Source organism: Tauraco erythrolophus, chromosome 6, assembly GCF_009769465.1.
Source record: "Tauraco erythrolophus isolate bTauEry1 chromosome 6, bTauEry1.pri, whole genome shotgun sequence".
NCBI lineage: Eukaryota > Metazoa > Chordata > Aves > Musophagiformes > Musophagidae > Tauraco > Tauraco erythrolophus.
In genome coordinates this window covers 27,470,061-27,542,039 of record NC_141470.1, presented here as the reverse complement: position 1 = coordinate 27,542,039, position 71,979 = coordinate 27,470,061, and the positions used below count along the sequence as shown (strand labels likewise).

Genomic DNA, 71,979 nt, shown 5'->3' with positions numbered 1-71,979 from the left:
GCACAGTATCATGTACTATATTATCGTAAGAGTAAGATTCACCAGTGATTAAGAGATCTTACTCCCCCTTTGCACTGGGAAGGCAGAGCTTAGAGTGGCTGCCCTTGTCCCAGTCCAAGCAGGCAGCCTGCAAAACACAGGCTGTGTCTCCTGATACCAAGCCACTTGGACCTAACTGCCTCCCTAGGCCTGGTTCACCATCTTTGCTTCTTCCCTGGTGTCTGAATCAATCAAGGTATTGACAGTCTGTGTCCTTCTCACCTGATTTTTCCTCATGCATGTTTGCCTCTCAGTACTGCTCAGCTCTCTGTCCCAAGGAGTGCTGCTATCTCCCTTCCTGGACCTAATGAAAGGGAAAAGACAGGTTGGGCACGCGCTCCGGATGGCACCGAGATACGCACCCAACCTCATCCCTTCCCAAAAGGAGAAAGAGCAGCTGGACCCTTACTGCAACAAGCTCAGAATCCAGCGTTTCAGGGTTGTACTTTTGTAATCCCCAAGGGATACTATATGAGAGATCTGAACCCAGAAAAGTTAAAAGGTATCGCTTTGATCTACTATTGCTGCACAGAAAGCAGTGCCAGGGGACAGAAATCCAGTCCCCATCACAGTGTGCCATTTGCTTTCCTGTCTTCCATCTCAGCTTTGCTGCTCTCCCTTCCCTGCCAGTCCATGTCCTCTCCGTTCCCCTCATCTCTCCCCCCCCAGATACCCGTTCCCTTTCTCCTCTCCTCCGGGTCACGCTCTCTGTAAACACTGCTCTCCCTATCCCATGTGTTTGAGCCAAGAAGGGGGAGGAGGGATATTACTCATGGAAGGTGTGGCCATTGCTCCCTCCAGTGCTAAATTTCAAAGTCCAGCTTAAAACAAAAAAAAATAATTCAGCAGTTCCCCTCACCCCGTCCCACTCCACACCCCAACTCCTAGTCCAGCTTCTCAGGCATGGCTGGAAGGCGTTTTAGATTCTTTTTTATCTTCTGTCCTCAGCACAGAGCACGGACAGGCACCTCAGTCCCAGTACAGGGCCACAGGGAAGGCGGGCAGGCATGTGCTCTAAGGGCAGCAGAACCATGGATCCAGCCAACGTGAGGTTCTGCCAAACAGGGCACTTGGTCAAGAGATGCAAGATTGCTCTTGATGTGACCGTGCCATCAGATGCCAAACAAGTGCTGCTTAGCTGTTAGAGGCACTGGAATACTTGATATCCCATACTAATGGTTTAGGTGTTACATGCTCAGTGTGCACACATCCATTTATTTAGTATTTGAAGGCTGTATGAGTTTTGATTCTGATCTAAAGACCACTCAAGTTACTAGGAACGTTGCTGCATTTCACTACAGTAAAAAAATCCAGGCTGAGTGCCTGTCAAAGGTGGCTGTACACCAGCAGTCTTCCTTCCCCAGTCCCTGGATTTGTCTGGTATCCTTTGGGAAGCAGGCTTATGAAAAAAAATTTCAAAAATAAATCACACTGTGGGTGCAGCTGTGCATCCCCAAACTTCAGACTTTGCTAATCAGCCTCAGCAGCAGCTAGGCAAGGTTGTATACAGTTTGTACTACGTTAAATAGGATGTACGGAAACTTCCACACGGACCATGTGAACTGGATTTAGACAGCCCCCTTAACTATCCAGAGTTTTTGGAATGTGTCAGCCAGGACGTGGCAGTGGCTACATCCTAAAAACACCCGTTATCTTAAACAAGACAAGCCCTCTGATTGATTTTATCCTCTGATGGAGTCTCCATGCATTCAAGGTGAGAAGTAGAACAATTGCAAGGACTTGCAAGCACACCACAGCAGTACTCCTCCACCAGGACACCATATGCTGGTGTGTAAGCCATAAAAATGTCTGGGTAGTTTTCATGTTGTTGTTTTGTGTTTGTTTGTTGTTTTTTTTTTTTCCTCAAACATGCCTGCAGGCAAGCAGAAGCAAATAAGAAAATTATAAACAAAATAAATGCTTTGAATTAGTCACATTTTACATAGTTAAAATGAATATAAGACAGCACACAGGTTGCTGTAGTCACTGGGTTTAAAAAGTAGAGAAACCATAACATGGCCAATATACTGACATGCTTGAAGGCTGCAGAGAGAAGGCACTACTGTAACACATATTAGTAACTACTGTCTGTAGCGCAGAACTTCGCTCTTCACAGATGCTAGGAGGGTTAAAGGAGTTGCAATTCAGGAGCACGTTACAGCAGTTCCCTTGCTCAGCTCCCATTGTTCCCTTCCGTGAGCTGGCGAGTGTCTCTGGAGTCACCCAGGGGTGATGGCCACTCCGGTATGTTGGCACACTGCAGTACGGGTCTTCGGACTTGTGCTCGGGGTTGTGTGAATGTCACCTGGCAGCCACCATCACCGAAACTGTCCCAGCTGCTCGACTCGGGGGACTAGGTGAGATCACAGGTGACAGGGAAAACAACCCATCTTCTGTAAGAGCTACCAAGGCTCCTGTAAGTGTTCCATGTACTAGTTCTAGGGTTACTGGGTGTTTGGGTGAGAAAATCTTTTGTGTAAGACTTTATTTGAGGATGGTCCATGCAGCCTCAATCTGTGCTCTCCCAAGTTTGTATCTGTTCAGGCCTCGAGTCAGCTCAGCCTCAGGGACTGTGCAGAACTTGTATTTCCCATGGTTATTTGGCTGCATGGGAGGACACAGAAACTTCTCTCCTTGACCCTACCTGACTTCCCTTGAGAAGAGCTGTTGCTCTTATCTGGTGCGACAATGCTTCTTTGAGCCAGCCAGTGAATTCAGCATGGTCACAGAGAGATCAAAAACCTTCAAGTGAAGACCAGCTTCGATGAGTAACTCCATGGGAATGCAGTCAACAACAGGAGCCAGCAAGCTGGTAATGAAGCTGCCTCTCACGCCAGGATGAGCTTGTGCAACTCTGCTCTCCCATGGTCATCTCTATACAAGCTTCCACCTCCTGCTCACCACCTCCCAGAACCCAGCTGCCAAACAGGACACCCCTCTTCTATACTGACCAAGGTCACCAGAAAGGCAGGTCTTCTTTATTGCCAAGCAGCAGGAGCAACAAGAAGTCATCACTACTTGTGGACTGCTATAGTCATGATGCAGCTGGTCTGAGGTATGGAGAGGAATCTCTTCCTCAGGAGTGGGGAGGCCCGTCTAGCAGTGACACCGCTGTCCTCTGCAAGGAAGGAGGTGAACACTGCTTGTATAGCAAGAACTGGCAGAGCTCAGGGCTCTGCTTCCCAAAGGTGGCCTTCAAGTCCAGATGTCTTCCAAACCACCTTCAGCATTCACAGCAGCTTCTGCAGTTCTGGCTGACTTCCACCAAATGAAACAGAGCACAGCAACATCTAGAGACCATAAGGTCTGCTGGTATCTAAAGCCAGAGAGCCCAAAGCGGAGACTGCATTGGGGAATGAATCTCTTTGTGATTGATTTCTGGAGAGTCTCACAGCAAGTAAGCGTCAAAATCAAGCTCTGGTCTGGGATTCTCTGGGTTTGCTTTATGATGCTTAATTTACTGAACCGTGCTGCCAGGCAGAGCTGGGGAGCTTACGAGTCCTACAAGGTCTCTGACTGGTTCAAGGCACTTTGGAAAAATCCTCACGCAAGCATGGAAGAGCTCATCAGATTATATAGCTCAGAGCTGAATTTTTAGGGCTCTGAGGTAAATGCCAGTGTTTAGGAAAGACCCTGCAGAAAAACACTTCGAACTTGTAAGGCATGCAGGACACACTCCACGCACCACGCTGCTGCTCTGAGCTGCCACTAGCCACACAAACTGCACCCTAGTCCTCAATCCCTTTCGTAGGGATCTAACACATGCTACCATCAGCTTCAACTTGAGTTCCAAAAGAAACCTGAAAAGACGATTATAGATTTTAAAGCTACAACATTGCAGCAATCCAAGTGCAATATTTCTTGATTCATCTGAGCTGGAAGAATGAATTTAGTACTCCAAAGAGTCCAGGAATCCCTCCTTCCTAGAGCACCAGAGAGAAAACCTACTTTCTTGTTTTGCAAAATTCAACTGCTATTCTATACAGTGCTTTCCAACTTTATCACTCCTTCTAAAACGTTCTCTCGCTTCGCACGTACATAAGGATGAAGTTTCTAAAGGCACCAATGGGAGTTTGGAATCAATCCCCCATCAGTTTTAAGTAGGGCCTGAGTGCTTAAAAGCCCCCTGCGCCTTTGAAAAATCAAACCTGGAAAGAAGAGTAAAGCACCAGCAGAACACCAATGTCGCACTGCAGCAAGGAGCTAAACTGCTTCCTACCTAATGCTGCCCAAGGTTGTGCATCTCCACCAGATCTCGTCAGGGTCTGTGCCACACAGAGCCAAGTTCTCTTCCACATTTCAGTGCAGGCTGAACAGGTCATGCCAACCAGGAGCCCACCACGTATTTACCAAGGTCTGGGCCAGCCATATGTCACAGAGCGAGGACTCTTACCTCAACTGTCCTTCCTCCTTCTGAAATGAATTTATAACAGGGTGCAGTTCAGGTCCCATTGAATTTGATGGAGAATGTATCTCTGTGCCACCCTGTAACATAGGGCAGCCTAGCTTACCACTAAACTTAAGCCATATGGGAAAGAAAGGACGTCTAACAAGTTCAGCCAACATCTGCGACTGAAATCCCTTCAGGTGATGTGTGGTGTAGTGCCACGCATAGAGGAAGGACGCTAGGATGGAGAAAATAGATTTGGAAATTTCACTGAGATTGGACGTGGCACCTTGAGGCTGGCAGCCAAAGGCTGATGCGTAATCTCTTTGATCACTAAGGCCGAGAAGTGGATTCTTTTGCGGTCTCAACAGTAGAAGGCAGGTGAGATAAGGGTCAGATTTTGACTTATACTGAGGTATCTGCCAGCAAGATACCACAGCTGGCATACAGAAGAACCATGATGAGGCAGAGGATGTGTGGGCCCAGGGAGTGAGCTAGCTGGCAAGGGGTTATGGAAAGGCTTTTGGATGCTGATTATTCCATCCATTCTTACCTCACCTGGCGGTCTCAGGCAGGAGGAACACTGCATGGCTCAAATGGAGGGATGTTTGAGATATCTGCTGAGCTGCGGAAGTGAGGGAAGAGAGCCTTAACACTGTTCTGTTTCTTGTTACTACGCTCTAACAAACTTCCTTGTGTTGAAGTCGGTGGCTTCCTCCTTTTCTTGTAATTGGATTTTGTCTGAAGACACAGAAAGGCAGAAGGAAACGCAAAGAGACTGGTGAGAGGTAACATAAGTGCAGCACAAAGCAGTGTCATTTGCTGTGTGGTCATTGGCCTTGCTAGCTTCAACATCACTGATACTGTTATCAGAGATGTGTAAGGTACATCCCAGATTGCTCTGCCTGCATCCTGGGAACAGCCTGCCTCGCCGAGACAGCCTCAACACAGAAGCAAACCCCCTCCCTGCACAGCCTCAGGAGGGGACCCGCCACCAGGCAGAGAGGCTTGGCTTTCTTCCTTGTGCAAGATGCCCCCCACCATACTCCCAGTGCTTCCCAGCTTAGGAGAGCCCTCCCTATCACACACCAAGGCGATGCCGGATGAAGCGCTGGTGGATACAGTTAACTCTCCATACACTCTCTGACATTCCCAACTCGTTCTCCCTCGAGCAGTGCTGATGTAAAGGAATTGAGGAAGCCTAAATACAGGCCAATTGCAGAGCCAGGGGTTGTACCACAAGTCCAGCCAGCTGCTTTTTCTTTGGTTTTGCACTTACGTAAATATTCCCTCCCACCTCAAAGACCCTTTCTCCTTACCCTGCGTCCTCCCTTAGCCTGACACAGCAAGCATCCTTCTCTATGGCTCTCTGGGGCAGCCGGCACAGCAATCAGCATGCAATCCTGTGAAATCAAGGTGAATTTAATTCTTCCCCCAGCCTTCCCCCTACATCTCTGCTCCTCTCTGTGGGTCGCTCCCTCCAAGCTGCTCGGAAGCTTTCATCTTTGTGCTCTAGCATCTCCTCGCCTCAAACACTGCTGCAATTCTTCCCCCTCCTCAGCAAGGGTGGTTATTCTGGGAGCCCCCAGCCAGCTGTGCAGAATGGAGGCGTTTCATAATGGAAGTTGTGCAGCCACCTAAACAAAATGCTGCTTGCTCAGGCTGCCTCTCACTCCTGATTCAGGCAACTCCTGCCAGCTTCTAGGCAAACTGGGATTCCAGGGTGTGGAAAAAAATGCTCAGTGAAGAGCCTCCATTCCCAGAAGCTCCATTTGTATCCAAAACACAGTGACAAGCCAAAAGCAGAAGTACCCTGTAGTAGTTTTAGGGCAAGATGTCTCAAATCAACACACAGCTGCAGCAGATCAGTTTGGCTCTGCTGGCAAACATAGCACAGTACAAACACGTCCAAGTGATGGATTATCAAAGTTGAGGAAAATGTCCTCAGTGAAGCCCCCACAGATCAGCACTCTATCATCATTGGCATCGATGCAAGAGCAGACACCCATACAAGACAATATTTCACATGCAACCACCTCGGTCTTCCAGGTATGACCCAGCACACACCACCACAAGGGCCAACACAGACAGACTGGGCAGGCAGAGCTTGGTCAGCCCAAGAAGATCTGTCATCAGAGTCCTCCTGTGTCCTGCTTTTGATTGCAAGCTTCTTTCGGTGTTAGCTCCCAGGCGGGCTAAGACAACAGAAGATGCCACCTTATCCTTCTCCAACACCCTAGTACACACCCAAGCTAGCTCCCACAGTGCTGGAGGCGGAAGTAGACTGCTGCGGACTCATTCTGTTACCTCCTGTTGGCAGGAGAACTGCACTGATAAATCTCTCACTGGTTATTCATTAACTGTAAGAGGTTCGTTCCCAAGATAGAGAGAACACTATCATTAATTTTAAAAAAAACTACACAAAGGATGGTCATCAGCAAGGGACACCCATTCCAGGTGTGGAAACTCATTCCACCATGGGAGACCAGCACGATCAGAAGCACAGGGGCTCAAACCAGCACCACTGGGATTCAGAACCACCAGGGCAGAGGGGGAGCATTTGCACACACAAGAAAAAAAAAAAAAAACACATTGGTCCAAAACTTTTTGGGTAGGTTAGAAAGGAGCTCCTATTGCACCCCACAGAACTTGTGCCAGTTCACAGTACGTCTGAGGCCTTCCAGCAGCGAAACCCACTCTGGATGGCAGCTCCTCATCTATCTGATCGTTATTCCCAGGTCTGCACTTGCCAGCTGCAGAATGGGCACTGGGAAGTGGGCAGAGAGCAGTATTTCAATCCCAGGGGTGCTGAGCTGAGCACTGGGAACCCCAACACAGGGGAAGCACCCGAGGCAGGCAGCACCACAAGCACGGGAACAGCACCCTCTGCTGCAGCATGGCCAACCGGCACCGGGCACACTGACTGCAGCAAGAGAAACGGCACGCATCCGCCCTTACATCTCCAGACGAGGAAACAGAGGTTTGATGGAGCCTCTCTTCCAACTGCAACAGGAACAAACCTACCCACAAAAGCTGGGTTTGCCTTTCAAGGAAGCTCCGTAACGGAAGGACAGCAGTGTAAGTAGAGATGGCTGAAAAGGAAGGGAAATTGAAATGCTGTCAGCCTACACGGGCCTCCGCTATACGAGTTGCATCCTTCTATACACACCAGCTATGCTGTTGTGGCCTGTCATGAGCTCTGACCCACGCACTTCCTCTCCTATACCACTACATGCCACTCTTACACTTGTACAGTTTTCCAAGTTTTTCCTTACACTGAGGCAGACTGACCTGGCTCCTGATCTCTTTGTACTAATTTGGCCTCATAAGATAAGCGAGCATCACCCTGCAACTGCAAGTAGCACCCCTATTTTCTCTACTGTACGGTCAATTAAAAGCACGAAGTTAACCTGCATCAAAGCACTAAAAGCTAGAGACACCACCCAGCTAGAAACCCCTCCATATACAAATTGTTTTTCTTTCCTTTAAGCTTAACACTGTTTCCAAGAAAAATCCATTGGTCAAATAAGGTTTTTGTAATGCATCTGACTAGAATGTTACCTCTTCTGAAAAGTACAGACTAATTAAGTAACCTTTCATGACGTGATTTTTTAAGTAAGCTTTATGGTACTATCACCTTCAGATCACTGATTCTTAACCCTTTCTTTTTTTCTAACTGAAGTAAGACCTAGCATCTGTGAAAAAACTGATGAACTAATTTGTGCAGTGCTGGTTTCCATTCACAAGTAATTAACAACTAGATCACAGCTTTAACTACTTAAATATTTCCACTAGTTTTCACTCATTTTCTTTGCTTGCTTGGGAATGCATCAGTCCAGCCTAGAAATTGTTTGAAAATTTGTTTTCTGGTGTAGTACTGGATGCCTCATGGCCAACAGACTGAAAAACGCTTTTCTCAGTAAGCTGGAAATTTCTCCTATGGCCACTGACATACCAAACAGCCAGAGAAACTTCTTGGAAATAGCAACTACAGCTCTAGCTACATTCAATAGCTACAGTTTTTAATAGTAAAACAGGTTTTAAAGCAACATCCACAATGGCTGCTGTGTACACATTCATACATTTTTCTCCTCAGTAACTGTATTTAAAACCGTCACTCCTAAGCATGGATTATTTTATGTTTATACAAGGGTAGTATCCAGAGTTTTATGTTTTTCTTCCCCCACAAGAGGAAGTGTTTACAGAAGAGGCAATATCCTTTTATGAGACTGGTATAGTTATGGGTAGGAAAAAAGCCCACAAAACAACACCAAAACATCAGGCAGGCACTTATACATACCAGCACTTTTTATAGGAACTCAGTAGTTCAGCCACCTTTGAGCTCCTAATTCCCTGATAGTACTTAGTCTCTTCAGGAGCAACCATAAAAACTATTCCATGCAGCCACTAATAGGATTATTTTCTTCCAGGCATTCCTTTTCCTGCGTGTATTTCTCATGGCTGGTCAGAAAGCTCCTGTTCTTCTCCTGAAGCTGTTCCACTGGCTCCCCTTACCCTCCCCTCCTCTCTGACCCTGTAAAACCAGTTACTGCTTTCTCCCTTCCAGAATATGAATTACTATAGCCCTTATTAATCTGTAGTGTAAACAGCACCAGCTGTCAAGATCCTGCCTTACAAACCTACACAAAGATGTGTCCCTTGCTCCGCAGGGCACTTACTGCCAGGCTTCTGTGAAACCCTTGCTCACCAATTTGAACTCACCTCCTTTGCAGAAGGATCCCAGCACCTTGCTATTTTTCCACAGGGTAAACTTCTACACTATACTTGCTTGCGCTCAGTCCTCATATTCCCTTGTAATCAACTGCCTCTGTTTGCACTAATATAATTCTTTTTGTATGGCCAGTTCAATCCAAGTACTTGGTAACTCAAAGCATCAAGTTTCTTCCTTAATTCTCTTCGCCACTGAAAAAAAGAGATTGCTGGAGCTGAGTCTCCTGCAGTTTCCACCTTTGGCTGCACAGAGCCAAGCTGGAGCTAGCGAGCAGGGCGTAGAAATGTCAAGCTGATCTCAAGGGACAGAGATGTTCCCCAAAGTGTTTTTCCCACTCCATCAAAGACCAAGATCCAGAACAGACAGAGCTAGTGAGGTGACCATCAGCCCCAGTAGCAGCTAAATTGTTCCCCAGCACCTTCCAGAGAGCTGCAGCAATGCACCAATGCCATATTCCGGGTCCCTCTGCAATGAGAGAACACAGTGCAGTTTCTTCCAACTCTCAAACTCATGCACAATCCTTTAGGACGTAATCTCAGGCAAATCACAACTATCATTCTCCAGGTCAGCCTTGGGAACAGTCACATACACCAGTCATGCTTCTACATCCATTTTATACACAGTGCCATATAATATACAGAAACTTTTATATACATATATCTTTATATAATATGCTATATTAATCTGTATCTTTCTTTACAGCAGTATTAGTTTGGATCTTTCATACATAGGTACAAAAAGTCACATGAGAATGGCACATAAGAAGTGCTTTAGTTTCCTTGTAGTCTTCATGCTGGGGCAGCTCGGAGCAGGGATTCGGAGGGCAGCATTCCTAGGACAGGCAGTGACCTCTTGGTTGAGCATGGGGACACAGGATCCTGTGCTGTCTCCCCTTGATTGCATATGCAAGTGCTCTAAGCCCTGCAAGAGGCAGGCAGAGCTGCTCAGAGCTCCCTAGAAGGACTGTTTCTCTCAAACATAAAAGGCTTTAGCTATAAAGAGGCAATTGGGGTCAAGGAGTTAATTCCTAGCTACCCTACTCTGAGCTGCCCCAGCACACGATGTGAGATAAGTGACAGAGAGAGGCAGAAAGGCTTTTCCATAGAGGCATTTGTGTCCGCTGACAGGGAGAGAAGTGGGAGGCATGGGAGTTTCGGTATGCCATTGCTGCGTGGAGCCTCCCCATCAGCAGACAGCTCCTGTTGCAAGGAGGCCATCCAGTTGGGCTCCACCCAACACATCTGGCACTAAAAACCCCAAAAAGATGAGAAAGGAAATAGTTTCCACCAGTTCCTCTGGTCTTGCTGTCTCTGCTCATTCACAGCCATAAAGGGAGGCCAGGCCAGGCTGGTGGCTGTCACAGCAGGACACCAGAGCAGACAGCTGAGCCAAAGCAAAGGGTCTTACAGGGTAGAGTGCTCTTCTCCTGCTGCCCCATGCATGCAGGCAGGGAGGTGCAACCCATCACCAATAATCCCTGTGTTGACATTAGTAATTAGGTTTATCTCTAGGACAGGAGCTTGAGACTATTCTCTGGACATCACCTCTTCAGTCAGCTGCAGCATCTGTGAAGGGAAAGCTGTAACCTTAGTAGCCGCAGATGACACCTCTTTGCCATCAGACAGAGGCCATCAGCAAGCACTGTGGACGTACCGAAAAAGGAGTTAAGACCCAAGGAGGTACGTGGCAGCGGTCTAGCAAACACACCGAGATGCGATCATTTTGCACACACAACACCCCCAAAGTAGGGCAACCAGGCAGGACAGACTGCACAGAGGCACGCTGCCACCAAGCCAGCCCGAGTGTTGAGCGGCACACGCGCTGCTTTGGACTGCTCCTTCCTCCTGGCACTGCCACGTGCACCAGGTACCTCCAACTCTGAGCCATCAGAACTGCACAAAGCCCACGATGGAAAGCAGGGCAGTTGAATTTCAATAAAAATCCAAATGAAGGCTTGTTCCTGTGCTGCTCTGCGTTTCATGATTTTGCAGAAATAAATAATTAGCCAGATAGAGGTCGCCTCATCATACAGATATGCTGGGCAGGTAGAAAACTTCAGTAAATGAAAAACAGAGCAGAGGATGACATGGTGAGGTTGGAGGACTCAAACACAGCCACAAAAGCAGCAAAAATGCCCAGCTCTCTAAAAAGAGAGTTTACCTTTGGAAGATGGCTGTTGCAGACCAATGAGAGTAATTTCAGTAAATCAAAACTGCAGCAGACAGCTCAGAATATCTTAAGTCCCTTTCAGCATAAGCTTTCAAAAACAGAGTCAGATCTTGAAGAGTAGGAAGGGTTTTACTCACAAATAGACCTGAGAGGAAGTTTTACTCATCAACAGACCTGTTAAACACTGACTGAGGTCATATACATCAAAGGGAAGAAGCGGTAGGAAGTTCTCTCTTCCAATTGCACAGAAAACACTCGCTTTGCACAAGATGAGGTTCCAGATCAGAGGGGGCTGGCAGGGTAACCGCAGTGCAGGTTCAAGGAAACAGCCTGCCTCAGGTCAGGCTTTGCTATTGGCACTTGGATACGACCTGAGGCAGCAGAGGACAGTGGGGAAATCTGGCAAGTCCTAGCTGAGGCAGAAAGAGAGGTCCCAGCAGCAAGGGCAACTCCGAACCAGTCCTTGGCCACACCGCGTTCCCTTTCATACACCTAGAGAAGACATTATGCGCAGATGTGGGAAAGGAGGCTGGCAGATGTCTGGTCCCAAGCAGGAGGCTTGGACCTCAAGCCAATGAAAAACAAAGGCACAATGGGTTTGAACTCAAGAAAAGAAGCGAAAAAGAAAACAACAGTAACAGAGATGGCAAAGTGCTCAGAGACAGCTGTTGCTTTTTAGGACTGCAAGTCCCTACGACAAAGCAAGGAATTGCTCTCTCCTCAATTGTTTTGAATTTCCAGGGTGCATGTCCCTAAGCAGCCTAAGTTTAGGCTGACAACATCCTCCGGTGCAGAGTGTAACAGCTCTCAGGGCAGCGCTGTGGGCAGATACAATCAGAAGATGGGGAAGAAAAGTGCAGCAGAAGTTTGGCAGTTTGCAGTACTCCTGCCACACAAGGAAGCCAACGGCCTGGTTGCTCTGCAGAACACGCTGTCCTCCACACAGCAGGCTTTGTCATACAGTGAGGGACCCCCTTCCGAAAATATTTCTCCAGCCTAATGACACAGAGCTTACAGATTAATAGGGTTTAGGTTTCAGGTTCTGTCCACCACAGAGCTAATGTTCACCCATCTTGGCAGTGAAGGCTGTGACTCTAAAGAGCTGGAATATACAACTCTGAAGCAAACAAAATGCAGGTCACCAGGCCTGTCCCTGCCATCCAACCTGCTACATCTCACTGCAAGGGGCAGTGGCTCCTCCCTTGAAGGGAACAGAGCAGACACACAGCCCGCTCAGGAGCTGGCAAGGGAGAGGACACCCATGGATGCTGATAAGTGTCTCTTTCATACACCTTTCACACCTGACCCATCACACCAGTATAACCATCTGACTGGAGAGCAAGGAACTCCCAGACCAAGTCCCACCTCCCGGCTGCGATCTCTCTTTCATTCTTCCCAGAGCCGTCCAGAACAGGCGATGTTTGCCTCCAGCAGGATGCATGCTGCCTGCAACACAGAGCATCGCCTCCTCCACACAGGAGCACCATGAGAGGGAGCTTTGGCACAAGAGATGTGGTTCTTCCCTAAATCCGGCGCTGCAGTTCAGTACTGCACACGCCCCAGGAAGAAGGTGCAAAAAGCCTGATTCAACCAGTGCTTTCCAATGCTTCAGAGCAATGCATTCCTTCATTCAGAGCAAAACCGCTGCTGAATTTCCAACCTTCCCTTTCCTCAGGCAGGCTCAAGAGGCGCCATATGCACAGCAACCAGGGAAAATACTGACATTTCACAGCTAAGAAACAACAACCATCTGTGTCAAGTGTGTCTTGGTTTTTACGCTGAGCTTTCAGGTTCAGTGCATTAGATATTTTAGCCATTTCCCTTTTACTTCCCTGTACTTCTGTAACTTGTTACTTTTGCTGCTACAGAACTCTAAGGAGGGAGCACTTAGCCAACAGATATCTATTCACACAACACTTCTGCAACTAGAAAGAGGATTGCAGAGATCGTCTATATACTTCCTAAAGTGCAGAGCAGCTCTGTGAGAGTCTGTTGGCAGCAGAATAATTAAATAACAGCTCTCAGCAGAAATCCAGCTTTAGCGGAGTGAATTTAAACAGAAGGGATGACAAACAAGTACAGCATGGAAGGATTGTCAACAAAGTCCACCTCAGACTTCAGTTGTCTGAGCAGAAAGGAAAAAAATATAATGCTACAGATCAGAGGAAAGCTGAAAGTTTTTAAGCAAAAGCAAAGCTGCCAGGTTTGCTGAGGGCCAGAGGTTATTCTAAATGCCCGCGAGTGTTTCTGCATTACATTTAAAGACTTATAAACCACTTTATTGGCAAATTACTGACCTGTGTGGCTTAACATGTTCTGCAGGCAGCAGTTGCAACCACCACCTTTTTAAAAAAAAAGAAAGGAAATCAAATGCTCCTGCTACCCTTGCTGCAAAGCGAGAAAAGCTGCTGCAGCCAGAACATCCTCCTCCTGCCGAGGGAAGAGAGCAGCCCAGCAGCGGGTACACATAAGCAGAAAGCGAACCCAGCATTGAGCAGAGCTCCAGCCCGGCCAATTCCCAAGGCAAACACAGAAGTGCTTTTGTTGACTGTGGAAATGCAACAGGGTAGGCTAGAACACCTTCCAGCATCATGGTTCTGCTGGGATTCAGATGTGGGCAGCGTTGGTGAGTATGCAGTAGTTCTGTGTGCGCATGGCTTCACTCACCAGCAGAAACAAGAAGGAGCTTGTAGCTCAGCAGCTAAATTTTAGGACACCCCAGATTTCACTGCATCTAGAAACTCACTCGTTCAGATTGTAAAACGTGTAAAGGCCAAGCACAGTTTGCATAGGTAATGTATCCTGTTTTGCTACAAGAAAGGTCTAAGAGCTATCCTAGGAAAGGGACAAGTATCAGGGTGTCAATACAATGGCAAATGACAAAGTATGCTGATTTTGGGCTAGCTAAAACTGATGCTTCTCCCAGTCTTCCCTGTAGGGATAGAGCCACAAAAGACAAACTTGAAACACACCAGCACATGCATCTCAGCAATGATTAGCCTCAACTAATCACCATTGCAAGGGATAGTTCTGATTATTCATATGCCCCAAGTTGTAAACTAAACTGGGTATCTGTGTGGGCAAATGCAGTGAAAATACTGTCTTTGCCTGCAGGCAGATAAAAAAGCCAAGAAAACACCCAAGTGCATAAAGAATGTATTAGAAGAGGCCGTTTTATAAATCAACAGGATGCTCTCAAACATGCACAGATCTCATCACCTCATTTAAAAGCAGGATATGGTAAGGATTAAAATGAATTTAGAAGTGGGAAGCAGTAGTAACCAGAAACATGGAAAAGCTTTATAGAGAGAGCATTAAGACTGGGGCTGTCATTAATCTAGAGCAGTGAAACATCAGAGACACCTGATAAGGAAAAAAAAAATCACTGAAGACATTAAGGGAAAGTTTAAAACCTCTCTTAATTAGGCTCAGATTATAAACAGTGAAACTGAGCAGAGGGGAACCTTATTAGGAGATGATATTTGAAAAATAATGCCATATTCATCCAGTTTGTTGTGTTTGATACAGATCAGCCCTGCTCTATTTCTTTTCATGGAGACAGGACACGGCAAGAAGTCAGACTCTCACAGCAGAAGCAGCTCCAAGGAGCCCACACTGATCCTGTATCCCCATGCTTGGTGGTTTTCCTCCTTCTTACATACCCTTGTTCACTGACAAACACCTGTTTCCCACCTAAATCCTCTTCAGGACCATTGCTATTATTGCAATTTAAGTAACAATGTCCTAAAAGTACAGAAATGGGAGTCACTGGATTCATACAGTTAAACTCACAATCAGCTTTGCCATCTCAGTCCTCAGTAGAGAGCAAAGTATCTCATGCAACTCCTGTTTACTTCGAATAAAATTCTTAAGATGTCACAGAAATTATGAATGCTGAACATACTGACCACAGACCAGGTAAGCAAAAGCCAGAGATAGGTAAAGAACCTCTCTGTTGACGGTGCTTTCACCTTTCTAGACAGCCTTATCTGCCCCAGTAGCAGTAGCTCTCAAGTGAATCAAGACAGGAATCCCCTTCATCTGTTCCGGGTCATCACGAGACCATGGGGAAAAGCTTTCCCATGCTTAAGTGGTGCTATCAAGGACATGAACTAAGACACCATCATCTTGAGACAGAGCAACCAAAAGAGAGAGAAGTTAGCTCCTGGTTAGGTGACAGGAATAGGGAGAAATGAAAAAAGGAAAGGTTAGAAAGTGGCAGTTTTAAGAGAAAATGCATTTTCCAAATGGAAAGGGCAGCTCCCCAGAGAAGGAGTGGGGATAATGTTAAGTATTGGAGAAGGGCTTGCTTTCTGTTCAGCATTTGTTCATACTCAGCACAGCAGGAGACTCTCTATGTTCTTGGCACCGCTGCAATTAAAGCAACAATAAAAGCAATTATTAATGATGCAGAAGAGCCTCCAAAACCACAGCCAGCCAACATTACATACTAAGGGACTGACAATCAAAACTCACGGGGATATCATCAATAGGATTATTTTATTCCACCTTGGACACAGCCAAAAGGGTCAGAGTGCAGTTTATAAGTGCAAAAAAATGGGACAGCAGTATCAAACCCTTCACACCTTGTGAACGCATTTGCAGCAGGGTCAGAGGCCGTTCCTAAGCTGTTGGATGGAGTTCAACACACACCTAGTTAAGGGCCTCCCATGTTGCCTCCGAATGCTTTGAGGATTCAGGATTACATTCCACTACAGTCTGCTGAGAATATCATGAACAAGCACACACCAGCAAGTGCCAATTGCACAGTCAGCCGAAATCTGCCGCACCAGGGGATCGTGGAAAGGGCAGAGAACCCGGCTCGACTCTTTGGCAAAGCTGCACTGGTGTAGAGGGTTTCACTTACTGCGGTTTAATTTTAAGGTGCACAAAGCCCACTCTCTGCTCTCCAAGAACTGCATGGCCTCAGCTCCACTCCTCTCCCAAAAAGCTCTTAGAGGGGATTTTAGGGATGTGCCTAGAATTTTTAGGGTGAACTGTTGGCAGCTTAGCTGGGGTCTAGGGCGTTAGGCACTGCAAACTGCACTTCCAGCACTGCCTCCACGTGGGGTGGAACATCCCATTGAAGTATCAAGGAAACATAAAGATTAGAAGGCACAAAGCTCAAGAGCAGGATCCAGAAGCCAAGAGATTAAGAAATCTGAAGACGCTTCATGTTTCCAAAGACAGCTGCACCTCCGAGTGGAGTGAGGGCAGAGGAAGCAGGCAATAGTGTGCAGTACAAATGAAGGAGGTAGCTACAGGCTTAGCATTTATTTTAACTTTCCAGATATGCTCTTCCATGATGAAACAGGAGATCAGTCTGTCCAAATGCTCTTATAGCAAAGGATTGATGAGAATCAAGATACAGAGATTTAAAGCAGAAATAATACGAAGAACGTGGATTTACTTTCTGAGGACTGGGAACAAATTTGTTTGTCAAGAGGGAATAACAGAAAACAAGAATTACCCATAATGCGATGCAGTAAGAACCTTAACTAAAAGGGCTCTTTTGCACCTTTACTGCCTTGATCTATGGCAAGCCCAGGTCACAAGCATGAAGTATTTTCAGGCTTTTCAAAAGAAGCCTGATAATCACAGAGCACAAACCTAAAAGAAAGCAGCATGCCAGGCTGTTTCCTGCTACCACTGATGAGGACAAGGTAACCCCATTCCCCTGGGACACAGTTCCAATGGCACAGAGAAGGAAACAGTCATGCACGACAACTGCGTTTTCCAGGACATTGCGGAGGTATGCCCAGGTCAGAAGAGACTTTCCAGTGCAATATTGTGACCCATTAAACATCATCAGGTCACTACTGAAACAACAGATTCTTTCTTAAGAGGGAGGTAATTCACCTTCCTCACCTTGAGACCTCTTCCCACCATCCTCAGGTAGGACACCAGTAGTTCCACCTCGTCTCAGAGATCTCCTAATAAATACCTCACTGCCAGGGACAGAGATGATTCTTTCATTGATGTTTGTAAAGTGCTTTGCAGATATAAAGCTCTGCCTAAGTGCTAAGTGTTATTACTACTCATCTTCTACCGACAATTAAAGGCAGAAATTAACTCCTCCTCCCCACTCTATCAACATGTGTCAGCAGTCTGCACCAGGAGGGTGAGCTAGCCTGCTAGCCTCAGCCTCCCTACACTTCGGCTCCCCTTTCCTCCCTCAAAACTACCCAGTTTATTGTGCGCATTCCTGGACACCACCTTTTTAGTGTTTCTTGGGTGCGTGCAGCAATTCAGCCTTACCCTGTGGTCTGCAATAGTGGATGATGTGATGGCACTTAAAACAGCTGTTCTATGAGATCCTGAACCATACAAGCTCTCAGCAAGGGGAACACCACTGCTCTTTTCTGAAGGAACTACAAAGAAAAAGTAACTTCTTGTTGCTCAGAACAAAAGCGTTTTTCTTTTACAAATTACTTTGCATTCAGAGGGGCTTCTTCCCTCCAATTCAAGACAGTAAAGAAAATGTCATCTTTGGAACCTAAACCACAGGGACAATATTTTACTGCCCTTTTAACAAAGCCCCTGTAAATTTGTAAGGAGCAGGGGACACAGCATCCTACACTAAATTGGTGAGTGGGAGATCAGCACTGGGACACCAAGTCCAGTTCACTTCTGTGTGCCTGAAGTCGAAGTACATCAATGCACACTGGCTGTAAAGTGCTCCCATTGTGATCTGATGGTATTTGATGCCACTCGTGCTCTGTGTTTCTGTGGCACCCAGGACAGCACAGCCCTGACCCATGCCTGGGGCTTCCAGAGACCACTCTGTAAACACAGCAAGGGATAACAGGAGCTGAGGGATTTGTCACGAGCTAAGCTCCTGGAAAGCACAGCACTCTCCCGCAATGGAAATACTGCAGCTAAGGAAGGGAAAGAAGGACAACAACATCTCTGTGATTATATGGAAGTTAAAATAGGAATTTCTTTTCCAGTGAGGAAGGAGAGAGTTCCAGTGAGAATGATTGATAACTCCGCTGAGCTTTGATATGAAGGTGTTTTGTCAATTTAAAGGCCTTCTACAGGTCACAGTATGTTTAACTTCCTAGATAGGTAGTTTCTCTCCTGCTCCCATCATTGGAAAGCGCCTGCCTAGATAAGTCTGGCAGGCTCCTCCGGGCACTGACGCTCTGCACAGCAGTGCTCAGGTAGTTTTACTAGTGACTTGGTCAAGCTTTGCAATGCTGTGTTGTGCAACTGAGAGGCTAACGAGGGAGAGTGGGCAAGGGATGCACACAGCTTCCCCCAGACTCCCATCTACTTTAAAAGCAGGGGACTTGTAATCATACCTGTCCATCCTCTCTGCCCTTGGGGAATAGCACAGGAAGGAGAGAATGAACATGCTTTTTGCTTAGGAAAAGCCTCCCTGTCTGCTTAATAAATACCTTCCAAAAAGCTTAGCAGCTCTGTAAACATACAAGAGATTTCAATACTTAGTAAAAGTTCATCTTTTCCCTGAACTTCCAACGACAGAGGTGGGCACTGATCTGTGATTACTGCATATGGGTGGTGTGAGGACCCAGCGGAGCCCAGGAGAGGCTCCTAGGCTCCACAGTGGCCTGGCAAATAACACTGGGTATTGAGAAGCCTGTTAAATTTTTAAGTTGATCCATCCACGCAGCTCTGAGATGAGAATCCTGTCGGTCCTGCAGGAATGTCACCAGCTCAGAGTGGTCCAGGGAGCAGAGAAGTGATGATGGTGACATCCAGAAGAACTCTTTCTGGCAAAGGAGGGACGTGGCAGAAGGCTTTGGCTCTTCAGAACAGTGTCCTTCCCTCTCAGAAGCAGCCTGGTGGTCACTGAACACAGAAGTACTCAGGGGAGAGAAAACACAACGCCAGCCCCCTTCTTGCTGCACCTGGCCAGGGGAGGGGAGACTGCATTTGGGGAGAATACAGCCCCAATGGCTTTAAAACAGGAGAGTGTCCTACAAAAGCAATCCCTGTGGAAGTGTGACGAATTGGATCTTGGGCCAGATCTGACATGGTAGTGCAATGGGGCCCAAAGTTTCAATCCGCTCATTTCCAAAACCACTGACACGGTACCAAGGGGGTGATCCAGCCTGGCCCCCTTGCTTCTGTCTATCCAATCCTCGAGCTTCAGAGAATCCACCCCTTCACCCCAGGGGATTCCCTGAAGCAGGGTCTCTCACTCCCAAACTCAGCAGGTGCCCTGGGGGCAAGGAATCTGCCTCTCAAATGAAACCACAGGCTGAGGTAGGGAACTTGCATCTACCTTTAGCGACTCAGACCCTGTTAAGCGTAGCAGGCCTTGGGGGGCAACGCTTCTTCTCCCAGCTGCAAGCATGGGACTGGAGCACAATCCATCCTCCAGACACCAGTGTGCCACCACTGTGTCACCCCAGAAGGAACGTTTCCCACTGTCTCCTCCAATCCGAACTGCCCAATGACCACTTCCTCCAATTGTTATCCCAGCACTCAGGATCAGCTCTCAGAGCCATACCCCTTTACCCTGGCACTAGAGGGCCGAAATCATGAGGTCGTCCTGCTTGGCAGGGCTGGTTACATGCCCAGAGGGAGTGGAAGTCCGGATTTTGTCAGTGGCCAGGCACTCCTGGCTGCTCACGCCTGTGGGAGTGATGTCCATGAGTTCTCCAGAGGAACTAAGGGGAAAAGAGGGTGAGACAGAGATGCCCGACGAAGGATCTGTTGAGCCTGCAAACAACCTCGGGGGCTTTGGGACTAGGTTGGGTTCATATTGTGCCCTCAACAGGATCTCCTGATCACTGACAGACTTGGGCATCTCTGCAAAGTCACTGGAGCTGTCTGACACCATCATGCAGTAGATGTCCTGGAAGGAGCTGCTTTTGCTATCTAAATTAAAGAGGCTGTCTATGAATTCAGCAAACTCCAGCACTTGGGGACTGGGAACATCGGCGAGTCGTCCATTCTGGAGGGACAGCTCCTCACGAGGGGCTAAGGAAACACGGTCCCCCTCACTGCTGGCCCCCTCCTCGCTGCAGCGTCGGTGCGGGGTAGTGCCACCACTGTTGAGCACGTTGTCGGGGGGCTGGGTCTCCTGGGAGTGCTTGGAGAGGCTATCAGCAGCCAGCAGCTCTGTCCGCGAGCTGAGGGAGGGGTTCTCCTCAGGGATAGCAGGGTCTATATAAAAGCAGTGCGTCTCATCTTTCTCCATGACAGCATGGAGGCTGGGGGAGCCCCGGATGCTCCGAAAACCAGAGGAGCGCCTTGAATCAAAGCTGTAGATGGATTCATTGTCTGAGAGGCTCTCCATGGTTGCGAGAGGGGCACGACGGTCCTGCAGCTCCACAGACAAACGTTCCTTTGTATCCAGGAGAAGCAGCTCCACAGGGTCTTTCTGCACAGGAGAAAGTGGCTTTGTCTCATAAAATCCCTCCAAGCTAATTTCAGAATGAGATTTGCTCCTGCAATGAGAAACAGACAACGTTAAGGCTGCATCACTCCCCAGAACCACAAGCTGCCACAACAGCCAGAGGAACCAAGTTTTGGGCACAGAGTTTCTCATACATACTGAGACCACATGTTGTTGCTCTAACCAGAGCCATCCACAATTGCAAGAAACCTCTTATCTCTCCATCTTCCCAGCTGAAAATACTAGGTACAGTTTCTTCCCTCTGCAAACTCAGGTTCTTGCCCTTTTCCCTTTTCTCCTGGCTAAATGTCTTCCCCCTCAAGCACCATTTTCACTTAGGGCCATGGTTCTTCTCCCAGTGAAACCTGCAGCTCTTCTAAGTGAAGCACCCAAAACCGTGGTGCAGTGTCCATGCATGCAGACAAATCTGTCTCATCCAGCACCTCTGTATTAGAGAGGATTGAGGCAAGAGAGATTAAAGGACTAGCCTACAGTCAACCTACACTCTTTCTTCTCACGCTCTGGAACCACTCCAGTCTCATGTCTTCCTCTCCTTCATGCTGGCAATCCCTGACTTCCTACCACAAATGTCAGGAGGCTGTTAGAACATTGCCCAAGACCAATTCAGCTACCAGCAGATTTTAAAATAGATAAAAAACCAATTTACTCAGCTTAAGACAGGTAAAGATCTTTAGAAAGACTCCAGTCACACTAAGATTTCTAAGGATCAGGCAGGCTCCTCCAGAAAGACACAGTGTCAAAGACACAGGGAAGGAGCTCCTGATACCAGGCACACACAAAGCCTGGGATTAGCTGGAGCCAAAGAAACAGCCCTAAAGATAAGAATTTAAGGAAATATCTGGGGAAAGAGCCCAAGCTTGGAGAGGACTGCTGCACCTGTCAAAAGGACACGATGTACAAGGAAAGGCTTAGAAGTTAGGCTAATATTTGATCCCTTTGTAACTTCAAAAGATTAACAGTGATCTGAGAAGAGGTTTCAAGAACCCCCAAAAGAGGAAGTCTGACACAGTAAGCTGGCTCTAACCTTGAATTAAACCAGACACCAACTGCCCTCACCTGTATCCCCGTTCCCAGATTGTCTTGTTTATAATATTACACAAGTCACATGATAAAGTAGCTTTAAATATGTATGTTCTGGTAAACTTATGGCTTTCACTGCTTCTCAGCTTTTGAAAATCACCATATAGGATATCTTTGGGCACATAAATCACAAAGGAAAACAGAGATTTGGTTGCAAGACTGCAAGCTTTGCCTTTACAGTTTCAGGGAAAACCTCATTTGTCTGGATAAGGAGAAAAGGAAGTTTCTTCCATACCTTCAACTTCTAGGTTCTCCTGACCTTGCTGCACTCACAGATTCCTGAGTAACACAAACCATTTCCCCCCTCCCCACAACATAGCACAAGACATAGTGAAGCTAAGTAAAAGTCCCACAAAGGCAGCCCTTGGATCTATCATTCCCACAAACATTGATCACAATGCCTCAAGCAAAAGAGGACCCACACGTAGAGCCAACAACCCTCTAAAGAAATCAAAGATATATCCTTACTTAGTACTGCTGTTCCTTCTGTCCACTGTTACAGCTCCAGTTCCAATCTGCACTGAGAGTCCACTAGGCAAGGGCTGACTCTGGAAGATCAACTCTGGGGTGAGATCCACTTCTGTAGGACTCACCATCACTTTGGCTGCAGAAAGTAAAGCTGTTTTGCCCTTGTTGTAATTTTCCAAGACCTATTCAAGGCAAGCAGAGGAACAGCAGTGCTTTACTGAAGATAGCCGCTTTGCTGTTCTCAGCTCAGGACTTTCAAATGGCTGGATTTGACTCCGCTTCTTATCAATGCTTTCTGCACGCACAGGGCAAGGTCTTTAGATAAGGGATTATATAAATGAATTCTGACATACTCTATCCTGTCAGGATGCCCTGCAGGGAATCCAGTGCTGGGGATGCGACTGGAAGGAAGCTGGTAGAAACAGCCTTCAGAGCAGCAGGGCAGGGGAGACTTGGCTATATCTCCATAGCAATGCTGCATGGCTAGGAACCGTAGCTTAATGGCAGAGACCCATTCTACAACCATTATACATAAGCTCAATCACCCCTCACACGAACAGAGGGGCTGCAGCCACAGCGTGGAGGACTTCTGTCACAGTTTGGATTTCACCTGAACTGCATTCTGTAATGGGCAGCTTTGAGAGAAGGAATCAAACATCCCTCAACCTCACATTATTACGACACTAAATTTGGAAAAAGGACCTGCTCTGGGACTTCGAGTATTGGGATGGAGATCTACATTCCATTACCAGATCTCATTACATTCAGCTCTAATAGCCTGTGCGTGACTGGTCCAGAGCACAATCTTCTTTCCTTCACCTCTCCAAAGTAAATGGTCTCATGTATTTAAACAGCCAGCTCTCCTGGCCAAGGACTACCTATCCTGTGTACACAAAGGCCCATGACAAGGCATTTGTTTTATGGCACTAACTGCCCCTTGATCCTAATTCTCTGCATTACCTTGTTGAGCCCTTCCATGACCACATATGGGAGGTGTTCGTGCAACATCGCCGGCGAGATGATCACTTCGTTAAAGGCCTTATTGTCACCCCAGATAGCAAAGTAAGTGGGATCCTCTTGCTCGCAGCAACTGAAAGAGGAGTTGGGATCCAAACAGAGGGGAAAACAGGGAGCAGGGGATGAAAGAGCAGGCCAATATTTTTGCATGCAAAAGAAACAGCAGGTTGCAGAGACAGAAAAAGCAACAGGAGGAAAAACAGAGGGAGAAAATATTAAAGTACAAATGCTACTGCCGTTGCTCCACAACTCTGTACTAGCCAACTGTGACATGACTATCGTTTATTCCGACAGCACAGACACCATCACTGTCACCATAAGATAGCAGGGAAAAACAAGAGAGTCACCTCCTTCATAGATGGGTTCCCGTCTTGGATAGTCTTTTCCATAATAAAATTTTCACCCCGCCCATAGGCTGGCTTCGCAGCTCTGCGCATACTCACCAGCACTGCTCTGCAGGATGATTGTGCACCACGTGGATGATGCGGCCGGGTGGGTAGAGCGGCGTGCTCGCAGACAGGGCGATAGTCAGATCACTGGGATGGGTCCAGAGGCGATTACTTGTTACTGAATTTTCTTCTGTCTCTTCAGGGAGCTCTGACTTGGGTATGCACTTCGTAGCACCCACAATGATTCGCCACTGTTCAGCACAAGAGAAAGGAGGGAGAATATTGAGAAGAGAAAAACATCAAAGAAAAGCAGAGTCATCTCAAAAGACAGTATTGGGAGGTTTAAATTGAATACTCAATACCAGAAAAGACAGGTCTTGTGCCCCGATTACTTAAATAGACAAGATAGAGAGAAGCTTGCCCAGAAAAGTTGTTTCTTCCTTTCCCAATTTTAACCTTAGAAGTGGCAATAACTCATCCTTCCTTTTCTTTTTTTTTGCTAGAATTTTTTGTAGAGTTAAGGACCTAGAGCAAGCATCAGCTTGACAACCAACTGAATGTCTTTCAGGATAAAAAAGGTAGATGGATCTGAATTTTTAATGTACAAAGATAAGCAGAAGATTATACAACAAACAGACAAAAATTCTGTTTAGGCCTTTCTTTTTGCACTAAAAGAAACCCTAAAAAAAAAATCACCAAAAAGCCCATAAGCCCAAAGACAAAAAACACAGAATACTAACAAGAAAAACAAACGTAAGCTCAGCTTTTTTTGCTCTACAGGTCATTTCTATAATATTTTATCCCTAAAAGTCTTCATATCTTGATTTTTTTCATCTCAGTGTAACAGTAAAGAAGCCTGGGGAGGAACAGCTTTCCACATTTTTTCTCTCCAAAACGTTAACAGACCACTTATGCTAGAACAGCACCACCCAGACAGTACACAGCAGTGTCTATAAGCAGACAACTGTTGTACTTCCTAGCCTGTTACCATTTGTTACTGGCCAAGAAAAGCTACTGTTGGAACACAGGCTTCAAAATAGGCTCAGATGAGAAAATTTTCTGCTCAGTTGTTTCAGACTTGTGATGGTGAGCTTACAGCACACGAGCCAGAATCAGCACACAGCCTCCTAACAGAGTGCAGCCCTTTGCCTTGACCTCTCGAGCTGCCTTCTGGCTCCTGCCATCACTCCTCTGGTTACCTAAATAGTAGCCACAGTGGAGCTGAGTAACATGGAAGGCCGGAGAAGTCTGCAGTATTGTTATATGACATTAAAAGTTTACCATCACTGCTCATAGACTCACCTTTGAGTGTCTGTTAATCTTTATTCCTACCTTTGGTTTGTTACTTCTTTGAAGAACATCCAGAAGCTGCCGGCGAAATCCCTCCAGCTGAGAGAGACCGATTCTGGAAAAGCAGAAGATGTGTTTACAACAGCTGGGCAGGGAACAGCAGACAGGTAACAGGACGGTAGGGACAAACAGAAGAACAAGAAACTGCTACGCAAGATACTACAAGAATGCAACACCATAATGCAGATCGTTTCAGAGAAGGGTTGTGGCATCACCCAGGACCAGTAACCAGGGTTAAGAGGCCACAGGAAACTTGTGACAATAAACAAGTATGAAATGTAATAGCACAATCAGATCAGTGAACAGAGATATGAGAGAGGTCAACGAACACATAAGGAGGGAGATGATGCAATCACAGAAATAAGTGAGCAAGAAACAAGCACAGGATGACAAAGAACAAATAAATTGGAAAGGTGGCACAGAGCTATATGACACCACTAAACAGATTACAGGATGGACAAGATTTTGTCATACAGGCTACCAAAAGGCATATCTAATATGAGCTAGTACTTTCCCTCTACTGAATTCTACATGCCCTATATTGTACAGATAGAAGTGTCACTGTTTATCTGAGATCACACAACAGGGCAGAAACAAAAGGAAAACCCAGGTCATCTGGTTCTTAGTCCCATGGCCTATTCAGCAGAACGTGTCCCAGGAGATGATGAGAGGTGAGAAATGCCAAGACACAAGAAATGAGGGAGCTGGTTCAGAGATGTGAGATGATATGGAAGAGGTATTGAGGGACAAACAGTACAAAATGAGATGACAGCACATCTAGTTCAGAGCAGAGCGTAAAGAGGTCTGAGATAACACAGGCAACCAGCAAGATGGCATCAACATGTCAGGCACCACAATGAGTATAATTACAGAGACAGGATATTCACCCTTTTCTTTCATACAGGCAGCTGAGAGACGGGGAGGGATATGCCTATAAAAAGGTGTGTGAAACACCAATATAGGTGTCCAGGTAAAAGACGCAGCAATACAGGTAACTAGGAAGACAAGTAAGAAGCATACAAGGACAGGTAAATGAGGAAACTGGAGACAGATATGATCTAGGTGTTTCTGATAGGAAACAGGTGACTTTGGTATAGAACAGCAGATACTCAGCAAGAAATTCAGACACTTCTCAACTTGCCTGGGCACTAGATCTTTGCCAAGCACGACTGCAGTCACAAACTCTTTTGAATACTCCATGGCATCCTCACTGGAAGAGAAATAGGACCAAGAAGAAGCAAACAGTGTTTCACTAGCAGCAAACGGCACTTCATTCCCAGTTTGTCACTGGCGTCAGAGAGGTTACCAAACAGCGAACTAGGGTCATAAAAAAAACGACTCAAGCTGCTCAAGGCTTTTGGGACTTATATCCTGCTAAAGAAGAGCCTGATATTCACATCCCATGCCCCAGGCAACATTATTCTGTAATGGTATAGCTCATACAAACAGGGCAGCTCCTTTGTCCTCACCCACATATGCCTCTGAATATACTTGGAAAATGAAGTACTGTAACTCAATGTCTCATAAGCTGTTTTCCTATAGCTTGGGAATGGCCAGGACAGCAGAAAGGAAGAAGATATTCCATGCTCCTGAGACCACTCTAAAAAGACAGTGTAGAACCAAGACAGCTGCTTTCTGCAGCAACCTGAGCACCAAGACAAGAGGGAATTAAGGCTTCCACTCTATAAGCTGGTTCTGCAGCCTGCTAACTTCCCAGAGATCATCTTCTGAATCAGTCACCAGACAGATGCTACACTGTTGATCTAGAGACGATTCTGGGCAGAACATACAGTGCAAGCAAAGTGTGGCAGTCAGAGGCACTTCCCTGAACTGAGACAGTTGAGGTGACACAGCACAGCATGGCCTAAGCTATCCAAGGGATCTCAGGAGTGGAAGCTCTGAGCAGAAAGCTATAAAACTCTCATGAAATGTTCTGCAGAGCAATTAATCAATAGCTGCAGAAGACCAGAGATTACTATCATAACAAGGCATGTTAATGTCTAGATTCATTAGCAGGATGGTGTAAAACCCTTGGCTGCTCCTGGAACATGATGCAGTAATTATTACTAGAAGCTTCTGATAGTCCATAGCTGCTTTCAAGTGTCCCCATGGTGTCTGTCACGACTAGAAAGACCTATCTCACTTCAGAGACATCGAGTGTGATGTTTTTGTTCGGCTACCATGTAAATAATACGATCAGCAGGTCTGTTCCAATTTACAGCGGGAGGAATTCACCACACCTCTCTTCAGAGACCTGAGGCAGCTACCCTAGATTCCCTCCATAGCCAAGGGAGAGAAACAGGCACCCAAGCAGCACAGTCCCTCTGACCTATTTTAGGCACTCACTTTGGAATGACAGAAATCACACCCCAGAAGTGCCGATTTCTTTGTCAGCTGCAAAAGGAGTCCAGACAACTAGATCAACTGATGTAGACATCTATGTTCAGTCAAATATCTCCCTTACTGTACATCTATTCACAGCAAATGGGGAGAGGGCACACTGGCACTGTGTGCACCCCGTCCACTCAACTTGCATTTTCCACTAGTCAGGGTGAAATTAGAGCTATAGCCACAGACAAACTAAGTTCTCAACCAGAATATTTGGGAGAGTGGCCATCTGCCATCGTAACCTTAACTCTTAACTCTATAAGACAGAGCAAAGGCTGCCAACAACCCTCAGCTCCTCTAAACTGCCTCTCCATTTTTCTGCATGCATCTCAGGGCAGAGATTTGTCTTCTACTGCTCCTCAGAGCATCACAAACAGGATCTGATCCAGCTATAGCTACAAACCTCCCCTCTCTCACCAGTCCTCCTGCTCCAACACCTACCTCAGCAGCCCACCTGGGGGAGAATAGGCAAAGCACTTCAGTGATGGGTACTGCGGACGCAAGAGGAAGGACAGGATGGCAGCAGTGCCAGCCCCTAGGGAATGTCCAACCACAATCAGGCCATAGTGTTTTGTTCCTCTCCCCTGAAAACAAGAATAACAAAACAAGAGGTCAGACTGAAAGGTAAGTCCACAGCTCCCTATGTCTGTCCCTTTCCCCAGCTGTGAGTCTTTCCTATCCACGAGCGCTTCAGATTCCAGCTAACCAGTGCCTCCACCAAATGGAACTAGTTAGGGCATGTCAGATTTTGAAATGGAAGCAGAGTCCTGATTTACACTGTTTAGTCTAAGGCACAGTGGCAGTCCCAGCACACTCCTGCCCTGCAATGTTGCTTGTTCTGAAGGGATTTTAGAATTCATTCTCATATTCTCTTCTACATCTCCATCAGTGTCTGACCTACTAGGTCTTTCCTAAAAGAAAAAAGGTGGGAAGAAAAAGGAAACGTACCCTCAAGCTGTTTGAGTTATTCAGGATTTGATATAAGTCTCTTGCTCCTCCTCAAATCTGACAGCATTCTGATAATATCAGAGTCCAGGCTCACACATCTGAGGTCTCCTTGGTTCTAGAAGTTACTCGCTTTAAGTACACCACTTGTGCAGGCTGAAAACTAACTGGCAGTTAGAACAGTCGTCTTCTAAGTCTAGATGCTCTCAACAGCTGGCAACTCCTCAAGTAATTCAGAGACAAAACTATTCTCTAACACTTTGTACTGTTCTGGTTATTCAGAGGCTAGAGTGCTAGGCATGGCTCAGAACTTGGAAGTTCACTACGACAATGTTTGAAAAGTTTCAGTCTTGTTTTTCTGCAGAGCTCTGCCAGTGCCCTGTAGGCTTTACATGCAGAGAGAATCCAGCATCCGACTGTCCACAGCCCAAGGTCACCACACTGGTGGCTATACTTGAACTTCTGCATAAGATGAGAAAACACACATAGAACATAAGACCAGGCCACAAGAATGAAAGATCTTTGTGTCATTTTCCTTCTCAAGACCTCCTCTAAGCCACCATTGTGACTGTTACAGTCAGTGAGGTGAATGCTGGGGGAGATTTAAGACTTTATTCACTTTGCTTGCTGTACTTTTTCTCTCAATCTCTGTTGCTGGCAACTGTCAGAAACAACACACTGGGCTAGATGAGCCTCTGGTAGGACCTGGGAGGGCATTTATGTTCTGGCAATAGCACTTTTTCATCAATTCTTCAGAGGTCAGCTTCAGACAGTATTTAATTTTCTATAGACAAGCCAGTGGCTCCATCTCATTAATCAAGCTCTCTCTCTCCATTCTTGTGGGAGAGGTCCAGCTAGTTACACTATTTTTCATCCATTAGAAGGTGGACCCACCATGCATAAAGCCAGCTTCAAACAGAACAGAATACAATACTTATGATGCACAGGAGACAACTGAAGTATAGAGCTCTGAATGTCACCATATCCTTACCAGTCAGGTAGCAACTGAGCTCTACAGGACATCAGGAAAAACTCCTCATGAGTAAAAGCTCACTTAACAAGATCAATTTCCACTTTCTGGGCAGAGAGGAATAAAGCACCATATAAAGAAGTCAGATGCCCATGTATCTCTCCCTACATCTACCAAACGTCACACAAGGCAGACACTTCAGTGTTGACTGGTATGACACTCAAGTTTCAGGGAATCATTACGGCTTTCATCTCTCTTTTCTTTCTCCCTTGATCTACTGCTAACTTCCCCATGGGCAGCGCTCAGGCCAAGGTACTCTTTGGGCATAAGAAAAAGACAGCTGTCTGACAGCAAGGAATCAGGCAGTTCAGAAGTTCCCTTCCCAACAGAGTAATAGACTGTGCTATTACTGACATACAAACTAAGGTAAGCTGCTTCGTAACATCTCTCTTGTGTTCTCTGATAGCTCTCTATCACAAGAAATGTGCACACACAGTCAGTCAGTACAGCATCCTGTTGCTGTCTCCAAAGAGAATCTCCATAGAGATGGGATTTTAGTTCCTGTTGATTTGTTTTTAATGTTCCCTGTCCTGCATTGCCACCAAATGGGACTTCCTGCCTTAGCTTTGCCTGAGGGGGGAAAAAAATAAAAAAAAAATAAAAATCAGCTCTGCAGTATTGATGGTTTCAAAATAAAAAGGCCTTGGGGGAATGAGTAACTAGTCGCTTGTCTGGCAATCCAGAGGGATAGGAATTGAAGGAAGATAAGAAATTAATACAACAGATTCAGGGATGTGGAGGTTTCTCTAAAACCAGTGGTTTAGGCAAATCTCATCTTCTATATAGCCTTCAAGAATAAAAAAACCCCTCATACTCACTAAGTCTCGTCCAAAAGCTTGAGAAAGCACCATTTCTTGCTCCAATTTCTTCTTGATGTACTCAGCAGAGAGCACCATTCCCTGAAGGAAACATGAAGACAGAACAGGATGTAAATGTTTGCATATCAGCCCTGATCTTAACAACTAGCAGACACCATACTGCCCCAAATGCTGTGTAAGCCCTAGAGCACCACACAGCATGGGTCAGGGTTGAGGAAGAATACTGACTCCACTCCACATTTAGGAACAGACTTCATTAGCCACACGTCTTGGCTCACTGACTACCAGGAGCCATAAAGTGTTTAGAAGTAATGACAGCTGTTAAATTAAGGTAATACTCAACGGTCCTATTCCTGGGTGTGAAGTCTGGGGAAAAAAAAACCAACCCACTTAAACACAAGGTTGTGTATCTGATAGTTCAGCAGACACTGGGACGTGCAGTAGAGCAGAGAAACAAACTTTGATTTTCTGCATGTCAGTGCCTTAGACAAAAAACTGTACTCTTCCATTTGCATCTGTGAATAAAAGCATGAACTTGCCTAAAAAGTTCACAGGGAAAATAGAAACACCAAGACACTACTAGAGGGAAAAAGCAGCAGCACTATCTGTATAGGAAGAGTTACTGATGAATGAGAAGGCAGTGACTATTAAGGGGACTCGTCTGTCAAAGCACATTAATCACAAATTATTAAAGGTTTTTATTCACTATAAGATAAGAACTGCTGGAAGACAGGAAACAATCTGACAGTCTAGTTCTAAACAATTATCCTCTCTGCTGATGGCTGCATCTAAGAGTGTTTCTCCCTCTGTGTAATAATTACAAACAGAGTTGATCTGCAAACAGAATTTGGTCTGTTGCATAAGTACTTGGTTATGCCTTTACTACAGTTTAATTCAGTGGTAAGGAAGCCTGGACTACAAAGGCTGAAAAATAGTGATCTAGTTCAGGGTGAACATGGGTAAACAGAAATCAGCTGCTTAGCCCAAACCCAGGGAAGATCATCTCCTCTGCTATTTTCCATTACACCTCTATCTGAAAACAGTTTAAGTACCAAGTGAACATTATTGAGCACTGTTTAATCTCAGAGACATGAGAGAATTCATGGCCCTTTCAAAAAGCAAAGAAATGTGGAATTTTCAAAGTCCTCAATATCAAACACACCATCAAAATCAACCTGACTACTGAAGAGAAAGAGCAGAACACAGGTGATTCTGCTGAGCCTGTGAATGAGACATCTGTAACGCTACCATCATTATCAAAAAACAGATGCCGTAGTATTTCATGCCTGTGTTCGGATCTCTCAGCAGCCAGCCAGCTTCCGCTGCATTCTGAAGCGTCTCCACTTCCAACTCTAATGAGAAGTGAACAGCAGACTACTTATATAAATTTCTAACATGAAGTTAGGATTCTATTTTTGAAAAGCATGACCTAAATCCCTGGTGATATTTCTAATGGGCTGTTAGTCAGCCTTATGGAATATACTGTAATTCTCAAAAATATAGCTAATATAGACAGTGATTTTAATATTATGGAACGAGACCTTTATCACTGCAAAGTTACATTCAGACTTTCCATTAAAGTGGATGCCATTTCATAAGTTGCAAAGGAATAAAACTATCTGGGCTTAATTTTCAAACCTCACAGGTAAATAACTAAACTGATCAGAGATCTAGGAAAAGTAAAATGGAAATATTCTGTACTGCTTTGGAGTCTGAAGGCATGAAACTGCTCTGTGATATTTGAATCATGTGTAAAAACCCACAGACAGGGTCTATTTGGTAGAGAAAAGAGCTTGAAAGTTATTGCTATTACTGAATGTTCTATCAAACTGGTGAGAGCCGTTATCATGGCTGAGTTCTCAGGGCATCCTTCTAGCAGCTACTTCTTGTCATCCCAGCTGGCTCAACACCACAAAACAAACCTCCCTAACATCATCATTTTAGTAATTTTGTTCTATACAGGTTCAACAGAATTAAGCCTGGATTCATGTCCTTCTGAATATTTTTAAATTAACTTTGTTATAAAATCAGTGGATTTCATTTCAAAAATAGCAAAGGTAGATTTTTTTTTCCAGTTAATTTCCCCTAGGGATTGTCAGAATCTTTTTTTTTTTTTTGGCATGCTAACCCATAAACCTTAGTGACAGCTATGGTTTTTGATCCAAAATAGCTCAGAGACCTAATATGTATTTTCACTGTGGCATTCACAGTAACCCAAGCAATCAAACGCTTTCAGCTGTGGTACCGGTGGAGTGATAAGGCGGCTCATGAAAACATCAAGAGTTTTAATTTGTAGGATGTCTGATCGACACTGTGTGAAGCACTGTGACAGGCGGGCTCCGTGGGTTCAGACGACAGACCATACCAGCCTGCTGGTTGTGTGGGACAGAATCAGCAAGAAAAATTACAGAAATCAAACAACTTAGAGGAAGCTCCTGAACAGTCAAGTACTCTTCTCCAAATTAAATGTAAGTGTTAGCAAGACGCTTCATTTATTTTTGTATTAAAGTTGACTTCTGGACATTAAAAATGCATTAAGACAGACATTTTTAAATTCTATTATCTCCATTAGTTTCCCTGAGGTACATTATTGTCAGAAGATTAATACTGATAATAATTTAAGATAAAGCTATATTTCTGTACTAGTAACAATGAAAAAAGAAATAACACAAAGGCCAAATAAAAGCTCAGTATAGAACAAAGGGAATGATCCGATAATGTTTCATGTATGTCACTGGCATATGAATATTTTCATATAAAGATCAAAAGAAAATCCAACTTCTGCAAGGATATATTACTAGCTTTTCTCTACATTAAAGATGGAACAAATTCCCCTTGCTTCTCTTTTATTTCCTTTCGCCTTTCTTTGTACAAACTCTTGATCACACTAATTGTGCAAAGTCATTTTGAGCTAAATGAATTAGTACAAAAACAAGTGACATTATCATTGACAGTAGACATAATGCTTCAGAAGCGTTAAGCAAATAGTAAAGATTCACCTAACTAAATATCAGTTACTTGACAAAATTCTACCCCATTTATCTGTTTCCATAACACATCTTATTATGTTCAACTGTATCCTGAGCTGCAGCCAAAGCAGCGTGGCCAGCAGGTCGGGGGAGGTGATTCTCCCCCTCTACTCTGCTCTCGTGAGACCCCACCTGGAATACTGCGTTCAGCTCTGGAGTCCACAACACAAGAAGGACATGGAGCTGCTGGAGCAGGTCCAAAGGAGGGCCACAAAGATGATCTGAGCGCTGGAGCACCTCTGCTATGAAGACAGGCTGAGAGAGTTGGGGCTGTTCAGCTGGAGAAGAGAAGGCTCCGGGGTGATCTTATTGCAGCCTTCCAGTACTTAAAGGGGACCTACAAGAATGCTGGAGAGGGACTTTTTACAAGGGCATGTAGTGATAGGACAAGGGGCAATGGATTTAAACTGAAAGAAGGCAGATTTAGATTAGATATAAGGAAGAAATTTTTCACTCTGAGGGTGGTGAGGCACTGGAACAGGTTGCCCAGGGAAGTTGTAGATGCCCCATCCCTGGAAGTGTTCAAGGCCAGGTTGGATCAGGCTTTGGGCAACCTGGTATAGTGGAGGGTTTCCCTGCCCATGGCAGGGGGGTTGAAACTAGATGATCTTTGAGGTCCCTTCCAACCCTAACTGTTCTATGATTCTATGAAGGTATCCCCACCCATGGCAAGGGGGTTGCAACCATATGATATCTAAGGTCCCTTTCAACCCAAACCATTCTATCATTCTATAATTGCCAGAAGGAAATATCCATTAGCCAAATAACATGTACACAACATTGTTTTCAACAAGACCCACTTTGAGAGACTTGGAGACCACAGAGAGTCCAAACAACACTTTCTTGAGTAACGATTTCTTTATCATCCCCATATCCAGCTAGGCATTTGAGTATGCGGTTATCTATCAGCTACTAATGCTCTACTTTCTAAAGCAGAGCATCAAAGCACAGAGAAGAGGTTTGGCATTCAAGCAGGACATCACAAATGATGCACTACCTCCCTGCTCATGGCTCCCAAGGAGTTACGAGCTCAATGTCCCACCTTGAACGGACCCTGTCTGGATGATCAGCAACATCTTGTCTCCTCGAGCAGCAGTGTTTCCAGCAGCCACTACGTTCCTTCCAACATGCACAACCTCCAGTTTGTGTTTTTCTTTCCCCAATCTGGCACTGCATCTTGAGAGGCTGCCAAATTCCTAATAATCTTAAAACTCAGCATGTGTGTCATTGCTTTGCTGGACTGGGGCAAAGGTGAGCTCTACAGTAAATTGATTTAGTCAGCCCAGTCCTGATCACTAACACAGACACGTAGCATCAGTCTAATTACACAGATGCAAGTCCTGCCAGTATCCTTTTATGAGGTTCAATGTCTATCCCATTGCAACAGAATTGTAAACACATTCTCAGGGTTTGATTGCAAATTCTGAAAAGGTCATCGGAAGAAAAGGTAATTTGAATGACTCCAATAATTTTGTTCTAGGTCTCCACAGATGCCTTTTACAGTTTGTTTTTTTTTACTAATTGTATGGGGTTTTTAATTACAGACACAGTGGTTTTAACTGTTACAACTAAGGATTTTATTTTAACAGCTCAAAGTCATTTAACTGCAATTATGTAACACCCTTCTCAAAAGCACCTCAAGTCATTAAGACCATTTTTTTTGGCCTATAATTAAAAAAATCAAAACATAAGAAAAAGATGTAGGTGTTTGGGTTTTTTTTTTTTGTCTGGGTTTGTTTTCTTTTCTTTTTACACACCTTGTGTCCTAGCCATGTTCCATGGTGACCCTCAACTGGAAGGCGCTCTGCATCCCCAGTTAGGTCAGTCAGGGCATCCTGGAAGAAAAGCAGTCACCATGCTTCAGGTAAGAAACACCAAGTGCGAGTCAGGAAGGTCTCAGACTCTCCTAAAAGTTTGCCACGGTGGCCAAGGGTATGTGAGGCCACTGCAGAGTGCACTTACTTTTGGAGACAGAGTTCCTCGGATGCTAATGACCACCTTCTTCTTATCATGGTCCACAGCCACATAGAAAGGTGTTTCATAAACCTAGAAAAGATCTACTATTGTAACAATCAGGTGAGACAGTCCTGCTTACTTATTTTACTGCTCAGGGAAAAGGAGGTAGAGCAGTGTGACAGGTTATGCCTTATGGGTAAGCACTGCTCTGAATGACCTGATTTTTAGTGGTAGCAAATATTTCTGTCTAAGTGGCATAATTTCTTGATGGAGAGATAGGATGGGAAACTCTAGGATCAGAAAAAGGCTTAAGTTTCCTTCTTTGTAGCACTACACCTGGAAGCACGTAAATCCCATTAGGAAGGGCCTTAGGAACATGCCCCAGATATGAAGGGGGTTGCAGATTCTCCTTACTGCATCATGGCAAGATGTGTAAACAATGTCCACCGAGGTCATATTCTCATCCAAGAAATGGCGCCGGATGGCAATGGCATTGCAGCCACAGCAATTATCCTCTTCGATGGTGACACTAGGTACATAGCGGGGACGCGAAGGACAGAGACAGCAGCATCTACAGAAGAAAAAATAGCTTTGAGGAAACAAGGAATGTGGAAGAAACTGGCTTTAGAGTGGAATGCCTAGAGATAAGGGAAAGAGACCTTGCATGCCCCACTGGCCTCAAGTCAACAGCAGTGATTTCTTTCACTTGTAGGAGCTCTTGCATAAGACAGCACACAACTCATGGTTCAGCATCAAAAAAGGGCACTGGGATCAGATGTAGTTTTCCTCCTGAGCACCAGAGAGAGCTGCAGTGCAACTAGTCCTCAAGGACTCAATGCATGGTGGGGCTGGGATCTCTCCTCAAGGGATACAATGTTTCATAGCACAGTCCTACATCCCTTCCAGGCACAAGGCAGCTAGCATTTACTGAGATCTAGACCTATTTATAAAAAAACAGGTCTAGAATCATCTCAGAACCAAAACAGTGATTTTTTTTTCCTTCTTTCCCTTATAAGACATTTCACAAATAAAAGTAATCAAAAAGAAGTATATTCCTCCTAACAGGTTCAGCATAGAAGTTGCCTGTCTATGTGCAAAAAGCTCAACCTCAAAGGGAATCTGATGACAGTATTGTGGCAGCTGAAAGCAACCATTTAAAACAACGCAATCCTGAAGTGAACTACAGCATTGCTACCATGAGGTGAGCACGATACAGCGTGGCAGAAAAACAATTAGTCAGAGAGAACACGGCACAAACTCCAGCCAAGTCTTGTCGATGCTTTAATAAAGACCCAAATGTCAACTCCCTACATATCTGGGCTTGTGGATAAATCTGATTTCTGAGCTCCAAGACAGCTATTTTGACTCGGTGCGAAAGCAATCTTGTGCTAGATGAGTTCTCTCTGCTGGCTGCTCAAACTGCACAGAACTGGCATGATCCTTAGTGCACCAGAGAGACTAGAGCAGAGCAGTCGGGTTTATTTAACAAGGTAAGCAGATAAGCAACTGTAAGGAAGAGATTGAGGAGAAAGACTCTGGAGTATGAAGGTACAGAGTTAAGAGATGGAAACAAAAAGCATGAGAAAGGAAAAGAGGAAAAAAGCAGAAGAGAAAAGGAGAAGGAAGAAATAGAGGGGTGATGGAGAGAGTAAACCTATGAAAAAAAGGGTAATTCTAGATCTGAGAAAAACAGAAGGGAAAAGGGAAGAAGAGAAGACAAAGTGATAGGGCGGCCACTCACGAGCAGGATCTGGCAAGGCGACAGAGTCCACATGTGGGCTTCCTCATCAGGTATATGGGCCAGCCATAGGCAGCCAGGGCAAACAGCATGTAGTAACACACCTCTTTGTACCGCTGCATCTCGTGCTGAAAGAGACAAGAGACTCACTAAAGGTCTTATTCTCTTTTAGATAGTGAGTTTTTCTACTGTTTCCCTTCTTCCCTCAGAGTTAGACACGTGCACCCTTCTTTCTGAGCATCAGCCTTCTCTCTCAGCACCACTAGAACAGCACTGTCAGTGTCTCCAGGTGACTGCAAGAGAACACGCTGGTTATGCTGGGCAAGATCCTCCCCCTCCCAAGAACAGCTCCAGAGAGAAATTCTCCTCTGCATCAAACACCATGCTGCAAAGGAAGTCCAATCCCTTTGGGTTTTGACCCACCCTACCTGAGGAGAAGATAAACTAGTTTAAATCCCTAAATATACTGCTTCCACATAGGCACAGGCCATAAGATGCCCAGAGAGAATCATAAAGCCAGTCTGGGGCTACGTGCCTCAGTGCTGTCTTCTGTAAGTTCTGCTGATATCTCTCCCCACACACACCTATTCAGAAGAAGAGACAGGCAGAGCACGAGCAGGACGTTAGCATTAAACACAACGCAGTACAGTACAGCCACAAGCAGGTTAATCAAAGAATCACTTGATGAGAGATGGTGGGATTGGGTCAGTCGTGCCTCTCTTGCAGCAATATCATCTAATCAAGGGGGGGTGAATCCGGTTTCCCCAACAAAGGGCTGCAACAGCAGCATGCCAGAAGAAAAGCCAAGCTTAATTCACACAGAACAGACTGCAGCCATTTCCACCCTGAAAACTGCTGACAAGCAGCCCCAGGCAGGAGGACTCCATCTCACTCCAGGCAGCTCCCTGCCCTTATCAAGATGGAGCCCTGCTGAGCTTCATGAGCTTGGCCGGTGGTACTTCCATACAGAGCCCTGCATGACACTTCTGGATGTAGTGCTCAACTCGTACCTCTGGCTTTGGAAAAAAACCTCACATTGCCTTCCTCCATCTGAGTGGAAATACTGCCGCTTCCCACAAAGTGAAGGCTAGAGACAGATAATGCTTTAAAAGTGATCTGAAGACAAAAAGCCTCCAGAGAGCAAGTGGTGGTGTTATATTCTGTTGTACTAATCTTTAATTTCTTTCATTATTACAGAAAGAGGCAGAAAGGAATAAGAGAAGCTACTGACAAAAAGAAAACAGGTTACATGGGGAAGCATGGTGAATTTGCAAGATCACAGTCCAGTGACTTACCGCATTTTTCAGATCCAGATACTTAGTGTTCCTGGTCACTGGCATCCCAGACAGAAAAGCTAAAATGTCATTGTTTGCCTGTAAGTCATAAACATACATTAAAATTCTTCTCTGTGACATCAAGACAAAAATCTACGCCTGAGAAACAGAAAGCACTAGGTAACCTGGGACAAGATACTTTACTGTATCCCAACCAATCTCCTCAACTGGTTCCAATTTTGCTGTTCTTATTTCTGCCTATCTGATCACTGCAGTCTGAACCTGACCTCTGGGGGAAAGAAAAAAACACACAAACAAAAAACCCGACAAAACAATTTTCTACTAGGTTACCAGTCTGCAAATCTCAATGCCAGTAACGGCTTGGAAATTCAGGAATTTTTCCCTGAAGTTCCTCCTGCAGCTTTACCCAGATGCTGGAGTCTTCTCCACATCACTATATAGGAGGAGTAATCTTCCCATTCACCTTGAAGTACCTGTCATCTCCTTTAAGGCAGTTGCCCATTTGGGGTCAAGAGCTCAATCAGTGTGTACCCCCTGCCTAGAAAAGACGACGGGTTTCACAAGCTTGTCTCAGTGTCAGTAGGGCCCTCTGGGAGTCTTGGAAAAAACTGCTGAAGAAGTTAGTATTTTTATTTTACAGCTCAGTGACTGGCAATAGCCCATTACACAATATAAACAAGGTGGGCAGTCATGCAGTTCTCACACAGCGAGTCACAAGAGCAGCAGGTAAGTCAGAAGCCGAGCGAGATGCCCACTGCCTCCGTGCACAGTGACAGGCCCCCCTCCACCCACCTCATCCAGCACAGCACTGCGCTTTGCCCGCTGCCGTTGGCGCAGAAGAACCAGGCCTGCAATGATGTCAGATGGGACGATGTCAAGGTCTCGGAAAAACTCAGCAAAAAGGTAGGCGATTTCAGAGTAGGCGTCCTGCAAAATCCAGGGAGAGAAGAGTTTAGGAGGAGGAGTCTGGGTGCAGAGCGCCTCAAAACGGGACACAGAATGAGAACCAATGCGGCAGCAATGGCCTCTTTTCTGTAGCTCTCTCTCCATAACATCCATGAGATTCCTTCAGGGAACACCATATCTGGTCTAATCATATTAATATCTCTTGTTTATTTTATAGTCACACTCAGAGCCCTCAGCTGAGACTAAATTTGTACTATGCTCATGCTTATGTGAGGGCAAGCAGACCAACTCAACATCAAAACAGACCAAGCAGACACAAAGGGAGAGAAAGGAAATGTTTTCATCTCTGCATGGTAAATAAGATAGAGGAAGTAAGATAACCAAGCGGATCCCAATCCAGCGTCATCTCGGAGTCACCCTTTCTCCTCAAAAGCAATTTCATTTGAACACAGGCTATTCGGGGGGGAAAAAAAAGCACACTGATTTCGTCCCGTTTAACAGCCTCTTCAATTCTGTAACTCTGTCTGGGGATCATTTTGCCCAGACTTAACCCAGACCTCACCATCCCAGGCACATCACAGAGAAAGTAACAGCTTTTGAACCCTGCCACTGAACAGTCTCTGTAGCTGCTCACTGTTCACCATCACGCTCTTTGCTACGTGATTTCAAAGAGTTAATTACAAAATGTAGGTGTTACTCATGGCAACTCTTGGTACTGAAGAAACCAACCAAGTCAACAGGCTTTTCCAGGTTTATCTTGGACAACTCCCAAGCAAAAGGACCTGAAAAGGAAAGCTTGGAAAAAGATCTGAATCATTAAATGCAGAGTTCCCAGAAAAGAAGGTGACCAAACCCAAACAAAGAAGACACCACAGGAGGGTCAGAAGTGGAAGCGACCTGAGACGGTCATGAAAAGGCTCTGAAGCAGTGACAAATATTTTGAGGAGAAATGTTATTTTTTCCTTTTGCTCTGTACTACAAAGAAAACCTCTCAAGGTCTTAAGTGAGAATGGTTTGGGAGGTTAGAGATGGGCTGGACTGAGACAAGGCTGATCTAGCCATTGTTCAAGACCAGCAAGCTTAAAGACAAGGGTCACGCCGAGGGTTGATCAACAGTGTGGGACTGGGTAAGTGCTGTAGTACACAAACGGTCAGTATTTTGACCCCTGCCATCAATAACCTTTCCTACCAAGGTCTGTCACAGCCTTATCCTGAACTTTTAGCCCATGTTTTCATAGCATCCTTTACTCGACACCTAAAGCCCTCCGACTGCAGTCTTGTCTATAGAAAGCCTGAGCCGTGCACTTGAAAGACTGGTCTTCAGGACAGGATCTCTCCATCTCTCTTTGACAGGCAAGATAGTAAATCCCTTCTCTCCTTAGCAGTCTTGCAAGAAATGACCCACATTCTTTTATCTCTGACAAACTCCTGGAGTGCAAGATTACTTACTATCATTTTTCACTTGCCTACAAAAGCAAGTTAAATCCCCATTAAGAATGGGGTTTCAGGTGCCAACTGTGCAGGTTTCCATGCCAGCTGTGCCTTTGAAGAGCAAATGGACTGGCAGTAACCTCTCCAACATCACAACTGCAGTATCCTTGAAGTACTGACCCCATAAATCTTAGCACAATTCCTACAAGCACACAAGAAATGCAACCAGCCTTGAAGTAAAATATGACGAACACCTATTAACCCAAAGTCACAGCAACACCTCTTGATACTCTAACCAAAGCAAAAGGCCTTAATGGAAGTTCAACATGTATGTTCTGTTCTGAAGGAAAAGTTTTTAATGAAGCATCTGATATTATATTGTAGGATTGATTGTAGTGTTCTGCTACAAACCCTGCAGGCTCTAGGGCTGGCAGAGCTGCTGGAGACTTAGCACTGCAGACTTCACTCCAGATCCATAAGAACAGCTTCTTGCCCCAGTGCCATGTCCACTCTGCAGAGCTATTTTCCAGCCCAGAGGACGATGATCCTCTGCTAGAATACTTTTTCCATAAAGACTGGGAGAGACAGCAATAGATTCATTTCTGATCCATTACATACGCATTCATTCCACTCGCTGTCATGTCAGGACACACAAAGTCAGAGCTTGTTTCTGCAAAGAAAAGAGCCTGGAAATTGCTCAAGCTGAATGTAAAATGGAAATTCAACAGTGCAAGGAATTTGGAGATTCTGGTATCTGCTTTTATCCTGAACTAAAAAAAAAAAAAAGTAGAAACAGTCAGTCACTGCAGAATGAAAAGTCTGTTAAAAAAAGCTTGACAAGAAGTGAAATATTTTGCATTCTTGAATAAAATAGAGTTGTTCAGAAACCAGGCTATTCAGGGCTCTCCAGCCAGGCTGCAGTGCCCATGCCATGCCGTCAGGACAGGCATCTCTGGGTGGCTGGGCAAGACGACCTGGTTGTGCTGTCAGGGGGAAGGGAAGGTGCCTCTGCTGTGGTAGCACAGGCAAGCGGAGGAGCAGAACATAACCCCCAAGGAAATGCTGCTGCTTGTGCTGCTGTGACACAAAGCTTGTCTTATTTCAGTTTTCCAGATGGATTTTCCTAAGCAGCTCTAGCAGATGATCAATGAGAGCTGGCAGTCCTGGGCTACGACTTCTCAGCAGGACAGAGGTTGGGGCTGGGACGTTCCCTGGGAACATGGTGGCATTTCATCCAGTACTGCAGGAGTGTACTGCTGGGACAATCAGTGTGCCAGTACACGTTGCTGGATTTCTGCAAAAGGGCTATGGCAATTCCTGTGGCCGTCCACACTTTGGAAACTGCTCCCTGCGGATAACCACATAGCACTTACCAACAAACCCTTTTAATCCAATTCATACTGGTTGCCATCTGTGATGAACAAATGTTCAGGTAGCCTTTACCTGACTCTCCATTATTCTTACACAGCTCTTCATCCTATTACATCTTTCCCTTTTGAGGTTAAAATCCCAGTCTCATTTCTCTTCCTATACAAGTTCATATCCCCTCCAATATGCTCCTTTTTCTGCTGCATCTTTTAGGAGACCAAACACCAGGCTATATTTAGTGAGGACATCACTGATGTGGTTGGTCCCTTGGTGTTTTCCCTGTCATTTTCTATGCCCTTCTACTGAAGCTAAATGTTTTTCTGATTTTTTGGTCACTGCTGTGCACTGTCTTTGCTGAAGTGTCCTTGATAACCTTCTCTTTTCCTGAGAGGTTGTAACTAATTCAGAACCCAGTGTCTGCAAGTAATTTAAATTGTTTCTTCAGATATGCACGCACCACCTCGTCTTTCTTTATGACTTTCTTCTATCTTTGATAACAATTCCCTGGTTCTGCTTGGTCCTTCAAGAGTTCTCAAATACTCATAATTCTGACCAACTTAAACATTACGAGTCACAGCAAAATTTTCCACCTTAGAACCTCCAGCAGGTCTCAGGAGTCCTGCTGAATGCCAACCTAAAGCACAAACCTGCTCCCACCGTTTCCAATAAGAATGGATTGCTAACCTTTGGCAAAGCAGTATCAAGCCCCTTACCCTTTCCTGCTGGATAGATAACAGCAAGGGAAAATCCCAACTGTAGCCCACGAAAATTTCAAACCAATGATCTTTACGTAAATCTATGGATTAAGTAATAGTTTTTGACTGTTAGCAATCCAGAAGTATTCTTTTGCTGATTCTGACAGGTTTACATTTTCCCATTTTCAAAGAAGTCTCTCTCCTTAAGTGTAGGAGACTGATGCAAACAACAGGAGAAACTCCTTAAGCAAAGTGGCTGATGAAGCTGACCACAAAGTGCTGTCAAATGTTGAACATAAACATAGTAAAAAATATATGTTTCTTCCACTGGTATCTTCACTTAAAATTACCACCCCAGTTCACTGCAACAGTGAGGTAAAGAGCAACTTCAGGAAAAGAGTTTAAGACTGATAACACTGCTTTTCAGTGCTGCTAACTTTACCTTTGGAGAGAATACCTGTAATATTCAAAACTAGAGGGTTAAGACTGGCCATTTCAAAAAGACAACTGTCCTACCCAGCAATGTTATATCTGCATGTAGAGGGAAACATCAAGTTCTGTTTCTGCCTGGAACACCCAGCTGTCCTCCTGCCAAAATCCAAGCACTCATTCAGGCTACTTGGGCTAAAAAGAAGGAAAAGGAAGCAGCATGCAGCAAAATTTCAAGTCTGGTCATTCCGAGGGTAGCTCACCTTGCTGCTTCTTGAAAGGCATTTCCAGTCCTTGCATGGGTTGTTGCCAAGGCTTAACAGACTCCTTGGGCCTCCAGATCTCAAAGAACACTCACGGTGAAACAAGACACACATCGTCCACGTTTGATCACAGGAACCCCATACTGCTACGCTTTGCTGAGTCCCATGTACGTCAGCCATACACACAGCTTGCTCTCTGACAGGAGACACTTGATACCTACCGACTGAGAGTCTTTTGTCCGTGTGCAGCAAAGAAAAACTTTGAGTCTGCGTGTCCAGCTGCTGGCCTGCCCTTCTTCTAGGCGGTGTCTGTAAATAAAGGGTAGAGTATGCACATGAGGATGGGCAGGAGAACATGACTGCACACAAACAGTAGGATTCAATGCAAAGTCACACGGCCTACACTACCACTGGTAAAACGCATGCTAAACCATAACTCTTCTATTTATCCTGGTCTAGCAGAGACATGGAGACCACATGTAGATTAACAACTCAGCTCATTTTATAGGACAGGAAGGTCAATAATCTAGTGGTTCTGGCCAGGACCATGCCTCTGTATGGTGTTCTGATTGAATGGGAAGGTCATAACAAAGCTACTGTTATTCTATGATATCTGCTGGAAGCAGGACATCCAAGAGCATCTGAAGCTCTGGATGGAAGGAGAGGCTACTGGTAACTTGACAGCTGCATCATGTGCTAGGATATACTACCGCGCAGTAGGGAAAACTCTACTGCGGAGCAGGGAGGCAGGGATGGTACAAAAGACCTTGAACACTTACAGTGAGAGGAGCTGTGCAATTTTTTCCAACAAATAGATATATTTTTCTGAATAAGCTATTAAACATAATACAGTCTCAGAACTGAAACAATTTGCACTCTTTATTCAAGTATGGTGCATAACTTCAATCAAAAAAAAGGAATGCAAGCTAAAGGTTCTCTTTCAATTTAGAAAAGGTTAAAAAAAGGCTGAATAGAGAAGGTTTAGCTCAACCCACATTTGCTTTATATGACATTTCAATTTCAGCTTCAAAATTAGCTAATTGGACAACCCTACTTAGAATGAACTATAGCTGAGTTCACTCCACTGTTGTGAGCTTGTCCTAGTTACTACATTTTGCAGGGTGAGAGTCTCTTATTTTTGACTGGCATACCTGCAAACGATCCTTAAATCAAAGTCAGATGTTGAAGTGGGTGACTATGCTCTTTGCCAGAGAGTCATGGTACCTACATAAAGTCCACAGCTCCTCTAATGCAAGGTTTTTTAGTTTTTTTTCTGGTTGTGGTTTGGGTTTTTTTGTTTATTTGTTTTTTAATGTGAACACAGACTAACTCAACATAGGTGAGATCAAACAAAAAAGACCACTTCTATTTTCTGGCAAATGATGATATCAGGAAAAGTCCACACACAGAAAATGGGTTGCACCTGGAAGAAAAAGATGCTGGTAAAGGAGTATTTGCCTGCAACAGAAGAAGCAGATCCTGCAAGGCAATTCATCAATTCATGCCTGAGCATTTTAAAACTATCCTTAACCTTCAAGGAAGACTCCACAAGAGAAACAGGAATACGAGTGTCCTAAGACAGAGCTGGCAGTACCCAGTTTGCTCCACCAAATGCCAAAGAACTTGGGCAGCAATGCAAAGAACTTCACAACTTCGCTGCGGGGGTTGAACAAGCAAGTGTGCTCTGAGCTATTCCAACTTTTCCCAAATTCTTTCTTCCTAACACTGACTTTCCACACGTTTAGTATGAGCTCTAAAGCAAGTTTCATAGAAAAGCCTCAGTACAATTAGCTGAGCCTTTTGTTGGTTTATTTTCTTAGCTCTGCAAGAATATAAAAGCCCACACACATCACACTGCCACTGGTAAAGGAAAACCACTGTGTAACAGAGTCCAATAGTTAGAGCAGAGTACCACAAAAAGGAAGCCAAAGTTACATGTCTCCTTAACGTGACAAACAAACCAAGTTTTTTCATGAGTTAAGGAGGAGGAAATATGGCCCAGGTTAAGTGTAACACAAAGATCAAGTTACTGCTGTATATCAGAAGGCACGTATCACTGCAGACTGAGTGATTTCAATAGGAATGGCTGGCCCTCAGCATCTCACAGGATCACAATTCAGAAACAGGCAGAGAATTTCATAATATATTATTTGGAAAGGATTGCTTTAAGCAAGTGGAGAATTTCAAAATATATTCTTTGAAAACAATTGCTTTAGTAGTGAACACATAGTAACATTTTATGTTTCCTTTTCACATTATAGCCCACAGCATTTTGCTTGTTAACATCTGTTAACATTCCCTTTCTAGAGTGGAAACCTGCAAACAGCAGGCACAAGCTCTCCAAAAATGTTATGGGTCTGAAGGGAAAAAACCTGGCCATGGCCCAAAGGACAAATACCTTCAATCAATTGTCTTGGATCTCAGAACTCCTCACAGGAGAGATCATTTTGGGGTTTGTTTTGGTTTACTTTTAAGTTATCTAGCAAAAAACTTTGCAATCTGTGGCACTTGGTTTCCCTTTGCGAAAGCAACGCATTGAGCCAAACAGCTTTGATATAGCGTGGGGCACTAGATCCACATCTAGTGTCATCACAGCTTCTCATCCCCATGTTCCTGGGAATGTTCTGATCACAATGTAGCAATGGCACACATTAGGTTAATGCAGCACTATAACACAAATATTCAAGGTTAGTACTAGTAACGTATTGAAAAGGTTAGGAAGAAAGTCTGACATTCTGCAATAAAAAAAAAAACCACAGGCTCCTTCAAAACAAAACCTGCTTGCATGGTCATTAGAAAAGTCTGAGTTTTCCTAAAAAGACAGCTTGAAGGATCCCATTTCAACACTCTGGAAAAGCATATATTCAAAACATCCCTTGAATATACATATTCAATGAGAAATGCAAAATTTGCAAAGTATTTTTTAAAAGCCTCATTTTTTGGCATTCAAAACCTAATGCCCTCAAGTCCTACAAAGCCACATTCCTTGCTGACAGTTACACATGTCAAGACTGTAAGAAAACAAAGCCTGGTTGTGCTGTCCCGCTACTAGAAAAAAAACTTCTGAAAAAATGCCTTGCTTGGTGAAAAACAGCTCTCATATCCTCATCTGGGTAGCTCAAAGATGAAATCAATTCTTAATTAAAAGATCTGACCACCAACACAAAAAAAAGGCTTCTTGTCCAAGACCAAGAGACAAGAAACCTCAGGCCAAACGGTCGTATTTTAAAGATAAAAATAAAAGAGGAAAGGGGCTTTGGAAGAAGATGCTGCCTCAACTGAAGCAAAATTTAAGCACTGCTTCACTGTTACCAGGCAAAACACTGCTATAGGATAGACAAACAAGCTGCTGTGGTCAGCACTGGCTCAAGGGGCTCATAAAGATTCACAAATCCAGTGACTAACGCATAATCCATCCGTATACTCTGTTGCTTCGCCTCCTTTAGCTACAGATGCCCACACACAGCACCTGGCAGTCTGAGCTGCATTCTTCCAAAAATCACCATCATAGGGAATCGATGCCTGAAGCTGAACTCTCCCTGAAGCAAGGCAAGGAGAATGTTAAGAACCAAAAAAAGCAGGGCACCCTTCCAGAAACGCTGCTTTACCGCAGGTTGTATGTCCTCAGGTTGCGCTGTCTCCGCTTCGTGGCACGCAGTTTGACAAAGGTCCGGCCTGTCGGATCGAAGACGCACAGGACGGTGATGCAGACGCTCAAGATGACAACCCAGTTGCACACCACCATTCCTGCAAAGAAAGAGGAGAAGTCAGGTGCTCTGTCCACAAATCTTGGCAGCATCGCTTCCTGCTTTTCACCACACAACTCTCCATTGCTGCAGGGCAGACAGAGAAAGTTACTCCAAATACTCTAGCAGCCAGCTGCAGCAAAAGGAAATCCTCTGGAAAGACTTCTAAACCACAGTTACATTTTCCAACTGTTTTAGGAGATTGCCCATGCAGAAGGCCATTAAATACTCACTGAGTATCTACAAGGACTGCAACAGTAGCATCACCCCTGCCAGGAGACTGGCTGAGACTGAAAAGGAGTTCCAAGAAAACAGTAAAGCCATTTTGAACTCAAGAAGGGGAACCAGCTCTTACAGACTCCCCAGCCCGACCCTTCCATGGGAACATGAATTCTTGCCTCAGTGCAGACAGCACAAACAAATGAATAGAACAACTGTTCTGAGCAATAGTGTCTCAGGAAAACAAGCATCACATTTACAGCTACAATCCACTTCCAACAGTCAATCCTCACATGCATGAATGAATTAGCTCTCCAAGGCAAGAGAATGTCTGCGCATACACAGGAATGCACACAAACCACATTCCAAATACATACCCAAAGTGACACTCTTTGCTGTGATATCATTGCAGGAAGTGTAGTACTGCGTTAGCCAAACGATGCCCACAATAGCATACACAAACTCAATCACCAAGATAGCTGAAACAAAAGGAACACAATGGATAGTAGCAGCATCTCCCTAAGGATTAACAACTGCCTCTCCCTGTCTTCTGGAGAGGAAACCCAAAAGACAGGGTCTTTAGCAGGACAGTTGCATAGAATAAGTGACTGCAGGACTGGGCACCAATGCTTTGGAAGGTGATATTCAAGAAAATGAACCAGAAATGTAATGTGTCCTTAACACTAACCACTCCTAAATGACACAAGGACCACACACACACAGACCTGTCAGTACCCTCGGCTGTATCACAGGTGTACATCTGATAGCCATACCTTCCACCCACGACACTGGAAAGACTGCTAACAAGAATCACCATCTAAACAGTACCTAGGTCTTAACCACCTCAGACAGCTCACCTGATTCAAAGACATCAAATAGTGGTGTGCATCCAGGACTAATCCTGCTTACTACACTTAGTAAGTGTTCCCAACACCTCTGTCCTTTGCAGGCCTTCTAGAACTAGTTCCCAGGACACAGTCCTTGAGGAGTCATTTACCAGCTCCTTAGTTTTGCATGTCACCATGGTAATGAACTAGAAACTGGGGGCTGACAGTGGCTCCCTGAAACAAAAAAGTTGGGAAATACTGCTCTGAAGTGCTCATCCTCACACCTTCTCTACACATTACAACCCCAAAGCATAAGTGGGCAATCAGGTATGGAAAGAGAGTAAATAGCTTCCTCAGCAACATCTAGCTAGCTTTTGGTGGAGCTGAGACTGAACCCGCATTCCAACCTAGCCAAGTCTAACCATCCACTCCACCCTATCTACATGTCAGCACAGTATCTTTCATGTCTTACTACAGACTCCCGCTATCCTGGGAAGACAAGTTCAAAAAGCCACATAGCAAAGAGCTTTCAACAGCAGTGGGCAAGGAACCAGGGCTGGACTTGGATCCTGATCAGCACAGCCTGTGTTCTTAAGCTGAGCTAGGTTTTGCCTACCTTGGCTTGTCTCCCCTCTGAGATTACCTGCCGCAGGACAGGAGAAGCAGTAGCATGGATGAGCCTTTCCTGGGTTCATATTGGAACTCTTTCCCTAGATTCATATGCGCTAAACAGCACATGCTTAAAATGGGACAGTCACACGGACGCTGCCCACACAATGGTCACACTCCTATTTCTATCATCAGAACTGATGAAACCATTAAGAGTAAAAAGCCCCACGAAACAAGCATATACAAGACCCAAGATACAGTATAACTACAGATCCTGAACATACGTAGAGTTTAAAGTAGACAAGGAAGAAAAGTGGATGATTCTTGGGTAGGAAAATGGCTATTTGGATTCTCTCTATCTCCCTTGCCCCATTTAGTCTGGTTTTAACACAGTGTTACTCAAACTGTCAGGCTCTATGTGCTTCCCTAGGGAGACTGTGGTTTGTCTGGGAAACTGGAGAGAAAGATTTGTTTGCTATTCATGTTAATGATTTGCACTTAGCGCTCAAAGGCAGAAATGTCTCCCAGACACAGCTTTCAAGCAACGTTACCCGTATTTTAGCAAATTGCACATGAAAATAACCCAGCAAAAACAGAGAAGCAAAAACATGAGATGCTTTGTTTGGAATGAGCTTGATTCTGCATCTCCAAGAGATTTTTCCTTAAAATCTTCACTCGGCATGGAAAAACCCGATCAAGTTTCTTTAGCTGGAAAACAATGGAACAGAGGAGGGAAGTCAAGCCCTGAATGAGAGATCAAGGAACAATCTCTTTTCTGATCTAGTTCTTGATGGATGAGTGAGACAGGAAATGTTTTTAGGAAGACAAATATGCACTCTGAGAGAGGATGCAACCAGTGAGCAGGTGGTAAACCTATTTATCTCACGGTGCCTGGAGGCGGAGTATCAAAGTGCAGGTTGCTGGACGGAGAGATGCATCACATGTGAGTCAAGAGGTCATGTATATGTCTCCAGGTAGGTGGGTGTAACACTTAAGTGTCTGCATGACAGGCAAGGACATGCACATGCCTCGAGGTCAGAACCACCATGATTTACACAGACATATGCCTGTATCGTAGGAAAACGTGTGGAAAAAAGGTGGGGGAGAGGTGTAGATGCATCTCACTGTGGCAGATCTGTGTTGCGAGACAGAAGGGGAGCATACTTTGTTAGAGGAAAAGGATGTACCTGCATCGCAATGAGGATGACAAGTTAAAGGTTTGCTAGAAAGATATTTGGGGCATTGCATGAGAGTCTTACAGCAATGACAGGGTGCAGTATATGTGATGTATTCAGATGCATATCACATACAAGTGGCCATCTGGATGTCTTTCAGAAGCTGCGTGTTTGTCAGGGTGTGGGGAGAGAAGTCTTCTGCGATAGCAGATGGCAGTGTGGAGGCTGAGTCATTAGGAGGCCTCAGGCCGCTGCCTCTTACCCAGTCTGACATAGAGCACATACTGCATCGAGTCCCGGGGCTCTGTGTACAGGATACTGCCTCGCATGCTGAGCCAGATGATTGCCACCTCTGCGATCATACAACTGAGCAGGATGCCCAGGTAGCCTCTGCCGTGGTCCACCAGGTTAAGCGAGCAGGTCTCGTTGGGGTTGTACACCAGCCCAAAGAGCACCACAGAGAGGATCACAAACCTGCCAGTCACAAACCAGCTTGTTACCAGCAGTAAGCCAAAGAAAGCTACACGTAATATCCCATACCTGCTCTCCTCACAAAGCTACTGAGGATCCTCAGTGTCCCACAGCTATTTACAATTAATATTAATTTGTTCTGGAAATCTCCTCCCCACAAGCCATCCAGAGGGCCTGCTACCCCAGTCAGAACAATTTGATGATCTGTGTTAAGTCACATTATCCCATGAGATCTGCCACTCCAATTGTTTTTCCTGAGCCCCTGTACAGAAACACAGCTCCAAACTCCAGTGGGCAACCTTGGGTAGCACAGGAGGATGCAGGGAGCTCTGGTCAGGTTCCCTCTTTGGAACTCGAACTAGAACTTAGAATACAACTCATCTAGAGAACCAGAAGCTGGAAATATGTTGGTGTCTGTCAGAAATGCCCCAAACAAGCCTTCCAGCTGCATGTTTAAGCACAGGAAGAATTACAGCTGCAAGAAATAGGAATAGCAAAAAGAATTCATGGGAGAATTCAAACCATCATTCTGCCTCTCTCACTTACCAGGTGGTATGCAGAAGGAAGAGGAAGACGGCTGGCAAAACCAGGTCATCGCTGCCTACAGACCAGCGACGGCGGAACACGACAATCCCTGGCATGGCTAGTGGGTCTGAGGAAGTTCAGCAGGCACGACACTCACCTCCTGGAAAAGAACAGAATCAAAAGATGCTGCTGACCCTCTTCAACCCCCTCAGGGTGAGCCTCACAACCCTACACCAACAGAAGGATTGCACCTGTGAGCTATCCTATTTTACACCAAAAATGGCAGAGCTTCTTCCTTCCAGCACCAGGGGGCATGGCATGCTTGAGAAGGAGAGCACAGGAGAGGAACATACAGTTTAAAGAGTGGGAAGTATTAGGTGAAGCAGGTGTGTAACTCACTGGACATAATCACCACTCACCCAGCTCCATTTCACAAGATTATCTGGAATCCTGTTAGGGCTGCACGTCGGCGAGCAGACACTGTGGGATGCTCTGGACAGGTTATAATCGCCCCAACTCTAAGGAAGGTCCTATTACCGTGTTCTTCCACAGGCACAGCTGCTGCCTGCCTCTTTTTCTTGTTGTCCAACAGTTCCCTTCCACACTTGGCTCGGCAAGCCAAAATACCTATTAGCAGTTAGTGGTAGCATCTGGGAAAGCTATTGACTGGCTCCCAACAGCAAACACTTACAGCTGAGGGAGCAAGCTCCTAGGAGATCTCTCATTTGACCATTCGTTGCTCAGGAGCACCCTGCCAGCTCCACATCTCCTTTGTGTTCACACTGGCCCTGACAGGCACTAACAACTCAAAGGTCGAAGATTGAGGAGCTGGCTGTTTCTCCTCACATTTTGTTTGTACTCCTATTTTTAAAGCTTCACAAACCCTTTAAAAAAGAAACAGCAGTGGTAATAAGTCACAAGACTCCACACAGGGCTGTCCAGACACCTCCTTCCAACGCAGCTCTCCCACACCATTTCAGTTCTGTTGTACATAACTCCAGCCTGCTCCAGTCCACAAGTCCACCACATCAGAGCGGCTCAGTCCTTTCCTGCAGCACACTATCTCCCTTCTGCATTTCTTGTACAACACGCTTCAACCATGACCCACAGTCATGACTTCTGTTTGGTTTTTCTCAACCTTTGGTTTCTAAGATCATGTCTACGCAGTCTGCCCACAGTCAGCTGCAATCTCCTGACTACAGCAGTCGTTCCTGTCCCTCTCTTTCGTGCCCTAAACCCCATCACACTTCTTACGTGTACCCTCCTGTGCTAACACAGACCAAAGGAGACCATACGTTGGCCCGTGCCTCTCCGCTCCAAGACATCATCTCAAAAGTACCAAGTTTTCCCAACTGATGCATCTCAGTTCCAAATCACAGCACTTCTATTCTGACCCCACTAACTTCCCAATCTTCATGTTTATGGACTGCTGCCAGAATGCTCTATCCATGACCTGCAGTGACCACACCACATCCAAGCCACATCTCCGAAGTAATAACTGCTCTTTGTACTGATCTGGCAATTTGCTGTTAGGCTCACAGAGTCAAAAAAAAAAAAAAAAAAATCAAAGTGTTCACATTTGTTATTTATGATGTAATCAGGATTTTCGACTGCATTTCAGAGGGACTATCATCTGCCATACCTCATGCACCAAGCCAAAAAAAAAAGCAAACTTGTATATGGTGTCTCTAATTCAGTGCTCTGGGTGAAAACGGGGAGCGACATGATCACATTTACACTAATTGGAACCTTCAAAAAGTGACACAAGTGTTGGTTTTGTGACAGATCACAGACTGTACCACAGCACCGACTGCTGCAGTAACAGAAGCTGCCTTGCCCTACTAAAACCTATTCACCAGTCAAGCATGGTTACCCCATCACTTACCTATTCTGCAAAACATCTCAAAACAGAGGAGTCTCCCCTCCTGTTGACACCCACAGCCAGTGGACTAGACCTTCCTACCCGTTTCAGTCACCAAGTACTGAAAACCTACACAAATTTTTCATGCTTTCCGGGAGATTCCATAGTTAACTGGCTGACACACTTCCAGTATGTTACTCACTTGGGTGAAGAAAACGCTCTATTCCACAAACAAAGCAAATGTGAAATTACAACACCATTTGGATTCACGTTTCCTTAGCACATAACAATCAGAGCACTCGGTACATTGCAGCTCTACCTTCAAATTGCTCACTCCTCTGGCCATCTGGGGACTTCTTCTAGCCTTGCCATGAATAACCCGCCTGCCTATCGTGCACCACCCATATGAAGAACTTCTATCTTGAATATCGCTACCCCTGCTCAGTATACACAGATACGCTTTCCGGCATGCTCACTCACTCTGCCTCTGGCCACCGCAGCACCTCCCAGCCAAGCTCAGACCTCGGTTCCCATCATCCCTCAGCTTACGGCTCCATCCCACCAACGCACTTTCCACAACTCTTCCACCTCTCCAGACGCAAGCAGTCGTGCTCTGCCTGCTTTCACCACCCTCTGCCAGTTTAAGAGGCAGGGTATCGGCAAACATCTAATGTGAATTCCTTATCCACCGCAACAGATGGGGTCGGAGCAGAGCAGCTTGTCACTCACTGTCACACACAAGAATACTCACTGTGGCACTGTCACTCCTAGCTGTAAGCTTACCAGGCTCCTGGTACACTGCAGAAAGAGTCCCAATTAATTTTCAAAGACTGTCTATTGAAAATCTAAACCATGAGGTTCGGGGCCTTGCTCACAGTTTTGGAAAGAAAGGAGATGATAGAAGGCCTAAGACTGTAAAACCCACCAAAAAAAAAAAGTAAAGCTCTCAGTGCACAGACTCTTTGGTTTCATCCCAGGGTAGCAGATCCCAGGAGTTACATTGTAAGATGACGCAGATATGATCTAGCAGAGGAATTGGAAAGAAAACGGAAGGTCAGAGTGCAAACAGCCCTGAAAACACTGATGACCCTAGTTTTGTAACAGCAAGAACCCCTTTCACTGCCCCTAAAACTGCTGCAAAGAGTGAAAAATTCCCAGGACTTTGAAACCTGAACCTCCGTACAAGAAGCCCCAAGCTCTCAACCCTGAAATCAGGGGGAAGCACATGCAGGCACAAGCTTTGTGTGCAAGGAGTCCAGAGCCCTTGACCCCCATATCTTAGAATGATCTACAGAAGCAGAAATCTTACATGGCATGTGGTCCAGCCGCTGCACATTCTTCTCTCCCGTAAGGGTAGATCAGGAAAAGTGCACATCCACGGAGACAGACATCACAAGCGAAGAAGCGAACAGCAAACTCTTCTTGCAGCCATTGAAAATCCCACTCGGCAAAGGGAGGGACGGTGTGGTGACCGCCTGCCGACAGAGCCAGGCATCATCTTCAGAGCAACTCCCTCCCTCCAAGACAGCAACCTCATTTATTCATTGGGGCTGCTGAAAACCACCAAGCCAGGGGTCGTGACTCCCCCCTTCCACACCCCCGGCATCCTCTGGAAGGAAGTGACATCATCCCTATTCTGAGGAGATTGTATGTGAATTGTGGGAAGGAGGACTGGGAGTGAGAGCGAGCGATGCTGTCAGAGATGTACCGAGACGGGAGAGAGGAAAGCCCTCCAGCAGCAAGCGCAGAAGCACAAACCTCCACCCTCTTTGCCGCCGAGAAGCTGGGAGGACCAGAAGTGTTGCGGGAACGGTTCAGGCTTGTCTGGGAAGACCATCGGCTGCAACGGATGGCATCAGGCAGGGCTGGGAAAGGCTCAGGGCCCCTGGTCTCTCCTCTGGCATGTACAGAATGGCCGGGGGGTGGGGAATTGGACGGGACACGAAAGGGGCACGCAGAAGGGGCCACCCCAGTCATAGAAAGGAGAGACTGTTCCAGAGGAGCAGTCTCTCCCGGGCCTTTTCAGCCGTTAATTCCTTGTGACACGCTCTGGGGTATGACAGGATGTGGGGGAAGGGGAGAATTAGCTGTCTGTAGGGGAAGGCTTAGAGAAAAGAGCAAGGGAGAAAAATGCTACAGCGAGACAACATTCCAGCTAAACCTAGGAGATTTAGTCTAATCCAATATCCCATCGCGTCTGACATTAGCCCCAGAAGAAGGTACACAAGTAAATACAATCTGAACACAGCCATAGCTGAAGGAAAAGGGCTGTGCATAGATTTTGCACTGCGGGAGACCACCCACACCACGCCAACACCCCGGGAGAGAATCAGCTACTCCCCACCACCCAAATCCACATGCAGGATTTGCTTTAAGCTCACAGCACCACGCAGACACCCAAGGCACATTTGCACCCACACAACCCAACATGCTAACCCCCCCTGCAAACCCTCCTCAGAAACTCCTTCTCCCTGGATGCACAAGGGCTTGCAGACTCCCTCAGCATCCCCACTTCCACCACCCAAAAACCTCCTCCCGGTCCCCACTCAACCTCCTGCAGTTCAGACCATTATTTGCTATTCCTGTCAAGCAGAAGATGGGAGGCCAGCCCCATGCTGAAATCAGATCCATCAGTGCCAATAGTTTCTTCTCACTTTGACAGACCACTGGTGATGTCCCCACAGAGGTATTAGCAGGAGGAAGCCCTGCTAGCCCAATACATCACCACCTACCTTTCTCCTCTGCCTGGGATGGTGACTAGCTTGCAGCTTGACATGACCCAGGTATGACAAAGCAATCCCCTCTCATCTATGTTTCATTATCTGTCAAACTGTTCATATCTGTCATATCTTTCATCTGGTTTCCCCAAATTCTGCCTGAACTCTAAAGCCCTACAGTATTATTCACCCAAACTCCCTCAAAATAGTAACTGTTCAAAGCCCAGCGACCAGACCTTCATCTTCACTGCTTAGGGATACAGGAAGCACAAAAGAAAGGGGATTTCTAGGTCTTAGCTCTGTAGATGGTCACAGGAGTTACTACAGGACAAAGACCTTTCTTTGCTGTTCTGCAGAAATCCAGCAATGTGTACTGGCACACTGATTGTCCCAGCAGTACACTCCTGCAGTACTGGATGAAATGCCACCATGTTCCCAGCGAACATCCCAGCCCCAACCCTCTGTCCTGCTGAGAAGTCGTAGCCCAGGACTGCCAGCTCTCATTGATCATCTGCTAGAGCTGCTTAGGAAAATCCATCTGGAAAACTGAAATAAGACAAGCTTTGTGTCACGGCAGCACAAGCAGCAGCATTTCCTTGGGGTTATTTTCTGCTCCTCTGCTTGCCTGTGCTACCACAGCAGAGGCACCTTCCCTTCCCTCTGACAGGACAACCAGGTCACCTTGCCTAGCCACCCAGAGATGCCTGTCCTGAGGGCACGGCATGGGCACTGCAGCCTGGCTGGAGACCCCTGCAAGAAGAGAATAGGAGCACCTCCAAGACAAGCCCTGAGAGTCACCTTAGTGGCCCAGTCAGGCACAGGACAGTGTCTGAGCATCCCAAGATTCACTCCATCTAGTTGGGTCCTCTAGAACTGCCTCTTGCCATGAGGCATGGCAACTGCAAGTACTCCTCCACAGCACTGCACAACCTTCCTCATCACCTATCAACAGACCCATGTTCTGCCCCTTGCCAGTATATCTGCATTTCCTCTTTCTAAAGTTAATTATTAGCGTTATGGAAGCTCTACATACTACTTCCAGAGGCCAAAGTGTTTATATAATGAAGTAAACAAAACAAAAAAAAAACAACAGCATTGTAAAATAACAATGTTTGCCAAATTCTGGTGACCAAAAAATTACATTCAGTATGCTTGACGTAATAAGCTCCTGATCCTTAAACATCTACTAGTTCATAAAATACAAACCCTTCCCCTGAAACAGCACTTCACTAACGGATAGGGTTCTAGCCCCATCAAGTCATCCCTACCTGAATCCCACATCCTTTCTTTCCTCAAAGGATGTCCCACATGGGACATGGGTTTTCTACCCAGGTTGGGTCACCATCTCTGCAGCTTACAGAAACCTCCTGTTCCCATGAAGCACATCTTTACTGTACTTGATGGAAATTAATCAATTAGAACTTGGATCAAACTTCATCAGTTCCCATCCAGCTATTTTAAGGGCCTTAAATGGAGCTCTTTCTGAGCTTGGCTCCTCACTATCTGGGAATCGTTCTCTAGTAGGAAGAATGGGGAATGTGGTTACATCTATACAAATTGTCCAGAAGCTGGCTAGGAGGCATTTCCTTGCCTGTGTCTGCACACACACAAACCCATCCCTCCTCTAGCAGCTGTTGCAGGACCCAGCATGCAGTGTCAATTAGACAGCAAGGTCTGTTGCTGTGTCTCTCTCCTGCACCATTTACCTGTAATGACTATCACCAAGAAACAGCAGAAATAAGTGACAAGATAGATGAAAAAACACCCAAACCTTCAAAAAGTGCCCTTCCGGAGTGGGAATATCTCAGAGCATTTTATAAGAGGGAGGAACGCCTACTCCACGCACATAATGTGGAACAGAGGCTCATACTATAACGTGGGGATAAATTACACAGCACCAAAGGAGGATGAGTCCTTCCAAGACAAGGCTGCCCTTTGCAAGTGGCAGAAGATATCTGCTGAGAGCAATGCCTGCAAGAGTTGCAGGGAAAGCTCCTTCCCTGGGGGAAGATCATACAGCAGTTGTCAGAAGGTTGTGAGGATAGTTCTAGCATGACTGAATAAGATTAAGGGAACAGATGTGTACATTAAAGAGTACTGTATGTATTGCTGTAACACCTAAGAATCATATTTACAACCAAGCCACCGACTGCTCAACATGGGCAGGGAATGCTGGCAAAAGTCAATGGAAAAAAAAAAAAAAAAAAAATCTTTAATTATGGAATACCAACTTCACACCTACTTTTAAGAATCTCCTTTCTAGTCTCCCATTTTCCAAGGTGAGGGAAATAAAACGAGTCAGTGTCAGAGCCATGGGACTAAGCCATCAGGTTTGAGAAAGGAAAGGTTCAAAAAGCCTCTGGTGGCTTGGCACATTTCAGATGCAGCTCCCCCAGGATAAGGCCACTGCACCACAATCATCTCACTACAATGTCATCATTACAGAACTAATATGATTAGGTTAGATCTGCAACTACAATACTGCCCACTGACACAAATACCCAAAATACACCTCAGAGTATAAACTGACCTTCGAAGCCCAGGGGACAAGAACTCATCTGCACGTCCCACCAGCTTAAATTGTAAACGCTGGCTTAAGTACACCCTTGGAAGTGCAATGGTGATGGTCACAAGAATATACTGCTTGTAACAAGAACAAACTGATCAGTTGGCCCAAGACTAGCCATTATACTAGCCCCATCTCCATCTGCTTGTTTCTCCCTAATATTTCTTTGCAAAGTTCCTTTGTCTCAGGCAGCATAAACACATCAAGATGGCTTTTCTAAGTGCGTGTGCTCCTTGTTTAAATTTGTCTCTTACTCCAAACACTTCTTGTCTTGGGTAGAAATAGCTCTCATGAGTTCCACACTATCTTCGAACATAGACAACGTTTCCCACCTGCTGCCTTCTTGAACCTTGCAGCCTTACAATTTATAGCCTCAAATTTCAAAAGCCTCTCAAACAGCCCCTCTTCTCTTTTGAGAAAAAAAACACATCAGCTCTCAAAACCTTAATGCTAATGCAGGAGATTCGGCATCACATTTGCTATTCACTCCAAACTGGTTATTCTCCTGTAGAACAATGCACAACACACTGCAAAACGGTCCAATGCTGAAATATCACCTGCTCTTGAGCAAAAATTTGATAATCCCTGGTAGTCTAAGCCATTAACTGAGACGTCAAAATTCACGAGTATTTTTAAGAGACACTATCATTAAAATATGTAAGTCAGAGTTTTGGGCTCCGCATGCAAAGAATTTAAGTTTTCAAGTATTTTTCTGCAAGGATGAATACTTTTCCCCAAAAAAACACGACAGAAAGTGATCATTTAAGAAAAAAAAACAAACAAACAACAAATATACTGCAAGTCAGCAACATCCATTTACCTCCAACCAATGGAGTCATACACAAACATGCAATACACAAGGAGAAAAATCCGATAAAATTCTCACCTTTAGCCTGTGTCAGTGGCTCGTTTGCTTTTGGAGGGCTGGCTAGCTATACCACTGCTGCCTTCAGGAACAAAGCTATTCATAGATTCATAGATTCATAGATTTCTAGGTTGGAAAAGACCTTAGAGATCATCGAGTCCAACCATCCCTAATCCCCATTAAACCAGATCCTCAAGTAGATCATCCACCCTATTCTTAAACACATCCAGGGATGGGGACTCAACCACCTCCCTGGGCAGCCTATTCCAGTGGCTGACAACCCTTTCAGAGAAGAAATACTTCCTAACATCCAACCTGAATCTCCCCTGACTAAGCTTATGCCCATTTCCTCTTGTTCTATCACCCATCACTAATGTAAAGAGTCCTTCCCCTACCTCCCCACCATCTTTTCTCAAGTATTTATAGGCCGTAATCAGGTCTCCCCTCAGCCTCCTCTTTTCCAGGCTAAACAGCCCCAACTCCCTCAGCCGCTCCTCATAAGTTTTATTTTCCAGCCCCTTGACCAGTTTGGTCGCCCTTCTTTGGACTCGCTCCAGGAGCTCAATATCTCTCTTAAAGCGAGGGGCCCAAAACTGGACACAATATTCCAGGTGCGGCCTCACCAGTGCCGAGTACAGGGGCAGGATCACTTCCCTGCTCCTGCTGGTCACACTATTCTTGATACACGCCAGTATCCCATTGGCCTTTTTGGCCACCTGGGCACACTGCTGGCTCATATCAAGCCGGTAGTCAACCAACACCCCCAGGTCCTTCTCCGCCAGGCAGCTCTCCAGCCACTCTTCCCCGAGCCTATAGCGATGCTTGGGGTTTTTATACCCCAAGTGAAGGACTCTGCACTTGGCCTTATTAAAGCTCATGCCATTGGCCTCAGCCCAACGATCCAGTCTGTTCAAATCCCTCTGAAGGGCCTCCCTACCCTCGAGCAGATCGACACAGCCTCCCAGCTTGGTGTCATCCGCAAATTTACTGAGGGTACATTCAATTCCCTCATCCAGGTCATTGATAAAGATGTTAAACAGAACTGGACCCAGCACTGAGCCCTGGGGAACTCCACTGGTGACCGGCCTCCAGCCGGATTTAGCCCCGTTTACCACCACTCTTTGGGCCCGGCCATCCAGCCAGTTTTTAACCCAAAGGAGGGTGTGCCTATCCAGGCCAGCAGTTATCAGTTTCTCAACCAGAACACTATGAGAAACTGTATCAAAGGCTTTACTGAGGTCTAGGAAAACTACATCCACAGCCCTTCCCTCGTCAACTAGGCGGGTCACCCTGTCATAGAAGGTGATCAGGTTTGATTGGCAAGACCTGCCTTTCATAAACCCATGTTGACTGGGCCTGATCACCCGGTTAACCTGTATGTGCTCATTAATAGCACTCAAGATAACCTGTTCCATGACTTTGCCCGTCACCGAGGTCAGACTGACAGGCCTGTAGTTCCCCGGATCCTCCTTCCGCCCTTTTTTGTAAATGGGGGTAACATCCGCCAGCCTCCAGTCCAGCGGAACTTCCCCAGTGAGCCAAGACTGCCCAAAGATAATGGACAGGGGTTTGGCAATGACATCCGCCAGCTCTCTCAGGACTCTCGGGTGGATACCATCAGGCCCCATAGACTTGTGGGCATCCAGCCAGAGGAGCAGTTCCTTGACCCGTTCCTCTGGGATCACAGGAGCTTCGATTTGCTCTCCCTCCCTGCTCTCAGACACCGAAGGCCAGCTCACCTGGGAACTACTAACCTTATTATTAAAGACTGAGGCAAAGAAGGCATTAAGGACCTCAGCCTTGTCCTCATCCCTAGTGACTAACGTACCCCCTGAGTCCAGTAGGGGCTGGAGGTGATCTTTAGCCCTCCTTTTGTTATTAATATATTTATAGAAAGACTTTTTGTTGTCCCTTACGGAGCTGGCTAGTCTAAGTTCCAATTGGGCTTTTGCCCCCCTGATTATCTCCCTACATGTCCTAACTTCCTCCCTGTATTGATTCCTGGATGCCTGCCCATTCTTCCAAGACTTATAGACATCCCTTTTTCTTTTGAGATGTTCCCAAATCTCCTTTGTCATCCAAGCTGGTTTTCTACCCCGGCGGCTCGACTTCCGGCACACAGGGACAGCTCGCTCCTGTGCCTCCAGAATTTCCTTTTTGAATAGTAACCAACCCCCCTTACCCTTGAGAGCTATCTCCCATTGGACTTTGTTAACCAGACTTCTAAACAGCCCAAAGTCAGCTCTCCCAAAGTCCAGCTTGGCCGTTTTAGTGTTCCCCCTTCTAAGTTCCCCTAGAATTGAGAATTCTATTATCTCGTGGTCACTATGCCCCAGGCGTCCTCCAACCTTCACATCTCCCACAAGACCTTCTCTGTTCACAAACAGCAGGTCTAGGGGAGCACCTTCTCTCGTCGGTTCACTGACCAGTTGTGATAGGAAGTTGTCCTCCACACTCTGCAGAAATTTTCTGCATTCTTCGCAAAGTTGAATACATTTTCTGAATTATTATTTTTTATTACAGAGACACTAGAGTCACCAATGTATCTGCTTGGCAGGTACTTGTCCACGGTGGTGGTGTTTTCAGGAAATAAATATTATCTTGCAAATCTCTGGTTTTAGTGCAAGAGTATAGAAAAAAAGGTCCTAAGTAGAGTTAAATGACACCAAAACACTAGCGTTCACAGCACTTGTTCACAACTTTACAACCACCAGCTAAAAGCACGATAAGTGATCCACTGAATTAATGAGAAAACAACAAAAAAACTCCTCCACTGTGAAATATGCCTCCTCTAATCAACTGGTATCAGTTCAGAGCCTGTTTCAGGGATCACAGTCCTACAAACCAATGACACTGTAGATCACAATGATTCCCTCCAGCATCATATTCCCTGAGACCTCCCACCATCTCTGCACCAGCCTCTGTTTCATGATACACAAGCTGATCACTGCTATCCTGGCAGCACTCAGCACTCTCTCATGAGCAAGGTACACGTTTCCAGTGAGTGCACTTAATAGACAGATTTGCCACGGGTGCTGCCTGCCTTAACTGCAGTTAGTAAGATGTGTGTGTAAATAGAAAAACAACAAACTAGCAGGATCTGAAGCCTCCCCTCCCCTTTTTTCCCCCAACTGGGATATCCTACAGGCCAGGATTTGTCCATGGGCAAAAAGGAAGAAGTCTATAGGGATAAGCACAATCCTCTTCTTAAAAGCATTTTCATTTTAGTACATAAAGACAGTGATCGCTGTGAGAAATTTCAACTGCCCAAATTAAAGGAAGAATAATGTTCTGAGAGGGATGAAAAGAGCCTCACTCTACAGTTCCAAGATTACTAGTACTTTTCTCCTTGACCTCAGCAGGAGCACAATTTAACTCCAAGCCTCATACTTTCAGACTACAGAAAATTTAAAGTCTTCATGAATAACTGGTCAAGAAACAAAAGCTGACAGATAAGCTTACCTTAAAATGAGCCACTTTACTGAAAACCTAGGAGTGGAGAAGGAGCACAATCCAAGTCTGCTGACACTAGTTTAGTTAAAAACAACACCCAATCGTTGTTATCAATGCCGACATATCTGCAACCACCTACATTTTGTGCTAGCAAAGCCCACAATCTGAGCTTTCTGACGATTCCAAGCTTGAGCAAAAATAATGTCCAAGTTGCTAGGGGGAAAAAAAAATGTATTAAAAAGTGAAACTAATTTTGTATTTTAAATAGAACTTACTGTTCTACAGGGTAACAAAATCTGCTAATGTTTAATAGTCAGCAATCAGTGACAAGAAAAGCTTGGCTTGAATGGGCCAGGGAAAGGATGTGGAAAGATAACAGAGGAGTTGACCTAAGTCTGCAGATACAGCAAGCACCTCACTTTCAAAAACACTGAGCAGCTGGGCACCCCAAGTCTGACTGGCATCAGCAGGCAATGCAAACAACCCTGATCAACCCACGCTCACATATGTGGTACAACAGGTAATTCTTCCTGGACACAATTACTGGGGATCAAATTCTTTGGTTTTGTTGTAACAACCATTAGTTTGTCTATAGTAAAAATAACAAGGGCTAGATTAAGTCAGCCAGGGCAGAACAAAGTGGTAAACGGTACTTATGAAAGGCGTATTTCAGATGTAGCTGACTGGTGCCAATCTGACAGCCTCATTTCTTTAGGCAAGCTATTTTTCACTACAATAATGGCAAATTCACATCTGTCTGTTTTACGTTACCCTGCAACGCTTCTCAGACCAGCCACCTTAAAAAAAAAAAAAAAAACAGGAGAAAAAAAAAAATCAAGAGGAGCATATTTCAAAATGAAAAAAAAAAAAAAAATATATATATATATATATTCAGCCATACCTGCCTTTAGGAAGAGAGGGGAAAACTCCAGCCACACTGGGTATTGCCTCTCTACAATACTGCAGCCAGGCTCACTGGCTTCCTAGTTTACACTAGTGGGCAAACAGTTTTCCCAATAACTTGACTCATTGCTTCAGGAATTCCCTAGAGGATGAGTCACATCCAGGGAAAGCCACCAGTCATTCTACGGGAGCTAAACGGACCACCGCTGCCAATACGAGAAGAGTGAAAGAAGTGGGAGAACAGAAGATCAGTGCCAAACTTCGGAAAACTGTACGGTCAACAACACTCTTTGGCAGTCCTTCCCTGCTTCCCTCCCCAAAAAGCATGCCGGTGAGCAGAAGCAAACCCATTTAAGCAGTAGCGAGGCAGCACCAGGCTCCTGAGTGAAGCGCATCGCTGCGGAGCAGTTTCCTCAACGTGCAACTGGCAGTACAGAAGGAGGAAACGCTGGCTCTGCTCACATCAAAAGACAGCTTGATAGAGGAAGGGAGGGTATCTCTGGAAGGGAAAGATGCTAAGGAATTAAAAACAGTGCCTCTTCCCCCTCCCCTCTAGCACTGAAGGGGATACAATCAGGAGTATGAGGGGCACGTGCAGAATTTCAGGACCTTTAGCTTCTCACTCCACATTGCAACCCCCTCTTCACCATGGTTCACACTTATTTTTCTGCTTCACGAGCCACTACAATTTATCCTGTGATTATTCCTTTTCTCACATCCCATTACTAAGTGGTTAGGCAGGTATCAGGCAGTTGCCCAGCTGCAAGTCAAAAGCATTGAGAATCACTGCTATGTCGTAAGCTCTTGGGTAGACTACATCCTAATGCACCTTTACTTAAAACAATTTGTAATCATTAATGTGGATGCTAACTATGTGAAACTGCCAGGCTCAACTATGTTAGAAATTGGCTTCAAACAGTCTAAACCTTACTTAGATACAGTCTGTTCTCATTTTACTGGTGCTGCTTGCTTATTTCAGCTATTTCCCTCAATCACGTCCCTGATCACAGGACCCTAGGCTGACAGCTCTGTTTCTAATCAAACATCTGGCCCCTACATTGTTCCTCTGGCCTCTGACTTTTTACACTTGCACTAAAATGCATTTGCTGATCTGGTGAGATGGCTTGTGCCTCCACTTAGGTTCAGATTGTCACTTTTGCTTCATACTCTGGGCAACGACATGCCTGTATCTTACGTTCCTAGAAATCAGACTGAAAAGACTGGGTCATCGAGGTCATATACCCCAAAGGTCAAGCATATTCTGTCATGTCCTTAAATTCAGCTCTCATCCTGAGTGATTTAAGAGCTCTCTCTAGGTCATTGTAAATGACTCAAACAGTTAAGCTTTCACGGCTTTTCCATATCATTCACCACTAAGGATCACTTCTTACAATTTGCAATGAACTACCCTTTGCTAGATGTTCTCCCATTATATCTCTAGTCCCACAATCAGCCCCACAAATGCAATTAACCCATTTCACAACTATCTTTTAACAAGTCACTCCAAAACCATTAAGTCCCATAAGCCCACCTTTCCTGCCAGTCTCCCACAGTCCCCGATGTCTTTTCTTCCGATGTTCAAATGAAACTCCCAGTAGACAGACATCAACACACTATTCAAGGGCCTCACCTCATTTCTCCAGCAGTATTTTAAAGAGGAAGTATTCTCAACTGCCAAGATTTCCCTGAAAGCGCCATGTCTGTATTTCATTGCAAATACACACATCTGCCTTCTCCATTACTCCCCAAATCTTCTCAGCTTCTCCCTTTCCAATAGTTTATTCCTCCTGAGAGCATCAGTCTTATTAAGCAGTCTCTTCAACTTCTTGCTTACAACTCTGGACACCTTAGAGCCTTCACTGAAAATAATCTAACATGGGGATATGTTGGAAGCAAGACTTCCAACACTGGAAGACTGGAAGCAAGCATATCCAGTTACTCTTGCAAACCTATTTAATAAAACAGAACCTGAAGCAATATTTATGACATCCTATTTAGAAACCTAACTTGATATTAACATCATTCCCCCTCCTCAGTATAACTCTGACTTCACATAAGTAACCTCAAAAAAAACAAACACCTGAATCCATTTTTTTTTCCAACAGGTTCTTGTGAGGTCTAATCATCTCCTAACACCCAGAGGACTGCTGCTTTCCAGAAGAGGGCTTCTCTTGGCACAAATCCAGGCCACGTGCCCATATCATAGAGAATATCCACTTTCACTTGAATGTTTACCCTGAGGCATTAATGAAGCAAAGATCAAACCCTAAAATAACGAGCTCTATCTGGTGAAGGGCGTACATGCGTTGCTGAGGACACACGAACTCATGCAGGCAAAGGTAGGCATTTTTACCAACACAAGCATCAGCACAGCAGTGACCACCTTTAATGTACATCCCACATACCATAAACACCACATCGTATTTGTTACAATCCTACAGCAGAGAACTGTGAATTTCAGCTTGGAAATTTCCTTGACATGAATAACATCACTGACATATATACACTGTAAGAGGCCTTATAGCATGTGACAACAGAGCATTACCACCGTCTGTCAGGGAAACACAGATATTAGCCACCTCTTTCTGTACACTCACTCTCTGCTGTTCTCACTCTATCACTCTGGGTACTCAAAAGGAAGCTTTTCAGATTTTAAAGGAAACAGGCTTTCAAGGTAAACGACAGTAGAACAGCTTTGTACTGACTAACATGCTTTTCTCATCCTAGAACAGCCCAAATTACTACAGATTAGAAACTTAAAAAGATTTTTCTATTGCTCCTAAGCTCAAAGTGAACACTTCAAGCCTAGCTTTGAATTTTCAGATGCTGGCTTCTGCTGCTGCAACTTCAGAAGAAATGTGGTTCTGCCCCTCCCATCTCGTGGCTTCCACCTCAGTGCAGGAGAACAGCCCTTGAAATAAAACAAATAATCAGGCTAAGCATTCTCAGAAGGGGAAAAAAAAAAAAAATCTTTCCTTATTCCTGCCTGGAGAACAGAGTCTTCTAAAAGAAAGCTGCCAGCTCTGACCCGGCTCATGTAAAGCTTGCTAATTACAGTGAAAATCTGAAGAAAGCAAGAGCAGGAGGGAGGGAGAGCTAGACTCCAGCTCTCTGGCTCACACAAATGACAGCTTGAGCAAACTTTTCCTGCCTCAGCAGTTGCTGCTATAAATAACACCCTCCAGGGCTCACAGTGCTGCAGGAACCCAAATCCCAGTCACCTCGGAGAGACCCTCTGAAGTCTGCACTGCTCTGTACACACACGAGCTTTAACAGCAGCCTCCTTCCATAGATAGGCACGCACCGACATGCTTCTACACACAGCTCCTCTCTCATACATACTCCCAGACCTGCTAGTAATGGCACCTCCCTGTGTTCAGAGCAGTCCTGTTCTTGCACACACCTATGCATGCCGCTTTCTGAAAGCCTCCCTTGTCTCTTCACCCAATCCTTTAGTTTTTGGGCATCTTTCCTCTCCTCTGGCGTCCCACTTCCCCATTATTCTGTCATTCTCTTATTCTTTCCTTTTTGAGTCTCCGCATTTTCTGTGGCTTCCCTTGATTACATTGCTTTGCAGCCCTCCATCTACTTCACATTTTTGTTGCTAAGATGCTCTGGAGTAACTTGAGACAAGCACAGCAACTCCTTCCAGCTGCCAACAGCTGTTCCCTAGCCCAAAAGGCTTGTCCACTAGGAACCCAGAGGAGATCACTGAGGAAGAGTGCAGGAAGTAAAATCACCAACTCTTCAGTGCATGTAGCTTCAACTCTCTCTTGGTTCAGGAAATTAAGTCCCAAATTCAGACCCAGTGGAAAGCAAATCCGGGCAGCTTCCCTGTGACTTACCAGTTTGCTTTCCCTCTAGTCACTTTCTCCAGCTGGTGCTTCAGAGATGCTATAACCACACATGTGCAGCACTGCTGCAAGAGGCACAAGAAAGCAAACAGCAGCACAGGTCCCACACCTTTGCATATCACCAATCACTGGGACAAGCAGACCAAATGCTTCCTCCTCTTCCTACAAATTCTTGCACAGCCAGTGCTTCCCTAATGACACAGCAAGACAAAACTGAAATGCAGGGCCGAATCCTGCCAAGCTGAAGTAGCTAGACTCTTCTTGAATCTCAGATTTGGACGCGTGTGAGAGAAGGCAGGAATCCTATTTTCATTTTGCTTATGCAAGCAAGGACGAATCAAGCCCAGGTTTCTCTGATCTTGTGTTATATTTAAGCCCTATATACATCTTCCCATAACCCAGAGCTAAAAAGCCCTTCTCTTCAGACAGTTTCCATTAGCTACACTTCTAAACACCAGCATACACATCCCTCCTCCTCAACACCCACAGACAGCACCTTCTGCACACACACAGTGTATAATCTGCACACGTAGCTCATCTAGAGAAGCCCCAGGCCCTCGGCAGCTGTGCCTTGCCTGGCAGCAAGCACCTGCACCTCAACCCACCTCTCACTAGCCTGCTGCTCCCCAGGGAGAGCCAGGAGATGAGCAGAGGATTCAGTTTCTAGCTCAGTAATTATTTAATTAGACAACTCAGTTTTAGAAGATCTCAGAAGTTCTGTAGTCCTCTAGTTTTCCAGCCCTGAGTCCTGCACATACTCTTACTCTGTCTTATACATCTTTACTCAAAACTTTTTTCCTGTTCTGTCACAGAGCTTACATAGACGACTTCAGTCTATTTTTCTCTGCGGGTTCATCGCTATAGACCTCGGAGTTGGAACAGCTAACTACCATCTCATCCTCTGCTCCTCAAACGTCTGACAAACTCAGTGCTCCAGGTAGCACAGCCACACATTCCTGCCTTCAACCAGGGTACCACACAACTTGTCATAGCATGTCAAAGTTCTCATGCTTATTTCCTAAATTAGCACTCTCCCCATTTTCTTCAGGTGTCTCCTCAATATACTGACCATCTGTACCTTTCTACTTTTACCTTACAGCTCTTCCAAAACCCCACTTGCTGGATGCTTTCCAGCTGACTTTCCTTGGGTCTCTAACAGGAACATCACATAACAAGCTATTTACTGCTCGTTTCATTACTCTGGCTCCAGAAGGTTACATGAAGGGGCTATATGAAGCAAACTGGCGGGATTACTGTATACTCCTTCATATAAATGCACGCATGGCATAGCTTGTAGCTAATTGTATAAGATCTCAATGTAAGCAAAGTGTTTCTAGCCTCTCCCAAGGGTTGCCTTGACGTTTTCATGAAGACATATTTTTCTCCCTGTTGCCACCATCCTCCTTGTTTCCATGTACTCCTCACTTTCTCTCGTTAGCAGCTGCTGGAGAAGTCATTAAGCATATGTTGGCAGGAGCTAGAAAAGCCTGTCACTACAAGGACAGCATTGCTGCCCTCTCGGCCATCCAGCTCTAGGGAGAATGAGTTTAGCAAAGATGGACAAAGTGAGGTGAAAGGAGGTGAGGCAGAAGCAGACATCCCATGTGATGAGAGAAGAGCTGTAGCAGTAGAAATACCCTGAAAAAGCATTCCTTGGCTTCAAGCAGCTGTACAGACATGAACTGAAAAGCACAGATTGCAACTGTCTCTTTCTGTGGCTAACAACTGGTTATACTGAAAGAAAATCAGGAACAATTCTTCCCCAAGCTAACAGAGTGCAGGAAACACAGATTAGCCACACACAGGAGTCCACTAACTCCAGTGCTGCAGACTGTCAGGACTACAGTAGGAGGTACAAAAACCAGCAGGAGACTATTCAGAGCATAAATCAAAAACATGGTTACTAAAATATAGATAGGAGAAACATGAAAATAAGATGAAAGGGATCAGAGATCATGAAAGAGGGACTGGGAAAGGAGCTAGGTACCTTCTCCCTGCCAAAGAGAAGTGGACAAAACTTAGGTACAAGCTCCATCTAAATGACACCAGTTTGGTGCCAGTGAACTTCAAAGGAAGAAGAAACAAGACTAGCCACCTTACCTGTGAGCAAGTAACACATGAAGAGATCTGTTAGACAAAACAGCCACACAGCTCACCTCACACCCAGCTACAGACCCTCCAGGGGAAAAAAAAAAAAGCACCCTATTTTCAAAGTTGACTGAGTTGTGCTATTCTCTTTTCAAAAAAAAGCAGACTGGCATAACGTGCTTCTCCTAAAACTATCGCTGAAGTCCATGCCTGTCTGAATTGAACAAGAAAAATGTTGTCTTTCCTGAAGAAATCAGCAGGGTCATCCTCAGAGCTGTACGTAGACTTGTTATCTGCTCCCAGGTACAAATACAAGGGCTGTGAGGATGACCGCTCTGGAGCTGGCTGCTGTACGTCCTGGACAAAAGTCAACTGGTCCCTGTTCAAATCTCTCTCTACGGAACTATTGGAAAATTAAAACACCAATAACTTAGCAGTTTTGGGATAACAAAGAAAAGCAATTTCACTTTTCCATCAATGAGAAAGATAAAGAACAAAAGTTGACCCCAAAATCTTGTCCAGACAAGTTACTAATAGAGGCAGGCTCATAGTCAGAAAGTGGAAAGGATCACTGCTCCAACTGCTGCTTGGAAAAGGCTGCGTTTTTAAACTGATTTCTACAAGAGAAGCCACCTTTCCTCTAGTCTAGTAGATAAGAATTTAAAATGCTAAACGAGTCTTCACACTTGAACTTATAATCCAAACAGGATTATAAGGGGAAAAAAAAAAAGCTGTTTATTCAGATATACTCCAGAACAAGTGATTGGCTCTGAGCCGGCACAGTTTTAGGCTATTAGAAGAGAAAGTACTTTTTCCTCTTACGCTGTAGGCAATGCATCATTATCCCTGTAATTAAATTTAGTGCCTTTGTGGCAATGCCTTCTGCAGGATTTATCTAGGTGTGGACTTTTTTTCCCTTTCCTCTAATTATATTACACTTAACCATGAAGCGTCCATTCATTTAAAGCTTTTCAATTGAGCTTTAGAAGTAAATGCCTGAAAGAGTCCTCAGTGAGAATATAATAATCTTGGAACAGATCACAAGCGCAAGATCTGGGGTTTGGTAACTAATTCATTTATCATTATTGCAAGTGAACTTTCAAAGCCTGTAAAAAAAACCCAAATCTTTATTTCATCTTTTTCAGTTACAGCACTTGATTCAGATCCTCATCCTTGGTTAGAGCTCAAAGGCCTCAAGCAATATTATATTGCAATTAACCCAGCTGATTAAGGCATAATCAAGCACCTAAGCATCAGGCATAAATCTAGCTGATGTCTGAGCTGTTCTACATCACAATCCTGTGCTACGGTTCCCCCCCCACCCCCCCTTCAATTTCTTCACTCAAGTCACTTAAATTCTGAACACAGGCACAAACATTCCAGCTGAGATTTCCCATCGTTCTTTTCTGGGCAATGTGGGAACACGTTCCCAGCCATTTTGAAAAGGAATTATAGGAATTATGCCTGCACTCTTGCCCAAATGTTTTGTTTGACTGAAACTCTGCATGGGACCTCGCACACCACCAAGCGCAGCCCACAGGACAAGCAAACTTATCTTCAAATCACAGCCTGAGATCTATGCGTACAGCAGCTTGCGAGGACAAAAGATACAGAAGAGCCTTGTCAGATGGCTCAAATTCTTTTCCAAAATATGACAGTAATCAGTCTCTTTGAAAAGGGAATCTCCTCAGCACTCAGTAACTGATCTCACAATTGCATTTAGATGCCAGTTAGCTTCTCACATACCTTTATGGCATTCTTGCTGACAGTCCTTCCCATGCTCCACAGGCAACACACTTTCTCCAGGGAACGATCTAGGACTCTAACATCTGACACTCAAATTTCAGTGACCTGAAGAATCCATGGTCGGTCAAGCACTCACCTCCCTCCAGCCTTTCCCCTGTGCAGCTGTCCATCAGCCAGTTCAGTTTATTTGCATTCCTTCCTTGAAACTTGCAGCATTAGGGTAGATGTCAAGAGGTGCATTACGAAAGGGCGTCTGATGAAAATATTGCATTATTTTCACTGTGCAGGGAATTGATTATCAGAACCAGTTAGTTATTAGGTTACTGTTGGAAGAAAGATAATGAAGAACTCATATTTATACACATTAGGACATGTAGGGAGATAATCAGGGAGGCAAAAGCCCAATTGGAACTTAGACTAGCCAGCTCCGTAAGGGACAACAACAAAAAGTCTTTCTATAAATATATTAATAACAAAAGGAGGGCTAAAGATCACCTCCAGCCCCTACTGGACTCAGGGGGTACGTTAATCACTAGGGATGAGGACAAGGCTGAGGTCCTTAATGCCTTCTTTGCCTCAGTCTTTAATAATAAGGTCAGCAGTTCCCAGGTGAGCTGGCCTTCGGTGTCTGAGTGCGGGGAGGGAGAGCAAATCGAAGCTCCTGTGATCCCAGAGGAACGGGTCAAGGAACTGCTCCTCCGGCTGGATGCCCACAAGTCTATGGGGCCTGATGGTATCCACCCGAGAGTCCTGAGAGAGCTGGCGGATGTCATTGCCAAACCCCTGTCCATTATCTTTGGGCAGTCTTGGCTCACTGGGGAAGTTCTGCTGGACTGGAGGCTGGCGGATGTTACCCCCATTTACAAAAAAGGGCGGAAGGAGGATCCGGGGAACTACAGGCCTGTCAGTCTGACCTCGGTGACGGGCAAAGTCATGGAACAGGTTATCTTGAGTGCTATTAATGAGCACATACAGGTTAACCGGGTGATCAGGCCCAGTCAACATGGGTTTATGAAAGGCAGGTCTTGCCAATCAAACCTG

The 71,979-nt window shown here is 45.3% G+C and overlaps 1 protein-coding gene across 6 annotated transcripts; it reads right to left on the bottom strand.

Annotated features, from left to right (window-relative positions):
• Nucleotides 1–12,130: 12,130 nt before the first annotated feature.
• Nucleotides 12,131–54,195, bottom strand: DAGLA (diacylglycerol lipase alpha). Of its 6 annotated transcripts, XR_015222205.1 has the most exons (21): nt 54,056–54,195; nt 50,907–51,045; nt 50,152–50,363; nt 47,656–47,757; nt 46,922–47,060; nt 43,535–43,622; nt 39,014–39,148; nt 38,222–38,299; nt 36,930–37,054; nt 35,603–35,759; nt 35,195–35,278; nt 34,990–35,067; nt 30,204–30,284; nt 27,852–27,994; nt 26,164–26,232; nt 25,005–25,077; nt 23,727–23,923; nt 23,227–23,356; nt 22,267–22,448; nt 19,579–20,749; nt 12,131–19,142 (listed from the first exon to the last, which is right to left on the bottom strand). XR_015222205.1 is itself a non-coding variant. In XM_086613257.1 (20 exons), exons 2-20 carry the CDS (start codon nt 50,999–51,001, stop codon nt 19,822–19,824), a joined length of 3,096 nt encoding a protein of 1,031 aa, XP_086469383.1. In that variant the 5' UTR covers nt 51,002–51,045; nt 54,056–54,195; the 3' UTR covers nt 12,131–19,821. The 6 variants fall into 6 exon arrangements, 5 of the variants coding, with proteins under 5 accessions (XP_086469383.1, XP_086469384.1, XP_086469386.1 ...); XM_086613257.1 differs by having other exon boundaries at nt 12,131–20,749; XM_086613258.1 differs by lacking the exon at nt 47,656–47,757 and having other exon boundaries at nt 12,131–20,749.
• Nucleotides 54,196–71,979: the final 17,784 nt, after the last annotated feature.

Coding starts and splice junctions, on each gene's coding strand:
- DAGLA (XM_086613257.1), bottom strand. CDS start 51,001: ATGCCAGGGATTGTCGTGTTCCGCCGTCGCTGGTCTGTAGGCAGCGAT. Junction 37,055..38,221: donor ATCTGGATCTGAAAAATGCG/GTAAGTCACTGG, acceptor TGTCTCTTTCAG/CACGAGATGCAGCGGTACAA. Junction 20,750..22,266: donor AGAAGGAACAGCAGTACTAA/GTAAGGATATAT, acceptor TTCTCATTGCAG/GAGCAAATCTCATTCTGAAA.